Below are 72,089 nucleotides of genomic sequence, written 5' to 3' on the forward strand. Positions count from 1 at the left end.
CTTTCAAAGCCTGTTATTAAAAAGGAGCCAATCACATCAGACGTTTTTAATAACTTTATGCGAGAAATACTGTTTACTGCAATGATGTGCTAGTCATTCGAGATCTATCAATGATTTTACTAGCTTACTCAGGTTTTTTTGAGGTTTAATGAGTTAAGTAATTTTGCATTGTAACGATATTCAGTTTTACGACAATCATTTTTCTTTGTATATCAGAAAAAAAAGCAAGACTGACCAGTACCGACACGGTAATACAATTGTTTATTTCAAAGGGCGTATCAGTAGCATGTCCGTATAACCTGATTAAAAGATATTTTCAAATTACGGGTTTGTCAGTTTCGGATGACAGCTTCATGGTTAAACCGTGTTTTTAGATCAAAAGGGAAATGTAGGTTTTTATACACAAAAACAAATCATTAAGTTATACTAGGGTTAGAGTATTGTTTGGTTTCTAGATTAAAAGAGGTTGTTGGAGATTCGAACATCGGTTTATATTCTCTTCGCCGTGGTCGAGGGGTTAGAGTCGATGACTTCTAATCCAGTTACCTCTCTGGCGTGGGTTCGATCCCCGGGAGATGCTTTGGTAGTTTAGCGCGGAGGAAGGTAGTCTAGTACTGGTGTAACTCTCCAGGAACGATGGTTAGGAAACTACCCGCCTATATGACTGAAATACTGTTGAAAAAGGCGTAAAATGAAGCAAACAAACAAAACAAACATATTCTCTTCGCGCTGGGGCGCTACCATGGCGGCTAACGCTGGCGTTAATGACAGGTGCTGGAAGAGGCACGGACGTTGGAAAGGAGAAAATAGTAAGGACGGATATGTTTCGGACTCCTTCGAGAGGAGATTGAATGTTTTAAAATCATTGGCGCTGTAGCAAGTAAATCTCGTTAATTTCTCAAGCCCGCTCTTTTTGTGTTTTCTAAATTTAGCACGTCTGGTATTGCATTTATGTTTTTTGTTATTTCTTTAAACGAATGATAGTGAAGACAAGACTATCTATTTCACGCGTTTTCGTTAGTAAAGCGTGAAATATTTGCTTCTATTCGTAACGTGTATAGTTTTATAATGTAAAGTATTGGTCAGTACTTGTGCACGAGTTTTACGTGCTTGATAGTATAGTATTTAAAGGTTTATGTGTATGAAATATTCTTCATACCAGACGATTCAGTACAAGCAACATTTTCTAATAAAGATAATAGGGTGGAAATATATGTATATGCACATAATGTTTTTAATTGTCGTAAAACATTAGCTGAAAATGTAAAAGTAAAAATCAGACTTTATACATACATGTACATCAATCGTTATTTGTATAAGTTAAAATCAGATTTTATGCATATATCAATTGCTTTATTATATAATCATTAAGAAACATCTTTTTCTTTTTTTTGAAAATTTGTAGTGGGGTTTTGATAATATTTTAGAAAATTATGTTTTTTTGAAGACAAAATAAATATGAGTATAATTTTTCTTTTATATGTGTATTGGCTATAAGCGCTTATATTGATGCTATAAGGTTGTTGAAATTAAACTGTTTTATATTATTCATACGTAAAGATGTTTACAAAAAAAAAATTAGATAAATCTATTTATGGTTTTCAATGGCAAGATTTGTCATAATGAATATTGAATTTGCGATGTTTTCATAACTTTATATCCACAAGGAATGAGGCTTCGACATTCAAGCGATCTGACATTTGACAAACGGGCACAGGTTTTTCAGAGAAATTTCATTTATTTTTAAATGTTTTTGATCTCTGTTGTTTTCCTGGGCGAGTCGGTTCGCATACTTAATATTTTTGTCTTTACTTTCCGGCCGTAATTAATTTTTCAAAACAGTTATACACAGACTAGTCTTTGTGTTTTTTCTCTTTTTTTAAGAAAAGAAACGTATACTTTTACTTGAGATCTCGTTGATATTTGGTTATATTATTTTTTGCAATATCAAAGCTGCTTAGCTTCATTAACTGCTGTTGTATTTGTTCCTCTCTGCAAAATAAATCGCACGTCTGGTATTGCATTTATGTTTTTGTTATTTCTTTAAACGAATGATAGTGAAGACAAGACGAAAAAATAATGTTTTACACCGGTTTACCATCATTTCTCATTTTTAACTTTCTATTTTTAACCCTCATTGAATTTGGTGTAGATAAGTTATGTTCAAAAATATTCAATTCTTAGATAGTTTTTATGTACAAGTATCTTCAATCATTAGTGTATTTGCCCAAATTAGAAGTATTGCAGAAATCAATTCCATCTTGTTTTACACACTTATATAGAGACACTAGGATAATTCTTGATTGTACTGAAATTTTTATTCAAACACCATCTTCATTGGAAAATAAATCAGTTACTTATCCAAATTATAAATCTCATAATACATTCAAAGTGTTAGTTGGAGTCAGCATGACTGGAGCTACTGTCTTTGTGTCTAAACTTTGGGGAGGCTCTGCCTCTGATGTACAGATCACAAGAGAAAGCAGTTTGCTACAGATGTTGGAGAAGGGAGATGCTGTAATGGTAGATAAAGGGTTCGTTAAATTGAAATCAGACCTTAGAAAACTTTCTGTCAAGTTGTATTGTCCACCCTTTAAAACAAAATCTTGAGAGGAAGATGGAGCATTCTCCAGGGCGTGTTGCAACTTGCCACAACAAGGTCTCAAATGAAATCTTTTTTGGTTGCAGCGCTTTAATTAATTTAATGCCACCATTAGTGAAGTTTATTTAATTGCTTTAATGTGATCCCTGAATGGAAAACTTATAGTTGCAGCTTTGTCCTTTTGTCTGAAATAATATAGAGAATAATATAGGTTAGTGCTGTGGATGGAGCAAGTTTGAGGCAAGGCGTAGGAATTTATCTGGTGAGCAGAAGGCAAACCAGATAACATTCGAAGCCGAGCCAGATAAATAATCTCCATCTGTGACTATTACCTATCATTCCATTTATCTTGTCACTATTTTGCCATGCAGTCATATGTTTAGAATTCACATTTTAAAACTAAAGGAAACGCCAGTCTGATATGCAAGAATACTTTTTGTAGTATGTAGGTAAAAAAACTCTTCAGATGTAAAATTCCATAGCACTTATACATTTTTTATTCATACGTATACATTATTTTGTATGGAGTATGCCTGCAGAGTAAGAGATATAAACTTGAAACTTTATAGATACATGGATATGAGGAGATGTGTTATAACTGTTATTCTTAATTACTTTCATATTTTATGGAAATTTCTTTTTTAATGGGATTCAAATTTAACGTCCATTTTTTATTGTGAACAAACTCACAACTAGGTGACTTATGAGATTATTGCAATAAAAATGTTATAAACAATATGTAATGTGATTGACCATAAGTAAAATGAGTTGTGAGCAAGAGTATTTCATGTACTTTCTTGAAAAGATATTTAACTTTGATTTTCAAAATGATCTCAGCTTTAACAGATTTTTGTCCGCATCATAATTTTTGTCTCATATTTTTTTTCTAGAGCAGTAATATTTCTTAACAAATTGTACCGTTTTGAAGTATTAATGTAAGCAATGCGGCCACTTTTTCTTATCTTAAATTAAAATTTCATTCACTGAAAAATATTATATGAGCCTTTCTACATACAAAGTCTATAACTCATTTGTTTCGTCATAAATTTTTTTTCTTGTTCAAATGTTGTAAGGAATTGAAAAACTACAAAGAACTATTTTAATTTAATTCATTTATAACTACAGAGTATACTTGTGGTTACATTCAGCATATTTTTGAACAATGTACTTAGTACATGTACATGACATTTTTCATGTTAAAGATTCCAGTAATACTGATTTTCTACAAATATATAAAAACAATTGTTACACACTATATTTAAAAAATATTATCAAATGACTAAAAGTCCAGAATAAAAATATGAAAATGTTGTACAAATTTGTGAAAATGTATATCGATATTAGAAATTGTTTTTAACAATATGTCCTTATTATATTTTGTCATGCTTTGATAACAGTGCAAATGTACACTTTTGTTTTCACAATCTGTTGCCATTTACTCAAAATGTCATTGAATTTCAATATGAAGAAATAAAAAATTCTTCCAATGTGTCTCTGTTAAACTTTTCAATGCATTTCATTTAATACTGAATGATCTTCAACATTAACATGATAAATTATGATACAGAGTATTTAATTGCCAATGTGTAAAAATAAGCACTGCATTTTATTTTTGAGACTTGTTAAGAGACACACAAAACAAATTTGCTGAAAACATATTGCCAAATATATTTGTTACTTGAATGTTTAAATATGTTAAATAAACTTAAGATCATTTATCATTATACAATGTCATAATAATCTTGAATATGTTTGTGTTATATTAATTGTACAACACAAACATTTATAACAGTGTTTAAAACATATTTATATCATTTCAACCATTAACAGAACATTGTCTTTAAAAATCCTGATTAAGTATGCAATACTGAAATAAGAATCCATGTTTAAATTGGGTGTTTTAACTCTACAAATTTGAAACCCATACACTGATTCCTCATAACATCTTAGTCTATGAACACCGAAAAAATGATATGGACGTATTTTTAGTTGCTGTCGAATGTTATTATAAAAATGTAATTTAACTTAGTTTTATGAGAAAACATGTGGAATAAAAGTAGTGTTTTAATGCTGATACAATGACTAAATCTAAAAAAGTGAATAAAAGGAAAAAAGGAAGTAGTACAGACGAGGAATTGGAAAAAAATAGGAAAACTTTAAAAGCATGTGGAGGCCCGGCAGGGGCATCTAATGAAAACAATATTTCAGTAAGTGAAGTTTTGAATATTACAAACTCTGTCATTATTTGATGACACATTATCTACATCACTACCGGTATTTGAAGACGATCACCTATTGTCGCTAAATGAAAGAGACCAATCACCTGGTAATGATGAGTCCATAACAACTTCAGACAAAAACTTTCAATCTAGAAAAATGGAGGCTGAAATTAACTTAAACCCAACTAATGCTGACATTTTATGTTATTTGAAGAAACTTGATGCAAAAATTGAAAACATGGATGTAAAGTTACAGTCATTAGAAGCATTAGAGAAGAAAGTAGACAGTTTTGAAAATGAGTTGAAAAAGATTTGGCTTCATGTGCACGACAGTACTAAAAGTAATGATGAAAAAGTTATGAAAATTGATGAAAGAGTACAAAATGTTGAGTTCGCCGTAGTCGATAAGGATGATCAAATCGAAAAACTTTTAAATGAGAACATGAAAATGAAAGATGAAGTTGTATATTTAAAGGAAGTGGCTAGCCGTACGGGCCCGTACGGCTAGCCAAAAGTTCTAGCCGTACGTGAGTCACGTACGACTAGCCAGGACACACTGTATTGTCTAGCCGTACGGCACTTTTCAAATTTATATAGAAGTCGAAATTATACATATATGTTTTTTCATGACTTTAAGCGAAGATTTTAACCATGAAATAGTAATTGTCTTCGTATATTTACTTTAAATAGAGATTAATCGCCTTGTTGGCTACAGTAAAAGAAGTACGAATATCGATCTTTATCATTTCAAGACATCGAGAAAAAATAGCGTTAGGTCGCAGTTAAATAACATCAATTGAAATAGTTTACAAAATTTTGATAATAATCCTTTTTTGTTTCATAAAGTTTAATTTTCGACACCTTTAAAATGAAAAAAAATCAATGTTTTAGGCTCTGATATTTGCGTCAATTACCGGGACGGTATAGAAGTTTGTCCATCATTAAGGAAAGTTTGCATGTTCCGTGAAACGCATTTTAAAATTCTATTGTCAGTTCCCTGGGTAGGCTTTTATTTAAGGCTTATTAATTGTTTGTGCTTTTATGTTCGATATTATCTTACTGTATTTGAAAATTATACAATTATTTTTGCTTTTCACCGTTTTTTTTTCAATGTTCTATGTATTTATTTATTTATTTCACTCCGATCATTATTTGTATATTCGATCCATGTGCTTAATTAACAAAAAAACATCTTTCAGTCAAATAAAACAACAAATCATAATCATAAGGCACAAAATAACATATGCATGGTCGACTTCTATATAATTTTGAAAAGTGCCGTACGGCTAGACAATACAGCGAGTCCTGGCTAGTCGTACGTGACTCACGTACGGCTAGAACTTTTGGCTAGCCGTACGGGCCCGTACGGCTAGCCACTTCCATATTTAAAATCACAATCAATGAGAAACAATTTAATCTTTGACGGAATTAAAGAAGAGAAAAACGAAAAACCCAAGGAAACGGAACGTATACTTCGAAATCACCTGAAAGAAAAGTTACACATGGCTGAGGAATATGTTAAGTCACTACAAATTGAGCGTGCCCACAGAATGGGTGTTCAAGGGCATGACGAAAGATCGTTTTGTAATCGCAAAATTGTTTGCAAATTTACATATTTTAAAGATCGGGAGTTCGTCCGAAATAAAAGAAAGCTGCTCGAAAAAACACCCTACTTTTTACATGAACAGTTTCCCCCAGAAGTTGTACAAAAACGACGTAGCTTATTTCCTAAACTGAAGAAAGCCCGAGAGGAAAACAAAACAGCATGGATTGCCTACGACACGCTGTTCGTCGATGGTAAACCAGTCAAGTCAGCCTAGGAATTACCGGAGAGTGAGCTGAAAGTCTAAGTTTAAGTGACGCTAAATTAAAAAATAAAGACTTTATTTCAAAAATTTCGGAAAATGATATATGTATTCTTACTGAATCCTGGACTGATGAAAATTCTAATATTGAAATTAATGGTTATACATGCTTTAATTTTTACAGAAAATTTAAACATAAAAGGGCTAAAAGAAACAGCGGTGGAATTGTTATATATGTAAAAAAACAATATTAAAAACGGAGTAACTATTGTAAGAAACCATTGTGACACAATTATATGAAACTGGACAGTGAGTTTTTTAAGACAATGACTGATATATATTTATGTGGAGTTTATATGTGGTTTGATGACTCGCCTATTGCGAGTATTGAAAATGTAGACTTATTTGAAATGTTAACTAATGATGTTTTTTATTTTGAAGACCTAGGTAAAGTGTTATTAGTAGGTGACTGGAATGGGAGAGTAGGTAATAAATCAGATTTTATAGTATGTGATAATAATGTAAAATATATCGATTCTGACGATTATTTTCCAGATGCACCATTATGCAGGGCCTCTTCCGATCCTATTGTTAACACGAGAGGTGAAAAGATCCTTGATTTTTGTAAAACTACTTGTATGAGATTAGCTAACGGTCGATTAGGTAAAGATTGTAACGTAGGGGCATTTACGTATTATAGCCGTCAGTCAAACAGTACAATTGACTATTTATTATTGAAAGAGTGCAATTTTCAGATTATAAGTGAATTCGAAATATGTCAATTTAATGAATTTAGAGATCATGCACCACTTTCGTTTACTGTTAAATACTTAGATACTAAATTTAATCCAAGAAATTTAGAAAGTGAGAGTACATATTTTAAATGGTGTGATGCTGACAAAGATAAATTTAGAAGGGGTTTATTAGGAAGAATGGCTGATTTAAACGATATTTTTGAGAGTTCTTCTTCGAGCGACATTGAAAATATTGTTTTAAAGTTTTCAAAGATCATCCAAGATGTTAGCCGAGCCTCTTTTTAAGCGAAAAGGTAGAAAAAAGGGTGGAAACTCTGATTGTTCTTGGTTTGATGAAGAATGCTACGAAAAAAAGCGTAATTATCTTAATGCTTTGTCGAATTTAATAATTATAAAAAACGAAAACTAACAGGCATATTCTATGTGACTTGAAAAAAGAGTTTAAAAACATTGTTCGTAAAAAGAAACGACAATATAGACTTAAAAGGGCACACGAATTGTCTGAATTGAAAACTAGTAAACCAAAGAGAGTTTTGGAAACATTTCAAAAAACGAAATGTATCACAACGTTCGGATATACCTATTTTAGATTTCCAAAATTATTTTGCAAATATGTTTGAAGAAATAAGGGCTACAACTAATTTTGATGCAAATATTTCAAATGATAATATTGATCCTAATATTAGTCACCCTACTTTCGAAGAGCTTAATATTCCCATATCTTGCAAAGAAGTTAGAGATGCGGGTGAAGCGATTAAACCGCAACAAAGCGTCTTGTCCAAGTGATGACTTGTTGAACGAATATACTTTATATTTTCTATTGATATATTAGTAGGCCATATCACTGATCTTTTTAACAGAGTTTTTGATGCAGGCTATTTTCCAGAAATATGGTCTGAAGGCTTTATAAAAAGGTGATCATACTAATGTTAATAAATTATCGTGGCATCACATTACTAAGTAACTTTGGGAAATTATTTATAAGTATCTTGACAAATAGAGTGGAAAAAATGGTTTGATGAGAATAACATTTTGTCAGACGCTCAATTTGGTTTCAGAAAGGGGTGTAGTACAGTAGATGCAATTTTCGTGTTACACAATTTAATAAACCATATGTTAACTCAAAAATGCGATTACCTTGTGCTTTTATCGACTTAAAAAAAGGCGTTTGACTCTGTGAACCGCAATGCATTATGGTATAAATTGTTTAATATGGGATTAGATGGGAAGTTACTTAGAACTTTTAAATCAATGTATTCAATTGTTAAGTCGTGTGTTAAACATTGCAATACATTTTCAGAGTTTTTCAATTTATCGGTTGGGCTACGACAAGGCCAAAAAATTCGCCCGCCATCTTTGCACTATTTTTAGAAGACCTAGAATTATTTTTACAAAACTCTGTCGATTGTGGATTGAATATATTTGAAATATGTATAGTAATATTGTTATTCGCTGACGATATGGTAATAATTGGTAACTCGCAAGAGGATTTACAGCAAAGATTAAACTCTTTATTTGAATACTGTAATCTATGGGGCCTAGAGGTAAATACTGCCAAAACTAAAATAGTTGTTTTTCGGAATAGAGGACCAGTACTTCCTCATGAACGTTGGTTTTATAATAATGAAGCTTTGGAAATTGTTGACGATTTTAATTATTTAGGTGTAGTATTTAATTACACTGGGTCCTTTGTACTTCACAATCAATATCTTATAGGTAAAGCTTTGAAAGCAATGAATGTTTTAATATGTAATAATTAACAAGTATGAAATATCCCCTTCTGTTTCCTAACAATTATTTGATGCTTTTGTCGGCTCTATCATAAATTATGCTTGTCCAGTCTGGGGATTTACAAAATCTAAAGATATAGAGAGATTACACTTGAATTTTTGCAAGTTAATTCTTGTGTGAAAATAAGCTCCTGTAATGCAGCAATTTATGGTGAGCTAGGAAGATACCCACTTTATGTTAATAGATATGTTCACATAATAAAATATTGGTTTAAAGTGATACATTCAAGCAATATCATTGTTAAATGTGTGTATATAAATACATTAAATCAGTGTAAAAAAGGAGTAAAAAAACTGGGCATATAAAGTAAAAGGAATTTTAGATGAATTTGGTTTTTCTGAGGTGTGGAATTGTCCTGATCTTTATAATCCAAAAGAATTTGTTAATATTTTTAAACAAAGAGTCATTGATGTTTTTTAAACAAAAATGGTTTTCTGATATTGTTAATAATAAACGTTTTAAATACATTGTATAGACATATCAAGGATAATTTTTCTATGGAATGCTATTTAGATAAAATCAAATGTATGAAATCAAGACAACAATTAACCCGTCTCAGAATATCTGCGCATAATTTAAGAATAGAATCTGGTAGATATGGGTAGAAACAGACTTGAAAGACATGAGCGCATATGTCAACTTTGTAATACACAAGATATTGAAGACGAATTTCATTTTATACTTGTTTGTAATTTGTACCAGGAATTACGCACTAAATTCATTAAAAGATATTATTATAAAAAACCTAGCATGTTTAAATTCATAGAATTACTTCAGTCATGTGAAAAGTCTATATTATTAATTTTATGTAAATTTATTTTATTTTGCAAATAGTAAAAGAAAAGAAATGTTGATAAGCTTAGGTTATACATAAATGTAATGTTAAAAATGTTGTTATTATTTTCATAGATATTGTAAAATGTTTAGATTTCACTAGTAATTTTTATATTAAAATGAGATTATTCTGATATTAAAATAGAGATTATTCTGATATACATTTATTTTATACAAATAAATCATTTTTTTTCGCAGCAATATATGTTCATTCTCCAATATACTGTAAAACTTTTAATTATATAATGTGCTTAGCTATTTATTATATTTTATATGTATAGTGTAACAAGGTTAGTTTAACTGTATTGTATACGTTACGAAATAAAATTTCTGTTCTGTTTTGTTTTTGTTTTATTTTGTCCCTAAAAATGATTTAAAATTTGAAAGTTTTTTGAAGTACAAAACAGTTTTTTAAAAAAACAATTAATTTCCCTTTAAGGAAAATTCTCCCCAAAAAACTTCATCCCAAAGGGCACAGATTTTGAAATTTTTTTTGTTTTGTTTTAAAAAAAAACCCAAATCCCCAAAATTTTGGGAAAAGCATAAAAATTGACCTTTTATCTGCTTTAAAGTTTTAATTTTAATGTCATTAAATTTTCCCTCAACAAAAAAAAAAGCAGTTTAGAAAACTCTAAAAGGCCTTTTAAATATTAGATTTTGTCCTTACTTGAACCCCTTGGCCCTTTTTCCTCAAAAAAATGCTTTGCACTGTTGTGAACAACAATACCATCAGGACTAGCTCCTAAATATGAATAATCCTTATGAAGTATCAATCTATTTTTCTTGGATTTGAATTTTTTCTTTTAAATTTAAGTTTATTTATGGCTATGTCATGCTTCTTGGGCAACCCATTTTCCATTTTCTTTCCCCATTTTAAAGATGACACAAATTCATTATATTTATTGTTACCAGAGTTTCCAAGAATTCTTTCAATCAGTTTGTCAGGTAGTGTATTAATTGGATTTTCGTGTACTGATGTCATGAAATACAGATGCTGTTATTCGAGCCTTCCTTGATGTCAACCATAAATCATTGCCGCTCTGTCCTCTTGTTTGTTCTTCAATTTCATCAATGACATCTTGATAACAATCATCTAGACAAGATAAAGCTTCTTCCTGAGACATATTACTTTCTTTTACAGTTTGCATAATGTTTATGTATTTGTCACTTTGATGAGATATGAATAATGATGTTTCAACTGTCTCTTCTAGAGATACATTTAAGACACTTTCTGTTAGTATGGTATTGTCAATAGATGGCAATAAACTAAAATAAATTTGGCAGCATTTGTATGGTTAACTAACTTAACTAACCTGGAGCATAACTTAACCCTAAATTTACTTAAGTCGTGCTCATCGGGCAATACAACTTGTGGTTTTTACTGGAAGGGGGTTTTCCCCCACTCGTTAAATTTTAAATTTTTTTGAATGTAAAAATTTTTAATTTTTTTGGACTTGGGCCCAAAGTTTTCTCGGGGTTTATTCCAAAAACACATGGTTTTTGGGTGCCACATGCAAAATTCTGAATAGGACCCAAATACTGCATGGCAGTATGATTTGCCTCTAAGGCAAACTGAAGTCCGGCTACATCCTTCTCCCAGCCTGAAATGTATACATCATTTGAAATCAATTTGTTAAGTTAAACAGAGCTAGTAATCTAAAAATATAATGGAAGTGTAAAACTATTGAATTACTTATTCTATTAATTCCTGGTTATTCATTATGTGCTAACAGGGTTTTTTCAGCCTTTCTGTGCAGTTACAGGGCCGAATATCGGACTCATTCACAATGCAATTTAGCATAGTTTTTCCAAATTGCCAAAAAAAAATCCCAATTGAACCGCAGTTTAGAGATTACTTTTTGTGGAAACTGAGCCATTAAGTGGGCATAGTGTTACGGTAAATATGAATTTTTTAAAACACTACTCTCATATAAAAAAAGTGTTGAAAGATTGTGAGTTACTGTATTTAGTAACTAGGTATCCAAGGAAACTATATATGTATCTAAAATACTGAAATGAATAAATAAGTAGTTTGTTTCCCCCCCCCCCCCCCAGGTTTTTTCAGAGTATACAGGAAACAGTGGTAAATATAAGAAAAATGAGACATACCCTGCTAGACAAGAGCAGTTGGCCTGTAGAATGGAGTGTTCTCAGTAGTCAAAATCTATTGTAAATATACACCTTGTTTTATTGATGGCAATCATTTAGATTTAATATAGCAATGGTCATGTCTCAGAAATGTTGTTTATCATGACTTTATGAATGTACTTTTCCTTATAGAAATTCAAGCCCCGAATACATTGCCTATAACATTCCATTTTTAATGCATCTGAAGACCTGTGACTGCTGTTAATGAGATAATTTTCAATGTCAACAATAGTTACTTTTGGGAATAATGCACTATCACTTGACCAACCACACTTGAGATCTTCAAAAATTAGAATATTTCCAGTGTCTGACAAGACACAATGCACATTTTCATCAAAATTGTTTTTGCAATCGATGTTTGAAAAAGTCGACATTTGAAAGCTGTGTCATGTTTGTTTCCACTGACTTTTTGTTGATAACTACGTCAATAAGAAACAATTTCATCCTTTTTCAGGTTAAGAATATCTTCCAATGTTGTTTCCTTGGAAGTAAAAAACGATGACAAACTCATTGTATGTTTTTAAGCACTTTTAATTTTACCGCTGTAAAAACTTAAACCGGAAGTAAACTACACCTACCCACAAGGGAGACAACATAGTCAATTAGTTTTATTTGCAATATTTAGTAGACTTAATTAAAGCACATATGGCAAAAGAACACTCTGGTAATGATACTTACAAATGTGAAATATGTGACCATGTAACTTTGAGAAAAATAACCATGATATAAAGCAAAATGAAAGAACTGCAATATGATAAGAAGATTTTTAACTGTGATATATGTCATAAGTAATTTGCATATAGGAGTTATTTATAAAACATATGGCAGTTCACACCGGTGAGAAGATTTTTTAGTGTGATACATGTGATAGGTCATTTGTAGACAAAGGTAACCTTATAAAAAACATTAAAAAATACACATAAAAAACGTACATTACTTACAGAAATGTACCTACATATACAAAATCTGAATAATTATAGTTTGCCTTGTGTTTTAGATTTTAAGGTTGCGTAAAATATAGTTATATATATCTATGGGGGAACGGACAATAGCCCTCCCGTCCAAAAATGACAATGTTTGTTCAATATCTGCTATTTTCCAATGCACTCAACATATTAGGATTGTTACATAAGTATTTGTAGTTTTTAGCTCACCTGACCACGAGGTTAAGTAAAGGGGCTATTCCGGCGTCCGTCGTCCTCCGTCGTGCGTCGTTCGTCGTCAACAATTGGGTTGTTAATAGTCTAGCAGTCACAGTTTTGATTGGATCATTGTCAAACTTTGTCAGAATGTTTGTCTCAATGAAATACAGATCTAGTTTGAAGATGGGTTATCTCGAGTCAAAAACTAGGTCACAGGAGCTAAAAAGAGTAAAAGCTTGTTAACATTCTTGTGGCTGCAGTTTTGATTAAAATATTCTGGAAATTTGTCAGGAAGGTTGTTTTGATGATTTCTAGGTCAAATTCGAAGATGGGTTATCTCCGGTCAAAAACAAGGTCACAGGAGCTAAAAATAGAAAAAGATAGTTAACACTCTTGTGACTGCAGTTTTGATCCAGATATTCATTCAACGTACTATATATATATTTTATAATGTATTGCCGCGGGAGGGCTTTTGTCCGCCCTATTATTTTTACGAGATAGCTTTGTCCGCCGATGACTTTCACGGGAGGGCTTTTGTCCGCCCTGTCATTTTCATGAGAGGGTTTTTTTGTCCGCTCTTTCATCTTCACTGGAGGTCGTTTGTCCGGAAGGGCTTTTGTCCTACACTCATGCTTTGTATAATAAATTGTGTTTGTAAAAATAGAAGTTATACATGTACATATGTACTTGCTTTTGTGGTTTTATTTTCCTAGACAGGACGTTAGTTTACTTGAAAGCTGCATTCATCCAGATGAGCCAAAATTTAAGAAAATCAAACTAGATAGAAAAAGGTACTAAGGTTTTAAGAAAAGTAAAAAGATTCAAGAATTGATTAACATGTTACGTGCGAATAATACTTACTTTCGTAGAATTTATCACCATAATTATTTCGACTGCGTATTTACTAACGCGCAGTTAGGGTTTTTTCTCCCTACTTTGGCCTAGTTTTGTATTGTTTACGTTGATTGTAATTGAGTGCCGTTTACAATGTGTAAATTATTTTATGTGGAGTTGGTAATGGTTAGTTTGTGGGATTTATATGCCACCGCAAATAGCGATTCACCTGTGTGGGTGTGTGCGTGCTTGCGTGCGTGCGTGCGTGTGGGTGCATGTGTGTGTGTGTGTGTGTGTGTGTGTGTGCGTGTGTGTGTGCGTGTGTGTGTGTGTGTGTGTGTTGGTGTGTGTGTGTGTGTGTGTGTGTGTGTGAGTGATTGAGTGATTGAGTGAGTGAGTGAGTGAGTGAGTGAGCGTGTGAGCGTGTGAGTGAGTGAGTGAGTGAGTGAGTGACAGAAAAATAAATAAATAAATAAGCTCCCACTCAAATTTTCTTAAAACGGTCTATGAAATGTATAATCTAAACATTGATAGATTTTCATAAAACGTACTACGCGTCTTTTAGTAAGTCATTGCATTCTATTAACCATACATAAATATTTTGAAAGGCATTTCTTTGCTGATTAAAACTTGTTTAATCTTGAATTCTACTGTCAACACGGCTTAATAGAGCAAAATATAGGTCTTCTAGATAACTTTAGTTAAAGCAAAACCAATTGTCCTTGTGAACATGTACCTAAACCATCTACTTTTAGAAACAAAGCGGTCACGGTATTGACCTTCTTATCTTGAGGTCAGGCTTGTGGACGCTTTTCCTGTGATTTTTTGTAGTGATATTTTCATGAAAGCAGTGAAATCGTGAGGACTCGAGAATGCTCAAACTGTTCGTATGTCTCCTTGCATTGGTTGCCTTCACAGGTAAATTATGTCATTATATGATTCTACTGTGATCAGAACATGCTTGTACGAGTCTAAAAGTCAGCGTTATATAGCTTCTAAAAATATGATTCTCTACTTTCATGTTTTTAAAGGCTGTTTTAAAAGGCCCATTATGCCTCAGAAATGCTTTTATTTTTATTTATATAGTTTTTTATTTATTTTTGTGGGCTTTCATAGTTTCCGAAAAAAAGTTACTCATTGGCCAATCTCCTCAACCATCTATTTTATCTGTTGCTTTTTTGGTAATTATTGCTATATTTAAAGTGATACTATAGCATTTTGTATGGAAGGCAAAGTACCACTTAAATGTCAAATTATCTCACATTTATCGTTTCTTTCGTCAGGTTACAAGCATCTTAATTACATGCTATTAAACCATTATTATAACGTTTGCACAATGTACCTGTAATAAACACAATATGTCTTAATAAAACTGCAATATATATTGCAGTTATTTATTCTGATATGTTAATATTCTCTTTCATGTGAAAGAAACAATTATCCCCGCCGTATGTCCGAAACCCGCCAGGAGATCCTATTCAGCTAACAAACGGAAGTCGGTGGTTCTACTTAGTTGCCTGTCCGGAAGTTATGCGCTCTTGTGTATGGGGCACAGACGTTAATAAACATGTATAGTAAATTTTGAGAGTTGACAACTTACTATTTTTTCGACACTTTACAGTATATCTTACACAACACTTAATTTGTTTTTTTTTCAGATTTAAGTTAATGCATAATTTTCCACAAGTTCATGTGAACTTATTCAAATAAACAATAAAAAAAAATGTCAGATGCAAGTTTTAATTCAATAACAATCTCTCCAGTCAAAGTAATTGTCATTTAACAAAGATTTTTTCCAGTATTAAACGCAACGAACTGATTTGAATAAAATACTTATAATTTCCACGATTTGATAAATTCTTGAAATTCACCAATAGTTGATCTTATATAGTACAGTTGTCTCGATGTTTTTTGTACTCACATCGCTTCAATCGAACATATCATGTCAATTACAACATTTACGAAATCATTAATTTGAACTCTTAGCTTTCCAGTAGCAGCATAATCTACTCATGCAACCAATACAGTTCTTTGTAAGCCAGCACACCATGGTCTGCATTATTTTCCACCAGAAACCATGAATGTTGCATTGCATAACGAAAGCCTATTTAAGACGGATAAAACATTTACTTTAGAGGGATGTATTAGTAGATATGATGACTTTGTCACCTTAAATTTGAAGAGTACTAATTAAATTATTGTCGACCAAAGTCTGTTTTCAACAGCAACTTTCAATTTACATTTTAAACGTACATTCAACGTTCATCATGTCATTGGTTCATAAATAGTTGAAGATTGAAATTGAGGCGTATAATTGTAATTAAAATATACCCATGCCTTTTAGATTCTTTGTAAATTGGTGTAACTGAAGATATAAAGTAATCTGTACCTGTCCAATAGAAATTGCAATAATGCGATATTTCAACACGACCTTATCATAGCTAAAGCATATTCTTCAGATCATGAAAACGATTAGAATAACATAAATGGGTGCAAAACGAAAGAGCGAACAGTAGCGACTTTGTAGTTTTTTAATATCATTAAAAAAATATCATTAAAAAAATCTTATCTTGTGTAACAAAACAATTTTATTGAGTTACAATGCCTCTGGTTCATACTCGTATATAAGCAACTATAATAGTAATATTATTTTGGATGTTAAAAATTACATATATGGTGTCTATTTTACACAAAATCGTAACTTATAGAAAGGGAATATTATGGAACCTCGAAGAAATAATTGAAAAGAACATGTTCATCTTCATCGCGTAACAATTCAAACGTTATCATTTCTTTAGATTAGATTATACATTTATATGTCGAATTATATTTCATGAGTAATTTTCATTGCTAATTAAGTGACCTGTCAAGATAGCCGATATTTTTTTTACATTACTGATTAAACCATTTTAAGTGCATAAGAAATAGGTTATCATGTACTAAATTCACTGGGAACTCAAGTGTTGTCTCACTTATCACTAAAGATAATTGCTTGGCTTGACTTCAAAATACAATGTACATAAAGTTCAGATATTATACACACACACACACACAGCTCCATTTATCTGGTAAAAATTTCAGAGTTAAAATTCTCCACAGAATTTGACGATATAATTTGGTGATGTCAATATAAATACACGCAAAATGCCCATGATTTACAACGTACCTCAAGATAAATACTGCATAATAATCCAGCCACTTGATGTTTTTGAGCAAGCGAGATAGCCAGCGAAATTTCCTGTCATAAAATAGTACAATGTACTTAAGTTTTCTTGAATAGAGACAATGCAATTCATGAGATAATATATATTTAAGCATGTCTTGGAAGCCTACACAAGAGACATCATACCTTGCCATTACACGATCACGTTTTATTAAAATGACAACTCATCGTCGAAAGGTTGGTATCTTGGCTTCAGATTAATATATCTTTGTTTAAAGTTATATTATTTTTATTTCAGAGGCGAAGACCAATTTTAAAGAGCGTCTCCGTGACTTTTTTGTACAAGTCAGCAAAAATGAAACACTTCTTAAAATGTACAGAGAGCACGAACAGCAATATATCGAGGCCAGGGTGTGTTAATATATCGTTTATTTTCATTCAATTCCTCTCAATTTGGGCACCTTTCTAAACATCTACATACACCTAAAACCTTTACTGTCTTACTTGTTCCGCACGATCTGTAAAGATTTTACTTATTATCAGGAGTGTCAAATTATTTCATTATTATTGGTTAGATATTGGTTAATTAAATAAGTATGTTTACAGTATAAAAAAACGGTTGTTGTGTTTGCACATAATGCAGTTAATATTTATATGTTCGTCATATAGACCAAGCAATTGTATGTTTTTGGTTGTTTCAATAAAGATTTGAATTTTGACAAATTGTTCCCTACATATAACCTTTGCGATATTTAGCAGTATTCAGGTTTCATTGATTGTTGAGGATTGTTGGCTTCTTGTGACTCACGATTTCTATAATGAATAAAATATAAAATTACATTGATTTTACAAAAAAAGAAAAAATAAATAATATTACAATCGTTTATGCATTCACCACAAAATTTCATTTTGTTGATTTACAGGAACGATTCATGCATCACAGAAACAGAACTGGAAGAGCGGTGTCAACATTCCAATGTCTTGCTACATACCCACTGAATCTCCAGCCTTCTTCTTCCGGTAAGTTTTTCTTTTTCTTTTCCAAGTGACAATTTTCTTAAAGGGATCGAAAAATAAATAAATGTTGAAGAGCAGTCCCCAAATGGCTAAAGTATATTTTTTATTTTAAATAAAATTGCGAAATTGTCTCTTTGAGTTATAAAAGAGAAAATCCTAATTTATAGTACATTGATGTTATAAAATACGTCTGGTTGGAGCATTTTATTCACTAGTTAGTGTTAAGCAAAACGCTGTGCTGAAGTTTAAAAGCCAGTGCCAGGGGACATGCCGACTAATGAAGTGGCTCAATCAAACCGAGATTTAAGATTTTCTTAGGTATTTATAAAGTTATATTTATAGATTTACTTTTAAATGTTTAAGAAAGTATATGAGAATTTCTAAAAAGAAACATTTTTCTTATTTTAACATTAAAGAGTTTAAGCCACTAAGACAGACCTTTAGGTAAAGACCCTGGATAATGTTGGTATAACTTTTGGCCCAAACCCTTTTGTATCTACACTGTATATATGTTTAAGATAATGATATTAAATCGTGTGAATGTATGATTTACACAAATACAGTACATGTTATATATTAATAAACTTCAAGATTTCCCTTTTGACTGTTTTAACTGCTTCTTTCACACAGTTCATACCTTGAGACCAGAACATGTAAGTGTTGTGGCTGCCATGGGGGACTCATTGACTGTAAGTTTTCTGAAATTCTTATCTTATTTTCATGCATGTTCGGTTTTATATAAGTTGTTAAAACGCAATATTTCATACTCTTACATTTTAAATTTTGCGTTGGGTTGAGTTGTGTTGGTGTATCGGATGGCGTAAGGATTTTATGCAAGACCTACCTCATGATTACCATCTGATGAAATGTCCTTAGTTAAGCTATATTTACTACGCTGAAAATTAAAATAACTCTTTTTCCTCCTTTGAACTTTATTTCTTTAATTTTCAACATAATCCCTTCTTTTACTTTTAACGAACTAAAACGAACTGACTTAACAACACAACACTGCCTTATATATACGACGTATTGCACGTAAAAATCATGAAAATCGTGTAAATATAATTAAACATTAACCCGCCGGTGACAAACCTGGCGGTTACAACAAATATCCGGCGGTAACAACAATTTAGTGCCAAGGCGGCGGCGGCGGATAAAAACAAAATAAACAATAATATTTTCGCGTCCTTCACGACACTGAGCACAAAGCTTTTTGTGTGCAATAATGTGTGCAATCAAAGTATGATCATAGGACATACATATTTTAAACACAACATGCTAGTTTCAGAGGCATGAGATGGAGTCGTACTTATATGTAAAACAGCTTCAGAGGTGTGTTGGATGAATGGCACGTCTATAAGTATAGAAAACACCAGCCGATACTGTTAAAAGACGTCCTAATTCTAGATGTCACAAATTTCCATTTGACTATATTTGCAGGCATCATTTTTTTGTATTTAATATTAAGTATGTTTCAAATTGGAATTTGTTTATTCATATATTATAAGATATTTATTTTTTAGGCTGGTAATGGTATCCTTGGAAACAATATACTCGATTGTTTGACAGAGTATAGAGGTCGCTCTTGGAGGTATACTATGACGTCATTGTAATGTATAGCATGACTTTTACGTATGCCTTGGCAAAACATTTTTTAGGGTTCATTTATTATCTAATATTCATTCTGTCTGACTTATCACCAGCATAAAGCTAATTTTGCTTGCACTCTATCAACAAATGTATACATACCGTTTGTTGTTCAGTTTCGACAAAAGTACTGTATTTAATGGACAGTTGTGACAAGTACATTTCACAACTTAAACTTAAAGGATTTAAGACAATGGTTACTTTCATTGCCGAAATGTTATGTATCTCACTTATACACGGTACCCGAAAATTTTCGTCCGTGATTATCATTTTATTAGCATTCAACTGACAATATTTTCCTTATTGGTCCCGGTCAAAATGACTTAATAAAATCTTAATAAGTGATGAAATGTCCTTAGATTATATAAGCTATATTTACTACGCTGAAAATTAAAATAACTCTTTTTCCTCCTTTGAACTTTATTTCTTTAATTTTCAACATAATTCCTTCTTTTACTTTTAACGAACTAAAACGAACTGACTTAACAACACAACACTGCCTTATATATACGACGTATTGCACGTAAAAATCATGAAAATCGTGTAAATATAATTAAACATTAACCCGCCGGTGACAAACCTGGCGGTTACAACAAATATCCGGCGGTAACAACAATTTAGTGCCAAGGCGGCGGCGGATAGAACAAAATAAACAATAATATTTTCGCGTCCTTCGCGACACTGAGCACAAAGCTTTTTGTGTGCAATAATGTGTGCAATCAAAGTATGATCATAGGACATACATTTTTTAAACAAAACATGCATGTTTCAGAGGCATGAGATGGAGTCGTACTAATATGTAAAACAGCTTCAGAGGTGTGTTGGATGAATGGCACGTCTATATGTATAGAAAACACCAGCCGATACTGTTAAAAGACGTCCTAATTCTAGATGTCACAAATTTCCATTTGACTATATTTGCAGGCATCATTTTTTTTGTAATTAATATTAAGTTTGTTTCAAATTGGAATTTGTTTATTTATAGATTATGTGATTTTTATTTTTTAGGCCGGTAATGGTATCCTTGGAAACAATATACTCGATTGTTTGACAGAGTATAGAGGTCGCTCTTGGAGGTATACTATGACGTCATTGTAATGTATAGCATGACTTTTACGTATGCCTTGGCAAAACATTTTGTAGGGTTCATTTATTATCTAATATTCATTCTGTCTGACTTACTAATCACCAGCATAAAGCTTATATTGCTTGCGCTCTATTAACAAATGTATACGTACCGTTTGTTATTCAGTTTCGACACTCTGGTGTCAAAAGTACTGTATTTAATGGACAGTTGTGACAAGTACATTTCATAACTTAAACTTAAAGGATTTAAGGCAATGGTAACTTTCATTGCCGAAATGTTATGTATCTCACTTATACACGGTACCCGAAAATGTTGGCAAGTCACTTTTCGTCCGTGATAAACAGTTTATTAGCATTTAACTGACAATATTTTCCTTATTGGTCCCGGTCAAAATGACTTAATAAAATCTTAATAAGTGACGGAAAGTGTCGAAGTATACCAAATGATTATATGATTGTCCCGAGCACTCTTTCACTCTATTATTTGAATATTTTGATATCTATATAAAGTGTGTTGTTTATTTATGTAGTATTGGAGGAGACTTAAACTTTGCACAGGGAGTGGAAACCTTACCAAGTAAATACTTTGTACAATATTTTGTACATCTTATACATTTGTATTTATATTTACTATTGATACTGTTTAATTTGCTACAAGTAACTGCTCCACGATTACGTAAAATCGTTTATGATCACACATAGTGAAACCATTGATATCCTAGTCATTTTGGTATTTCATAACTTTAGTTATGCCGCAAATGACTTCTTTCACCAGAAAATTTAAAGGTCTGTAAAAAATATCTAAAACAATTCCATACGACATTTGAATTAAAGGATAATTGATTTAATTCTTCAAAGGTAGGATTGGATTGATCCCGTTGAATTATTCAACATGAAGAAACTGCTATGAAAATCGTTGGTTATTCTAAGGTACCCGTCGGCGTGCCTAAAATAATGCACTGAGCTGCAAATACCGAAATATTGCATTAAGAAGTAGCCTAGTTATGCCATATTTAATAGTAAAAGTTCTTGAAAATCTCTTTCTATATTACTTACATTACACCAGATTTATTTAAATCTCTTTAATTATTTGTCTTCGAATTGCAAGCAGTGATACATGGTGTAAAGTATGTTACACATACAGCATTTTATTTTGTTTAAGATATCTTAAAAGAGTTTAACCCACATCTACATGGCTACTCTCTCGGAAAATGTGATGAGACAAACTATGCTTGTTCACAACTCAATGTCGCCGTCGCCGGAGAAACTTCACAGTAAGTTGTCATAAAAGTACTGCACTATTACAGAATATTTCAAGTCGTATGCCTCTATACGTACCATATGAACAAAATAGAAATAAATTTTGCGTTAAAACACAAGTTACTATGAAATATTTTGATAGAAGTATCATTTACCAAACTTATATAGCGCCCTCCAAAGGCGCTTTACATATTACTAATTAACAGTTAACAGTATGACAAAAATAGCAAGACCGATTTAAAACAATGATCTATCGAAATTTTGAAAACATAAAAATGGAAATGAATTAATTTACTGTCGACATATTAATTTCACTTAGTCACAACAATTGACACATGATATAGGGTCCTATTACTGTACTAAAATAGAATTAATATATGCTGCGAAAGCTTGATAAATATCAATCAATGGCCAGAGTCCTCGGAAAATATAACTGTTTCAGATTATTACTAATAAAAAGCCATTCATAAGCTTGTTTGTAAAAGTGTGTTTTAAGTGCACGATTGACACAATGAACCAGTCAGTGGTTCACACGAATGGTAGATCGTCAGCTGCATAATCAAATCGTCAGTCTCGTGTACATTATGCTTGTATCGCTAATGTTTGGCGGCGAAACCCTTTATGGAATGCATTCAGAATTGGTTAAAGGCCAATCGCAACTTTTCGGCCCTTTCCGTCAGTCTTAGCCGTTGGTTAAAGGGTAATTGTTGTTTATTGGTTTTATTGCTATTTTCTGAGATCGCAGATTCCTTCTTGGTTTATAAACACGTGGCATTTCTTTAATATATTGTGGTGATTGACCGTTCTGTAGATATGCTTTTAAGTCTTAAACTGAATTCTGAATTGCACTGGAAGCTAATGTTTTTCTTTAAGAACATGTGTGATATGATATAGGACCATGATGCGTGCAGTTTTTTTTGAACGATCTGCAGTTTGTTTGTACTCCATACAGTAGTGCATAGCAATAATCTGGGCGCGAGATAACCAATGAAGTCACAAGCTGTTTTGATGCAACAATTGATATATATATTTCTGAATTTTGCCTTTTAGTCGAAGTCTTGGATAACATGATCTACATAAGTACGTACATAAGTATGTTCATGTTTATGAATCAAAGATAACACCTAAAATTCTAACATTAAAATATGGTTTAATTTTCGAGTCACCAACGGTTACAAGTAGATCTTCAATGTGTTTTGAGTTATGTGGAGATGAGAATATGATGACTTCTGTTTTTATTGAGTTTGAGCATGTTTAAAGTCTTCCATGATATAACGTTTTGAAGGCAAGCTTGTGTGCGTTGTAATGTTTCTTGCTTAGAAATGCCATCTGATGGCTTGAATGATAGATAGAGCTTGAGCCATGGGCGTAGACCATGCTCTTTACAAATTCATAGCACCAAGAGGTTGTAGCGTGCATTGTTTTAAATGCACCATAACTCTACCTCCAGGGCGCGGTGCATGTAAAGCAAAAGTTCACGTGTCAATATGATTCGGTGATAGCAACCACGTCGAAATCTTTTGAAAGTATGAAATCACAGATGGACAGGGTTTAATTTTTAACAGATCTTGGGTTGATCCAACAGATACAATGTATTAACTTTGTCTGGCCTTAAACTATAGAAATAGGTGCATATTTTATTGTGGTCAGTGTATTCACTCTGTTATTGTCACTATGTAATAGCGTATACTGTCATTGTGTCTGCAGGTAAATGTTACCTTTGAAATTGCTTCGGATTTGAAAAGATGATTCCATTATTGTTGTCCCAAGATCAAAATATATAATAATCATCCCCTTGGGCACCTTTGTAGTTTAAAAGATTGAGGTTTTCAATATTGTGAATGTGTCTTTTCTAGGTCTTGAATATGTTCTTGGCAATCTAATTAAATCCAATAATTGCTCCCTATTGTATCTGATCAAGCACATTTTATCCTTTGACAACCGTTCACCAATATTTTACATTTATCTTATATGTATGTTGATAATATGCCATTTTCTAAAATCCAAATATCTAGAATTTATAACATTATCAGAGAAATAATTCCACAATCAGTTCCCTTAATAGTCCATAAAGTATATGCTCAAAATCACCTCGAAATGTTCAATGATAAACTCATAAGTATTCAAAAATATCAGAGCACAAAAAATATCAGCCATACCAGGCGCTAATATTATAGTAATTTATTAGAAATAAACATCTTAACGTAAAACACTTGACAGTACCCAAAACTGCCAAGTCATAGTAAAATAGAAAATTCACGATGTATGATATGAATGTGGAATAACGTTTCCTGATAATAGTCAACAAAAGCGACAAAAGTAAAATATTGGATGTCAAAGGGTGAGTCTGACCAGGACCGTGCCGAATACCGTACCGAGGATCATCCGACTGAGTTATCCGGCCGCTTACACATCATCTCCCCTAAATAGTGAACAGTTTTGAACCGTGGAGCTTACTGCGATCGTGCTAACATGTTATTAACTATAACATTTTATAACAGAGATATTAACTATAACATTTTATAACAGGAATATAAACTATAACATTTTATAACAGAGACATCATCTATAACATTTAATAATAGAAATATTAACTATAACATTTTATAACAGAAATATTAACTATAACATTTTATAACAGAGATATTAACTATAACATTTTATAACAGAGATATTAACTATAACATTTTATAACAGAGATATTAACTATAACATTTTATAACAGAGATATGCCAGATCAAGCACGTGACCTAGTTAGTCGTCTCACTAATCCTAACTTCGGCGTTGATTTGATGAACGAATGGAAAGTGATCACAGTGTTCATTGGAGGAAACGACCTTTGCGACATCTGCAATAACTACGTAATCAAGTTTTACATACGAGCATTTACTTTATTGCGACAACTCATGTCGCGACAGCAACTTTACTATGTTATATCCTGCTCTCTTTATTCGATAAATATATGCCCGTTTTAAAGAAAAAATATCATTTCCACTTGTTCTCGTATACCTTTATCAAAGGTTTTAGCTTATACACAATTGTATCATTCTTTTCTTGTAAGTAAGTAAGCAAAATTTGTCATGTTACATAGAACTTATAGTGTTTCTGAACTGTTGCTAGGAAACACAGTAAGGATAGCCTGCACGTGACAAATCCCATACGCCACGTGCAAGGAAATTGCAAAAGACGGTGTGCACCTAAATTTTGACAATACCATGTGAAAGTTTTCTTCTTGCAAGCTTTACTTTTTTTATTCATTTTAATTATGTTTAATCGAGCTTTGGAATAACCAAAATTGTATTGTTTTTGCTTCTGTTTTCATCATATTAAAGATGCTATTTGATTTATCTACCAATAAGTACGTATTAGAAACGATTTTTATTCATTTTAATCACTTGTGAAACAAACAGTGAAAATGTATTAAACGTCAGTTAATATTTGTTTATATATACTTAATCCAGCTTTTATATATTGGATGAGCTTTTATCATTTAGAATATTCATCAACCGTCGAGTTACCTGGCTAAAGTAGAAGAAGCTCTCGATATTCTGCATCAAAATATACCAAAGGCATTCATTAACCTCGTTCAGATCTTCGATATAACACCACTTGCACGAGTTTCACAAGGTTTCTTCTGTAATCTAATTACACAGTAAGTACACGTTCTTTACCTGCCAGTAAATTATTAGAAGATAACAAATCTGGCATCTAGCACCGCTATACATATGATAAGCATAATTATGATAAGAAGGAATATAATGAAATAGCCAATGAAAGAATATCTTTACCTATTACTCGCATTTGGCCAAACTTCTCACAGTGATTTGATTGGCAAAGCTACCAGTGAGCTACGGTCTTAAATTACTGTCTTCGCAAATGTCGATTGACACAAGGCTTTTTTAAATGGAGATAAGGTAAAAAAATGTTTAAGTAACAAAAGTGTCTTCTTTGTGACCAAAAAGAAAAAGAAAAGAACAAAAACAAAACAAAACAAAGACGTTATGCTAATGGCCAGCATTTAATTTGTTTAGGTTTTGCAGTCAGTTTGGAATCGAAACCTTCCACTCATGCTTTAAATTAAGTATTGACTAAAGTCTAGCCTTATACAAGGGTACGATTTATAAAAGTTAAGAAACATCTTTAAGTAACTTACTGGTAATATTCGAAATAAATCTTAATTAGTGTAAATGCAAGTTAATTGGCATTAGTTAATTACTTGATATAGTAAATAACGTTGTTATTACAGAAGTGTATGCGGATGCGCTAAGAATGTAAATAATAATGCCATGCTCCAAGGAGCCTCTCACGAATACCAGGCTGGTTTGCAACGGTTAGTGGATAGTGGAAAATATGATACAAGAGATGACTTCACAGTTGTCCTTCAACCTTTCTTTGAAGATACGGAGCCTGTCAGAGACCACGTAAGATTTATTAGAAACATTACAAACCATGAAGAAACCAGAGCAATGCAAATGCTCGAATGTAATTTTGATTTAAAATTTGTCCGTCGTAATTGCCCCTTATGATACTGTCTGACCTCCAAAGTGGGGGTAGTTTTTGTCCTTAGTGCATGATTCATAAAATATTAGAAGAGATCTACTTGCCTCAAATAAGTTTTCATATATAGAACTCTATACAAAATATGACAGTGTTGTGGCAAATGACACAATGAGAGATTCCCCTCGGTGCTCATGTAAAGATAATCTACAAATCTTTAACTCCAAGGCATATGTATTTCCAGATAAGTACTGAGATTGTTTTCTCAAAAGTTTGTAACCCATTTTCTTAGGCATGAATTAATACTTTTGTAGCAAGCTGGCCATAAATATTAACAGAGGAAAATTTTTAATCTAAGCTTCTATGGACTAAGTTGTAGAAAGTCTTAATTGATATACAAAGTCTATATTAAATGTTATCGTGACATTTACGCATGTGTAATACTTATTTGTGCTACAAGGATGACATGAAATATCATTAGTCTTTTAATTGCACAATTTACAACTGTTCATAAAGGCTAATATTCATGACTGTCAATATTAACATGCATATATTTTCATGTCAAAGTTAAAAAATGGTTACATTCAAAACTAGAAGATAGACCACACCTGGAATTGGAAAATGTGATTTTCTAATAAGAATCAATAACAGGAGCAATTGACTAGGAAGCTGCAAGAACGGACAACAAACATTCAATAATGATACTCTGACTATCCTTATCTTTCAACATTTTAATTTATAAACTATAAATTCATTTAATTTTCAAACGATCAAATTTTGTTTAATCTTTCGCCTGAATGATCTAGCATACTTGCACCAATTTTTCACTATAGTGACCTCGGACTTAAACGCTGCCTGGAATCCTCTGGAACAATGGTATTTTCTAATGCAAATAAATTACTATTATGTATCATGTAAGAAACGGGAAATAATCATATTTTTATATAACGAATAGATACATCTAGCTATTTATAGCTTTCGAATTTATGTAACAGCAGAACTGCTTTCCGGTTCTCATTCATTAATATGACATGTTGCGAATCATCGACGGGGAAACCAATATAGAAATTGAAAGGAGTTCTTGAATGCGGATTTACTTTTAGCTGTTAATCGAAAGGATTTATTGCTCAAATCCGGGTCCCTGGACAAAAAAAAAAATAGTAAACACAAATAGCTCCGCGCCTGTGGGCGCGGAGCAATTATATGACACCGGCGTTGGGTCAATATGGACCCAAAGAGCATGATTCACATCGGTTTGTAATGGTTAATAAGATAATGCTACAAATCTTTAAACTCTAGGCATTGTAGTTTCACAAAATAAGACTGAAATGTGTTTTCTCATACAGGACTAAATAAACTGAGCCGCAGGGGCGGGGCCAATATTGAGCCAAGGGGCATGATTAATACCAGTTTTGTAGAAGCTAGAAGCCAACAATGCAATGCTACATATCAAATATCTAAGCTCTATGGACTAAAGTTTCGAAAGGTCTTTAATGTGTTTCCTATACGAATCTATATTAACTATGTGACCTCCGGGGCGGGACAAATATTGACCCAGGGGCATGGGTAATACCAGTTATTTTGTGGTCCACAATGTGATGTTACATGCAAAATATCTAAGCTCTTGGCATCGAAGTTTCACAACTGTTTTTCATATATAGGTCTATAAATCCTGGGACGGGGTCAATATTGAACCGAGGAGCATGATTTATTTCAGTTTTGTAAAGGTCAAAACGGCAATGTTACATTCTAAATATCTAAGTTCTAGATATTGTAGTCTCACACAATGGAACTTAAATGTGTTTTCTTATATATAAATCAAGTAGACAGGGCCAATTTTGATCTTAGGAAGCTGTAAGACGGACACAAACAATTCAATAACACTGATCTCGTGCCTTTCCTTGTCTTTGCAGACGACTTTCTCCTATTATATAAACAACTAAGAGTTTCCTTTAACTTCTTAGACGATCATTTTGTTTTATCTATTTCAGTCCGGTGGATATGATCTAGCATACTTCGCACCGGATTGTTTCCACTTCAGTGACCTCGGAGCAAACGCTGCCGGAAAATCTCTCTGGAACAACATGGTATTGCTTATATTACAAATTAAGATAGTACTCACTCCTATTGTTTCAATGTAAGAGGAACGTATTGTCAAAATGACGTCATTTCCATTTTCCGTTACATATAAGTTGCGGATATGTATCATTTCCTACTCAAATCTATAAAGAATACCTTTTTGGATAATGGTATAAAATCACTAAATATCAGTTTCTTATTCATTATGAGTCTATAGACTTATAAATACTAGACGCTTGGAGCCTACATCGATTTTCAGAACACTTCGAGTCTTAATTGAAAAGTGGAAACAAACAGAAATTCGTTAAGAAAAAGTATTTTAGTTACAGAAAACTACTACATAGTTCATTTGAATCTTTGTTTGTTTGATTGTGTTTTACGTCACACCAACACTGTATAGGCCATATGGCGACGTTCCAGCTTTACTGGTGGAGGAAGACCTCATGTGCCCTTCCGTGCATTATTTCAGGCACGAACGGGCACCTGAGTAGAAACACCGACGTTCCGTAAGCTAGCTAGATAGCTCCATCACATGAGACAATCCAAAGTTCCTGTCGGGATTCTAACCCACAGCGGTGAAGGGCAAGATTTAATTTTAAAACACTTCAAATGGCATTGTGTTTTGTGACAGTGAATAACTTTCTTTGTCCATAATGTTATCAATTTAGGCAACTAATTAAGCATGGAATGGAGATTTTATCAAAAGATAATTCAAATTCTGTACAGAGCATAAAAATAATAAGGGCTATTTGAACCCAGTTTTTTTCAACTAAAATCTTAACGTAATGTTTATTTAGGTAATCATAGATTGCCAGTAGAAACAGGCAGGTGGCGAAATTGTACACTACCATATGAAGACAGAAAGTGTATGTTATGTTCTCTAAATGACGTGGGTGACGAATTCCACTATCTTCTTAAATGTCCCTTTTTTTACTGATGAAAGAATGAAATATATTCCGAGAAGGTTCTATAATAGGACAAATGTAATCAAATTTAGGGAACTTATGTCCACAGAATCATTAGTGGTCCTTAATAATCTGAGTACTTTCTTACACTTGATAATAATTTTTTCCGAAATACTTGTCCCTAGAGAATATTATTATTCAGTCACTTACCCAGGTATCATATTCATGTTTAAATCCATGTTTGTTTTCGCCGTTGTAATCTCAAGCAGACGGTTTTTTTGTTATTTATTTTTGATAATACAGTTCACTATCGTTCGTACTTATTTACTATTGTCATTTAATGTTTATTTATTTTCTCTATCACTTAAATACCATGTAGCATGTAATATCTATTGTTACCGTTTCTAAAATATCCCAGTCAATGACATACGTTTTCCACTATGTTTTTCTCGTGGTATAATTCTCCCAACATATCCACTAGTCAATGAAATACCTTTCCTGATCACGATTTCCACGTGATCCAATTCTCGTAACATTATTTTGTTTTCTTATCACGCTTTACCCGTGCGTACCCCAATTCTCCCAACGTGCCTATTCACCATTTAAATTACAGATAATGATATTAACAAGGTCTACATAGTTTTAAATATTGTGTTAAATTGATTGACATGTTATTTACTTATTAACTTTGTATTTATCTGTCCCCATCTATTTACCCATATTTCAATATTAAACAAAATGAATCATGCTATTACATGTCTGTGATCTGATATTAATAAAAAGTAATTGTTGTTGTTGTTGTTTAACCTCGGCATAATTTAATATGCAGATTGAACCAGTTGGATCAAAGAAGCGAGAATGGCATCTGAATGAAGCTTTCCATTGTCCACACACTAACGTACGTATATTTTCTTTCGTAAAAAGTCGGTAAACTTTCCGTGTCTTTGAAAATAAGGCTGGCAGAACAAAGGAGAAACACACCGTTCCTTTTTAACTTGTATATCCAGCAGAATTTTGTTAAATTTTAGCAAGTTTTGACACCTTCTGCGTCTTTTTATTTAGATAAAAGTGTTCATCAGGCCTTTTATCATCAAACTAAGTTCTAGTAGTCACCTCACTTCATCCTTAGACTTTCAAAAAAGTCTTTCTGCTTGAAAGACCCCGTCTCCAACCCGCACCTTACTTATAAATATAAGATGCAAAATAAGCCAAAATCATATATGAAATTCGTTTTGATGAATACCTTTCTTATAATCAATTGCATAAAAATAATATGACGGTTTTTAAATATTTATTTAACTATTTTACTATCTTAGGAGGCAGTTTGCCTTCCTCAATATAAACATTTTTCTCCGTTTAAGTTCAAAATATATTTTAAAAAAAACACATATTTTGTAATCTTGCAATTTGGACAGTGAAAAGTCAAATTTAATTCTGTTTATTTATGTCAAAGAATTTCTCTCTCTTTTTTCCCCAAAATATTAAGTATAACTATGTTTGATCGAACTGAAATAAAGTTTACTTATTTAAAAACCAAAACAACAAAAAAAAACCTTATTTACCCTCTCTGTGCTACAATTATTTGTTTGTGCATTTTAAGTTAGAACCGATTTCAAGACCATATTTATAGAGAATATGTCCGGATGTGCAGCCTGGCTTGACACTGTGGTGGTTTTATTTTCTACAAATATATTTATTGATACTTCTCCTGGTCATGTGTCAATTCTGATTCAATGCTATATGGTAGTACAGCCGTGTTGAAATCCATAAACACTGTTCCTGCTCGTTTAATGAGCAATATTTACTAGTACTTGTGCAATATACTTTCATTTTCCATCAAACTAACTTTTTTATTTATTTATACATTTTAGGAACATAGTACATGATACAAAATATAAAATCATACAGTTAAGAGATAACATATATAAATCACATATATAAAATGAGAGACTTACATTACATAAAACTATATCTTCCGAGAACTGTACTATTAATGCTGTAAAATTGGCATTTTGTTGTTTGTTTTTCTATGTTTTTATTCACAACGTATTTTGGATTTGTATAGACATTGTATGAACAAGTTTAAAGTTGAATAAATTGTTGTATTCGTATTCAAATTGCCGTTTTAAAGAAGAGCTTTGTCTGCATGCGTACTAAACGTATTAATATTTTTTGTAACATATTCGGAAATCGCCCTTCAAGTACTTTGATTTATCTGGTGACATAGAGGTGACATTTGCAATATTTTTTCCATCGTCTTACTTTACGACTGTTTTCTTTTTAAAATATAGTATTAATTTTATGCCAATAGATTATAGAATCTGCTTAAGTTTGTCAATTGCATATACATGTACAATACAAAAAAAAAAGAGTACAACTACGCATTTTCCAGCTGGCGGGACTTAAGGAAAATTAATATTAATTTCACAGTTTGTCGTGAAGTTGAATTTTCGCGTTTCTGTTGACTTAAAATAACGTATTTGTACATGATATATATGTTTTTGTTTTATTTTGTTTATAGTTTCAAGCAGATAGTGTGTTTAGGACAAAGAAAAACTAGGACAATACTGTTCCAAGCGGATGGATGTAGATTTGTTATATGAAATGATAAATATCAATAAATTATACATACACAAATAATTGTTTGTATTAGAGCTGTTACCGAACTCTTTTAAACCTTTTTCTAGTGCAAGATTTTACAATCAACTGAAAAGCGAAGTAACAATGAAAATGTGTTTCTGTCAATTACAAAGAACGTGTTTTCCTTAAAAAATGATTTGCGTTAGCAATGCATTTTAATGTGGTTTATAAACAGTGATTTAATTGGCTACGCGCACACAGTTCACGTGACCTATAACTGAAGGCTTATAAAACTACGCCAAAGAAAATTGTTTCAGTCGAAAATGTCTTTTTTATGTAAAAATACAATCACTATTTTGGCTTTAATGGAAAGAATTAAACCATACTTATGTATAAATAGAATGAAAAATAGTAGGAGTTTCATACATAAATTGCTACACCCCCGTTATAATTGAAATTGGCTATGATTAGAAACCTCAAAAACTAAGTTTCAATTATAATTATTATTAAAAAGCATTAAAAATACAAATATTCATGAATTCAGTATCTGTCGACGAGTCTTGTTTTATATATTTTATTATGCTGATGAAATATATTATGTTAATTCTTTAGATTTCGACATTCAGTCTTTTTCCAGAAAGATAAAACAACATATATCGGACTATAACATTACTTATTAAAGATGTATCTGTCAAATAAAAACAGCGTGACTATAGCAAGTATCTAAATTGAATATTCTGACCCTCGGGGGAAATTGATGGACAGGAATGGTCATTTAAATTTGAATTTAAACTTACTTCCTTCTTACATATTTGACACAAAACGTATAAGGCTTCTGAAGTTCACAATAAATGGATTGATAAAGGTAATTTAAGTTTTTTTATTTTAAACAATTATTTTTTTAACTTAAAAAAACACAACAGTTTTGATACCATTTAATGAAGTATTACGCAGCAATTTCATAAAATATGTAATTAACTAGTAGGTCATTCTAAGTTTTATTGTTGTATGATTTTCTATATGTTTTTATCAATTTAAATGTCCGCACGTACGTCTTTTTAGCAGATATCTAATGGGTGCTTTTGGAATCTTAAAAAATATTATTTCTATTATCAAAGGTCAATATATCAATGCGTGTAAAAATTTCACTATTTTAATTTGAATAATCCATCAATTAATTATTTCATTTATTTTCAATAGTTAAGGAACCGTCAATATAGTTGCAACATGCATCATAAGTGTAGACTATTGGTTATAAAGATTTTTGCTCTTTATAATTCGCACGTTTGTAAAGTCGCTTTTTAATGGATAATCGTGACGTTTATATTATAGGGTTAACGCACGTTTTTCCGTGTTATAACGTCTGCAGAGTCCCGAGGAACGGTTGGTGCCCGAGCCCGGTAGGGCGAGGGCTCCAACAGTTCCGAGGGACTCTGCAGACTTTATAACACGAAATAAACGTGCGCGCGTTGACGCTATTATAGCATAAAAATTTAAAACAGATTCATGATGTATATTATATATAAAACACAAACATTAAATCCTTGTGCTTGAACGGTATTTATCCAACTCTACATGTTTTACGTATGCGTTTTATTTTTTCCGGGGCCAACAACTTGAGAACCGAACGAAATTTCGAATTTTAATTGATTTAACAAAGTTTAACTTTGGAGATATATTAACTTAAGAAAAACATAACATTACTCTACCAAAGACAAAACAGGCGCCTCAGAAGTTCCTAGAATAGTTACAGATTGGCGGTAGGAAAAAGATCAGTGACATCAGATTCAATTTAATTTCAGAATCGGTGTTTTAAGCACGCAAGTTTAAAAAAAATCAGGCATAAAACATTATTCTCTCAAAGAAACATAATGAACATTTATCAATAAAAACGTCAATAAAACAACGTTTCCTTATATTCATTTTGTGCTTTCCATTTTTGTAATTTAATCGGGGGATTAAACTGAATGACAGATTCTATTTGTTTACATTGACAACTGTCCGTTTCTAAGAAAGGGCGACAACCAAGATAAGCGGCGATGTCTTTACGCCGTATTGCCGGCATAATTACTCGAATATGCGACTGAGGCCCTCGAATTAATAATTCCAATATAACAAGAGCGCATGACTCTGGCAAACAGGCCAAATCGTCATTTTTGTTTGTTTTCTGGGCCCTGCATGTATTGCGCATAGGTAAAACCGGGCTATAACAAGAGCGCGTGACTATGTTAACGCATGGTTTTGGCCCCGTTATAACATGGGCAAAAGAGGGAAAAATAGCCGATTTTATGCTATAATATATTCTAAAGTTTGTTGACAGGTTATATGGCCCTATATAAACGGCTATTTGTAAATATAACCCGAGCCGCTAGGTGAGGTTTATATTGCAAACAGCCGTTTATATACGGTCATTTAACCTGTCAGCAATTTTTATAACGAATTTATAGTACAGCAAGAAACATTTTTTAGAGAAAAAAGTAAGATTTCTTTATGAATCGACAACAGCCGTGTATATAAAACTATATAAACGTCACGATTATCCAATGAAAAGCGACGTTACAAACGTGCAGTATTATAAAGTTTTATTAACTTTAAGGAATATACATGTATATCCTAAATTGCTTCGATTGTATAAAGATGAACATAAATACATATACTATTCATACATTAACTTTGATAATTTTGACGAAGAGACATTCACATTTTTAATTTATTCCATTTCAGATGTTTGGAAATAAAAGGTTCATACTTTTTTTCTTTACATTTGCATGTGTTCTTAGCTCGTGTCAATCTGTAGATTGTGATATGGATGATTCTGAAGATACAGGCACGTGCTATTCACGTGATCAAAATTCCGAACAAGAACTGACCTTCATTAAAATGGAAGATATTCGACACCAGCAGTCGTGGTTTTCAGGTATTTATTATACAATAGTCGACGCTTTTGACATTTTAAAGGACAAATTAGTGCAATCCAAATTACCAGAACCAACTCAGCGCAAGAAGTCAGAGGAAAATAGATTTAAGACGGAAAACCTTGATGAAATGATGGTTGCAGCTAGAGAAATGGCAGAAGAATTCTTTGCGGGTGATGAACTTCATATGGCAACGTTAAATGATGCATTAAAGGAGATAAAACTTTCTGAAGAGGGAACAGACATCAAAAAAGGCAAAGGCGAGTATGAATATCCACCGGTTTACAGAATAGATCCCGGGAATGTTGGCGATGTCCAAACTGTAGAAATAGACGAGGGTGTGCAAACAAAACTAATCACGAAAGCAACACGTCCTCCTGTATTTGAAATACCAAACTTTCTTTCTGACAAGGACTGTGATTATATAATTGAAAAATCCAGAGAGAAGGGGTTAAATAAGAGTTCTATGTTTGGATCTAAAGACGAAACAGAAACTGGGAGACATTTCGGAACATTTCGAGAAAGTTTTTCATCTTATCTAAAGCAAGCAGATGTTGGGGAAGAATTTCTAAGCAGATTACATGACAGGGTGGCAAAGTTGCTCAGGTTGCCCAAGAGAATTGTTCAATGGAGTGAAAATCTAGCCATTGGAATGTACAAACCAGGGGGACACTATCATGCTCACCAAGACTCGAATGAAGCTAGTAGAGGTATTCCCTGCTGTTTCCAGAAAGAATGTTTTGATTCAAATGGAACGAAGACTACATTTACAGAGTGTTGTAGATTATGCAGATATGTGACTGTTTTGTATTACCTTAGCGACGTTGAAGAGGGTGGAGAGACGGCATTTCCATTCGCCGATCTCTCGTACGGAGATATGGTAAAGAAAGGGAACACCGATTGGCGGAATCTCACTTCAAACTGCCATTCTGCATCAGCTGTAATAAAGCCTGAAAAAGGAAAGGCGATTATATGGTATAATCACCCTTTAGACAGTAGGGGATATATATCATCCGTAGAAAAGCGCAGCTATCATGGGGGATGTGAGGTTATTAAAGGAACTAAATGGATAGCTACGAATTGGATTTCAACGCCGCCGTATTCTGAAAGATTTATTCCAAGCAAACATCGAGATATTATTTAAATCGTGCTACAATTTAATGAAGTGTTTATATATTAATTTATTATTATTCTATTTGTATTCTATTTGTAAACAAACAGACCATATAATATTACTATTATTACATGTTTAATTCATCCATTAGTTTCAACGATGAAAAACAATGCACATCATTGATGAAATGAAATTATTTGTGTTATACAATTTATAAAATAATGCACACTGATAAATGGTTTATTTTTATTTACATATTCATAGTTTACTACCCACTTACTATAGCAGTCCTTAATTGTGAATTACTCCAGTAGATATAAGTTTAAACATGGTTTTTTAAACCTTGAATATAAAGAAAACCTGTAGCATATTTAAATCATTGTGCTCCCTAAAACTAACAAGTATTTGAATCAAACGAGGAAACATTGATGCTGAAACGCACAATACTTGAGTTAAGAAGCAAACAATTGAACCACTAGGTCACCGCTTTTACAGTAGATATTACATGATACAAGATAGAAAACATTTTAAGTAACTTATAATCGTACATGTATCATCCGGTCTTAATCTAATTGTGTTACCGTATATGATAAAAATAGTGACAGTTGATTTTCAATATTAAAGTATAATTAAATTTGTGCAAGCACCAGAAGTTGTCTACTATTCACAGATTTTGATAAGAGTCTATTCTGCTAGACTCCATTCTGTGAAACTGTGGATAATGATCTCGGACATAATAATATGAATTCAAAGAATGTTAAAAATAGTTTGGTCTAATCTATAGTTGTTTATCAATGGGTATTCTTAAATTTATTTTGGATTTTCAAACATATTTTTCAATAATAATGCCACAATGCATGGCAAAAAAAAATCACATCACATGTGAACCATATGTGGATATGTGTTCCATATCCAACCGTAAAAACGCTTTATAACTGAGAATTTCTACTTTGCTTAGTACAAAATATGTTGGTTGTTTACAAGCATTGTAATAACAGATAAAAGGATGAACTGGTTCAAAAGTTAACTTTTGTGTACTAAATTGATTTTAATTTATAAATTTTAAAAAAAGGTTTTTCATATGCATGATAATAAATGATCGTTTTCGTAAATGCAACACAACCTCGCTACAACAGCAAGCATCCGTAAAGTCCCAACTTTTGCCTCACGGATGAAACCTTTGTTTTGTAGAGACATAACAAATTTGTAATATGAAACGTTTTAAGTGGTTTACATATGTTTATAGGCATTCATTACTTAAAAAACTGTAGATGTTGTCAGACAAACATAGTTGATCATAAAAACCCTCATGACTTTTATATTCATATAGGCTGAGGGGCGTTCGTGGCCGAGTGGTCAAGGTCGTTGACTTCAAACCACTTGCTCCTCACCTCTGTGGGTTCGAATCTCGACAGGAACTTTAGATTCTTTCATGTTAGGAAGCTATCCAGCTAGCTTACGGAACGTCGGTGGTTCCACTAAGGTACCCGGTCGTGCCTAAAATAATGCACGGAAGGGCACCTGAGGTCTTCCTTTCACCAGTAAAGCTGGAACGTCGCGATATAATCTATACTGTGTCGATGTGACGTAAAACCCAAAAAACAAACAAACAAATTCATAACTGTCTAAAGCAAACGCAAACATATTGTCTTACAACGTTTACTCTATTCATTCATATTTCGTTTTACATTGTATTGGTTTAATTATAAATAACATCAGGAAAATCCGATACTGAGCAGTACGAGCCACCGATACTGAGCAGTACGAGCCAGTCAAAAGGTTTGCTGGCCGTGTGAGAGGTATTATTTTCCTTTGTGAGGAAAAATAAGTGGCTGTTGGCCGGAGTTGAGAGTTGACCGTTGCTAACAGTTAAATTACATAATGAAAACTACCGAGGGAATTGAAACTGGCTTCTGTAAGGAGCTGGTTGTTAATGAGAGGTGACCGTGAGGGAAGGCTGCGACAAGAGTAGCGTTCTCTGTTAATATTCATGTTACTTATAATGTAAAAATAACACGTTCTGACTTTGTTTTACAGTAAGGTCACGTTGCAGAACTTATATCATTTAGATGATTTTAATGTTCAAAATGCCAAAACTGTTTTTTTTCTAGAGGGGCCAATATGAGTTTCTGGTGTTGACTACATGTAGAACATTTTTATACCAGAAAGCATTTAGCAAATTATAATATTAAATTTTAACGCTCGCGGTAGTCTAATAATTAACTGACTTGATTTGTATGAATCATGTAAACAAATAGTAATTTAATGCTGGAAGTTGTTGAAAAGTTTATTTCAAATATTTGTTGTAAAAGTCCACCTAAAATAAGTGAATTCAAAACTACAAAAGAAAACAATACATTATTTCTATATTTATTATTATAGTTGTAGAAATCGAAAGTACAAAAAACCAACCTGTTGACATTTAGTCGGATTTGTTTAAAATTGTACATCAGTTGGCATATCTAAATTACAAATTGTTGTCAGACATATTTGCATTCATAAGTGTATCGAGACAGACTTTACTTTTCTTTTGGATGTCAAATTTATACATCGGTTTAACATGTTTACATCTGAAATCAGGTGGTAGAACTACTTTCAATCCGTATTGTTTCCGAGGTTATTATAGATAATAGCCGAGGCAGTTCCGAATGGCATAATGGACGACAATTTGACAGCCAATGTAAATATTGAAAAGTTAGTTATTTCCTTCAATGTTGCAGGTTTTAATGAAAAATTTCTACAATAACTTTGGTTGAATAGAGGATATTTTATACAGTTTACACGTGTGAATGCATTTTACGAACGCGTGCTGGTAATGCGAGGCCACGACTTGTATCCCTTGTTTATATTATATATGTAGATTTAATAAAATAAGGACAGATTTCCCTGTGGACATCACATGACAATCTGATTAAATTCAGCTCAATATAACGCTCCGCTTGTAGATTTGACCGTGACCGTATACGAAATTATTTCCGGCGACTATTCACACTTGAAAGCAATGTGGTTTCTTATTTTAACCCTGGGAAAACCAATACTAAGTAGGAGATTTTCACGATTTCAAGAACAAACATGGCGTTTTCTAAATAGCCAACAGGTAAACTGGCAAAACAATCTCGCCTTTTAAAATTGACTATTTTTTCAAGTCATTTGTTAAAAATTACTTCAAACATTTTTTCCAACAGGAATCAACAATTTTTGTTTAACTTCCACGTATAACGGTATTTTGATACTTCTTTTAATGCCTATGTAAAAACCAGTTTATAATAGCTTTCTAGGGAAATCCGAATTATAAAGAAGACGAAACATATACGGTCGTCATCAGATATACAAATTGCATTACATGACAACAAACAACGTAATGGGAAAAACAATCTATTGATTATTGAATCAAATAATCTGTATTTTTTGCTTTACGAAGAAACTGTGGTTGAAAGTGAAAGTCCTCCACAGTGTGCATGCTGCTCCCCGGGTTTAGGTGTCTCGTGGAAATATAGAGCTAGATTCTGGAATCTGAAATGTTATATAACGACTGCTCATTGCTATATAGTCTTGGAGGCCATCGGTTGAAATTTATATTTACACGTATCTGATTCATTTACATTCATAATCTTTTTAAACTTGCTTAGTGCAGGTTAATTTGTTTAGAAATAACCAAATATGAAATTGTATTATTAAGATGTATGTAAAGAAACCGATTGAACATAATTCTATTAAGTTTATAAAAGGAGGAAATTTTCCAAAAAAAAATATCTAAAAATAGATACATAACATGCTGTTCTAATTCAAATTTCAAAGATAAAAATATACTAGAGTATGTGTTAAAGTGATACAGACGACATACCCATGACAAACGAGGGGACATCCAAAGTGCATCACATTGCCTTCTGCTAACAGTTTGTGACACTCGCTCTCGCATGCTTGTTCTGTTGGATCAGTGCCAAGTGTATCAAGCATAATTTGCACGTCACATTTTAGCATTTCAACATCAACTAAAGAAAATGGCATAGTTATTTAACAAGAAAGAAAATACAAAACAAAACACAAAAGCAAACAAACAAAATGAAAACACAAAGTAAGCAAATACCGACAATATAAAGATACAACTCTGAGTCCAAATATAGCTTATAACCAACATATATCTTAATCTAATTATATGTTATTTGTTAAATAGAAACGTGAGATTTTTACAATTTGTGTTTTATACTGTAGTGATGATGTACTATATACAAATCCAAAATAAAAAATCTGTTCTGTTTTGTTCTTATTTCTCGTAGCTAAAGTAAATTACATATATAATGCATTTCAAGAGCTTTTTGCACTCAAAGAATACAGTTTAAACGTATTTCATTCTAGATAACGAACAATCATTTTGAAATATAAAGGCTATTACACGGATTTTAATTTTCTTAAACTTTAACACTAAACCCCCAAATGATTCTACCCAGGCGACCAGTGCTGACCAAAGTCATCCGGCTCGTCCTTACCATCTGATTTTGGTCTTTAGTTTACTTTTTGTTATTCAGTAAGAATACCATATAATATGTTTCTAAAATGATAAATCTCTATGTCCAGATCAAAAGAATGGACAAATGAAGATATTGAGCGTCCTAATGTTTAATTAGGAATACTAATTTATACAAACAAGGTAACTTACACGGGTTTTGAATCTGGAAATTGCCGAAAAGTAGCCTTTTGGTATCTGAAACAATAACATATCTATCATGTCAATTCATGTCATTTACCTTGTTTCAGCTGCTCTAATCTAACATACTTTACTCTCGGAGGCTAATTTATTTATTATCATCAAGACTATTCAACTTCCATGAAAGGGGTAGGTGTCAAACCTTCATATTAAACTTTTGATCCAATTTTTGGTATGTATATTTAGTTATGATGCATTAAGAATAACGATACATTTGTAAATGTGTATTTCCGTGCAGTCAGACCATGTAAATCAACTAACTACACTAATCATATACCTACAGAATCAAGCGTGACGTTTTAGGTGATAAAATCATAAAATGTTATTATAATAAGTTAAATATCATCCAAATAATAATTCAAGAGTTCGTTTGGAATCATTATAATAATGAGCCGTGTCACGACAAAACAAACATAAAGCGTTTGCGACCAGCATGAATCCAGACCAGCCTGTGCATCCGCGCAGTCTGATCAGGATCCATGCTGTTCGCTTACAAACTCTATAACAAGTACAGAAACTGATAGCGAACAGCATGGATCCTGATCAGACTGCGCGGATGCGCAGGCTGGTCTGGATCTATGCTGGTCGCAAACCCATTATGTTGGTTTTGTCGTGACACGGCTAATATCTATGATTAATTTGTCTCACCTGAAGGAGCGGCAAGAGCAGCTGGGAGGAGCAGGCAAACGAGGAGGAGCTTCATATTGTTCTGTTGCCATGGTAATATAAAATAAAAGTTTTACAATGCACACGTATATAAGTATATAGATTGAACAGACATGGTGAAAGGTCAGAAAGTGTTTCTATCCAACAGTCAATTAAAAATGAAAAATATAATTATGCCGACCCAAACGAAAAGTTTCTTAATGATTCAGATTGTAAATGTATTTTCTGTTCCATTTAAGATCGATTTTAATCAAGTCAAAGTGTAAAGGTCAAATTCAGCTCTGTAGATTTTTTTTCAGGCGAACAATGTATCTACAATGTGTAGAATCACACACTAACCGTATGCTAGAAGGAACACACAAACGCGCCAACATATTCTAGATGGCAACGATCAACGAGAACCCAATTTCTTTGTTATTCTGTATACCGTATATAATTGACTTAAATAAAATTGTGAATTAAGCAGCAGTTACAAAATTGAAAACTGCTTACTGTCTTTTTAACCTACACTTATTTTATTTAAAGAGAATTTATGTCTTACCTGGTCGTCAAGTACAACTGAATAATCACGATGAGAAACTTGACTTTTATAGCAATTATTAGCCTAGCATTAGTGATAACCTTAAAAACCCTTGACATAAGATAGCTAACAAATTAGATCACCATTCACGACGTCAGATAATGATACCTTATTGACGCCATGCAGTGATCTAAATCTTAAACTTAATATGAAATTAGGAGATGAAAGAAAATGAAAAGTGAAAATTGCAGACTTGGTTTTATTAAGATTGTGTAAGAAGGAAAGCGTAGCATCTCTTAACCCCATCCTTCCCAGCACCGAGTAGTAATACTCAGTTTTCCACACTTAAAATTAATGATTTCGACGCGATAAAAACATGTTGTCACATTGAGGTGAAGTGAATGCGTCTGTTTCAGCTGCAAATTATATTACATTTACTGTACAAGAAAAGCATTGATGCAAAGCATCAAAGGGCGTCCAAGCAAGAAATGCAGCAGGTGAAGATGAACTAGTAAATATATGATGACAAGATATTCTTATAAACTTTTCAATGGTGAATTGGTTTTACCAGAATTGTATATCACTTATGAATGAACGGACGAAAGACTTTGTTCATTATTAACTTTGATTGGCATGCTAGAGATAGGAATATTACTTGTTATTTCTTTATGATCGTGGTTATTAATAGCACCGGATACACATGTATTTAATCATTTATAATCCATATGTGTAACGCATGATCAACACCACACAAGCTTGTGTAATTATCCCTTATAATATGAAGACCCCCTCTTAAGGTATCTGTTCACACTTAGTAAAAATATGACACTGGTTATAGAACAGAACAGAACAGAAAATTTTTTTGAATCTAACTTGAACATTTACTGTTCATCGTTACATACAACAAATTTTACATGCACATAGTAATAATGTAAATATCATATTATAATCATGCAAACAACTTTACATATTTCATCAGATCATTACAAAGAATTTAATTCATTTGTTCTTAATTTAAAAGCATTTCTGCAAAACAGAGCCAATTTGTTTAAGACCTTTACATTTGTAGAATTCAACAATTGTGTGAGTTTGAGCATACTCGGGTGTCTATGATAATACCTAGGAATATACTGATTTCTAAGTAAAGCATACATTGGACATATTAAAATAAAATGGTATTCGTCTTCAATATCATTACATTGGCACAGTGTACATTTTCTATCGTTTCTATCTATATTTCTATGTCTACCAGTTTCAATATGTAGGTCATGTGAAGATAAACGTATTTTAGCTAAAACATTTCTTAAACTACGACATTTCATTTTATTTATATATTCGGACATTTCAAAATGTGGCTTTAATTCTTTAAATAAAAACAAAGATGACTTTGAACAAATATCTTGTCTCCAATTATTTATATACATGTTAATAATTCTAGTACGAAAAAAAAGGAACAAACATATTAATATTTACCGAAGAAGGATACATCCATACTTCATGAAAACCAGTGTTTTGTAGTAAATCTCGGACTTGACATGCCCAGTTACAATTTTCAGCTTCATATCTTAAAGCGTTCATTGTGCTTGATAAAAAACAGTTATATTCCTTTTCAACATACAACTTTAGGAAATATTTAACAATTCTAACTTGTCTAACTACATATAATGGATATCTACCCAATTCACCATATAATGCAGAATTAGCAGTAGACATTGTAACATTGAGTATCCATTTCATGAATTTTCTATGTATTCGTTCAATATTTTCTGCTTTTTCAAACCCCCATACTTCACAAGAATAATTCAATATAGATGCAACATATGAATCGAATAAATTTAACATAATATTTACAAGAACTTCAATGCATTTTGTAATACTAAATAATGAGCCCATAGCTTTAAGAGCTTTATCAGCTAATGTTTTTGTTGCTGTCTTAAAAGATCCACCACTAGATAACACAATACCTAAGTAATTAAAACTTGAAACAATTCCAATACATCCCCGTCGTAATAAATATGTTCATTTACATTGGTCATTCCACCTTTTTTAAATACAAGAACCTTCGTTTTATTAACATTTACTTTTAATTGCCATTTATTACAATAGTCTTTTAAATTATGTAATGAAGTTTGAAGCCCATGCGCCGTCTCTGAGAAAATGACTGCATCGTCGGCAAAAAGTAGTAGGTATATAAAAAGTTGATCTAATGTCAAACAAGAACTATCATCTTTTTGTAAAAACAACTCAATATCATTTACGAATAATGAGAAAAGTATCGGAGAAATTATCTCCCCTTGCAATAATCCAACATCACATTTGAAAAAATCTGACAAGGAATCCATTTGACGTACACATAATTTAACATCTTCATACAGAGACCTTATTACACAAAATAAGCGTCCATTTACACCATATTTTATCAATTTTACCCATAAGGCATTTCTGTAAATAGAATCAAAGCATTTCATAAGATCAACAAAACAGCAATATAATTTGTTTTAATTGTCGTTCTATAAAAGCATGAAGGAGAAATATAGCGTCTACTGTGCTATAGTTACATTTAAAACCAAATTGTGCATCAGTGAGTATATCATTAATATCAGCCCACTTTTTTAAACGCTCATTAATAACAACAGTAAATAATTTTGCAAAACAGCTGATTAGTGTTATACCTCTATAATTAGTAGGTTCACTAGAATCGCCTTTTTTAAAAACAGGTATAACAACTCCCTGTGACCATGATTTGGGAAAACAACCCGTATCTAAAATATGATTGAACAATATTTCTAAAGGTTTGTCTAAAATATCTATACCTTCTTTAATATACTCGTACATAATGTGGTCAAAAGAGCTAGCTTTATTTGTTCCTAGTTTTTTGATAGCTTTTCTTTTTTCATCAGTCGTAAAAGGTACATCAAGCTCCTCAAAAGTAGAGTTAAAATTTGCATTTTCATCAAAAATATGTAAAAAATCTTCAATTTCGTCATCTTCCGCAACAGAAAATTCAGATGCTAAATTCTTAAAATGATTATAGAAATCATCTAAATCAATTTTTTTCATCAGACACGGTTGATTTACTTTGACGAAACATCCTCCAAAAATCTTTTGGCTTTTTGTTTCTCAATTCATTCATTTTTTGCAGCTTGTTTTCTGTCAAAGTTCCGTTTTACTTTTCTACAATGATATTTATAATCCTTCTTTTTTAAATATGATAATTCTCTATTTTCTACAGATTTGTTAGCATTAAATTCTATTACAGCATTTTTATATACAGTATACTTTTGTTTACAGCTTTCATCGAACCATTTATTCGTTTTATTATCGCTGAAACATGCGTTAACAGTTGCCTTAATTACAACAAGTTTCAAAATACGCATTACCTCTTTCAGATAAATATGCTGTAAAAATATTAACAATTTCATCTGGATCCTGGTTATTTTGCTTGGATTCATTTAAGTTTTGACAAAGCATTTCTATGTCTCGCGAAATATCGTTTACAAATTCCGTCCTATATTCGGAATATATTACCATGTTGATCATGTTGAGCATAATTGTTTATTATACAATAATTGTAATATCTATTTTAATAAAAAAATTACAGATTTTATGAATATTGTTTTCTTTTCTTTCTTGTGTTTTATGTGCTATTCTAATACTGAGTTTTTACGTTTACTACTATTTTAAAAATTCAATTGTCATATTGACCGACGATTATAAGTCAAAACTTAACTGGAAAAAGTCAGTAAATTATGGTTAATCTTTCAATATATATATCTTTTATTAAGTAGTAAGCCATTTATGGCCCATGTACATGCAGCAATATAACATTCAATGTTGAAAACAATATGTAATTATATAGGTGTTAACAATATTGTACTGGATATACATGTAGGTAATCATATATCAATGACAGATTTATTTTTACATTTCATTTCTATACTAACATACATTTAGGGAGAGACAAAGCATCTATTTATAGAAAACAAAATGAAATTCACCCTCTAGTACATTGCAAAATTTACACTTTCTTTGTTCAATTGGTGTGCTTATAGGTTTTCTCCATCTACCTGTTTCAATTTCTAACCTATGGGATGACATTCTCTATCTAGACATTGCCTTTCTATATTTTTCTACATTTAAAACATTTAAGTAATTCTGAAAATTAAAACTAGAAATTGTTCTGTAAAATAATGCTCTTGATGATTCCTGTAAACTTGCATTCCAGTCCTGTTGGTATATATCGTACAATCGTGTCTTTAAAATATTCAAAAATATATTGACATCACCAACTCCTTGGTTTAACCAAACATCATAAAATCCTAATCTAGATAATAACCTTTTTACATTGTATACCCAACCTATATGAATTAGGATGGGATTCAAGATCACTTTTTAAAACATTGTACATTTTCTTTTGCATATTTAACATCATCACTTTGACATAACTTTAACCAGTACCGTATTATATGTAAATATCTATGAGTAATATAAGAGACTCTTCCGGTTTCACCATAAACAAATGCATTTTTGACAACTTATTTTAAACACCTAATAATCTTTTGCAAAAACTAAGATGCGCTCTTTCTATATGAGTAGCTTTGTGAAATCCCCATACTTCAGAACAATAATTCATTACAGGCGTGACTAATTTATCATACAAATTTAACATATGTTTAGGTGTGATTGGTGTAAACTTATACAAATATTTATCAAGTTGAAAAGTTGCTTTCAAAGCTTGGCCTGCTAACATTTTGTCCATTTCATTAGAACACCTCCTGTCGTAAATATAACACCCAGATATTTAAACTTGCTAACAATTTCTATATTTTTCATCATTATAAGTGAATACTAAATTTTCAGGAAGACGTCCAGCTTTTCTAAAAATCATAATTTTTGTTTTCTTAGTATTGACAGTAAGCTTCCATTTAGTACAATATTCTTGTAACACATTTAATGAATTCTGTAAGCCATCTGCAGAATGAGAAAATAATACAATGTCATCCGCATACAATAGTAAACATAGTTTCATTGTACCAATATCAATGCCTTCTATACCTTTATTTATAAATATATCTTCTATATCGTTTAAAAACATGCTAAATAGGAAAGGTGATAGACATTCACCTTGACGGACCCCTAAATGACACTCAAAAACTTCACTTAAAGAGTTAAAAAACTTTAACTTGTGATTTTTACACACTCATACATTGACTTAATCACATTTAAAATGTTCCCTCTTATTCCTAATTTAATAAGTTTGTACCACAAAATATCTCTTACCACAAAATCAAAGGCCTTTTGAAAATCAACAAATGCACAAAAAAGTTTTTCTTTATTGTTTAACGTATAAGATATAAGGCTGCTTAAAACAAAAATATTATCTACTGTACTCATATTTTTTCGAAAACCGGCCTGCGCCTCTATATAAACATTATAATTTTCGGCCCATGCATTCAACCTGTTATTCAAAATTCTAGTGAACAGTTTACCTAACACACTTAATAGGGTAATACCTCTATAATTACTTGGCTCCCTTAAGCCACCACTTTTAAAAATTGGCATAATAAAACCGTCGCTCCATGCACTTGGAAAATAACCCATATTTAAACATTTATTAAATAATTGGAATAAATACGGTAGTAATATGTCTATACCATGCTTAAAAAATTCATTGAGTAATAGATCGGGTCCTCCACTAGCACTGTTCTTAAGCTGTTTAACTGCTTTTACAATTTCTAAGTTACTTATCTCTGCGTCTAATTCAGAAAACATTACTTGAAGTTCCCCATTTAAATATCTATCGTTAAAAAATAACATATCTTCATCTGCCTGGTAAAAAGTATTTTCCGGGTTATTAATGGTTTTAAAATATCTGGCGAAATGTTCAGTTGAAGGTGACATTGAATTAACGGTATTACCAGATAACCCTTTCAACATTTTCCAATACTGCTTTGCATTTTCAACCCTGGCTTTAATCAATTTATTTGTATTAAATTGTCTATATCTGTATATCTATAACGCTTTTCCCTTAACATGTGTTTATACTGCGACCTTGCTCTGCACATATTTACTTTATTACTATCACTTTTACAATTTCGATACACATTTAAGCATTTATAGAAAAAGTCTCGTTTTGACGCACATTCATCGTCAAACCATTTTTGCTTCATATCTATAACAGGAGTATTTACTGGGTTTTTCGGTACATGCTTAAATAGTGGGGAGCAAACTCTGTCAATTATAGTTAAAAAACAAGATATGTTTTCGTCAACATCATTGCTATTTACCACAGCGTTTAATTCAGATGTAAGATTATTTATTTGTTGTAACACTAAATCCTCAGACAGATTTCGTTTATAATCATGTAACTTATCTGTATTCCATTTATACGTATATTCTATATTGCTACAAACATTTTCATCTAACAAATCTATATCTTGCAATTTTGCAGTAAGGCTAAATGTTACTACACAATGGTCTGATAATATATTAGGATCTAGCACTTCAAAGGAATTACACAATTTAAAAATATTTCCACTTGCTAATACATAATCAACTAGACTATTTCCGAGCGGACCAATAAATGTGTATTTCCCTATATTTGCATCTTTTCCTATACGACCGTTTAGTATTCTGAGGCCAGATTGCTTACAAAAGTCTAAAAGCAATGTTCCATTCTGGTTTGTCCCAAAATCTTGAGACATTCTTGGTAAAACATGATCTGGTACATAATTATCAGGTAGAAAGGAGCTAATATGTATATCTAATTCATCATCATTGACATAATCATGCAACTGACCAACTCGGCTATTTAAATCCCCTAGAACTATAAAAGAACAATTATCATTTGTGATACTACTAATTTTTACCATTTCATTTAAAACTCTATCATATATATTTGACAAAATGAAAGCTTCTCTTGAGCTTCCTTTCGGTACTACATAACAAAGACACAAAAATATATCATTATGTAAATCAAATACTGAACCGTCAATTTTCAGCCATAAAATATCATCGCTATCTGTGCTGTATAAAGACACAAAATCAATCAAGTCAAGTTTTACGTATACAGCCACGCCGCCAGAGTTTCTTTTACTATAGCTATTTTTCTCCGACCGATGTAGACTAAATAACTCAAAACCGTCAACCTTCATGTTAGTACATTCACTCGACCAAGTTTCCGTCAAGAAAATCACACTGTAACCATCGAATAAAGTCCGCAATTCGGGTGTTTCTAGTTTATTTACATTTTTGGAAACGAGACACTGTACATTTAAAAGTGCACATTTAATAGGATGTCTCTCCCTATTGTCCTATTGTCCGGTGATTTTCTCGTGATTTTCGATTAATACGGAATTAGGTGAAAAATCATGACCGTCCGTGCCACTACCGTTCACTAGGTTGTCACGCTCCACGTGCCGTCTGTCGTCTACTGTTAAAGCAGACGATACAATGCTAAAATGGGGTATATTTGGCGAGCTAGAGGCAGTTCCCGCTGTTACTTGGCTATACGTAGGAAGGGACTGAATTCGTGGTGGTATGCGATATGTTTGATTTCGACTATCATTAGGATGCGCCGGCGATTGTGAAAATTGAGGGTTGCTAACTGAGTTATCGGCTTCCGTTGAAACAGAGTAGACACTTTGGTTATGCTTACTATGCGAACTATTTTGACCCATAAACATTTTACACCTGTCTTGGTTCAAGATTTCATGCCAGTCGGGGAACTCGTCTGCTATAACTCGTCCCTTTACAATGAGTTTCGCTGGATACGCGAGTTTTACCTCTGAACCATGCGAATCTCTTTCATTGCGATAACGGCCCCAAAGTCGTTTTCTTGCGCTAGCAATTTCCTTCGGATAGTCCCTATCAATACTATATCGTGTATGCTTCAGTTTTCTAGCTTGCTGAAGGATGAACTCTGTGTCGCCAAAATCTCGAAAAGCGACAATGATTGGACGTCTGGGAGTTTGCGTAAGACCACTGGCGCGACGAAGAGAGCCTAAACGGTGCACACGCTGGACAAAATAATCCCCTAGGTCAAAATCTAGATGGTCGCTGCAAAACTGCAAAAGTAGTTCGTATGTATTCTCGGCCCTTACATCAGCTAAGCCGTAAAATATAAGATTATTGCGCCTCGAGCGCGCTTCAGTGTCTATACTGTGGTAGGCTAACTGTTTCATGTGACCATCTCTCACGCTAATAACATGCTCCAGGGTATCTACTTTTCGTATAGTGTTATCAATTTTTTCAGCCATTGACATAAAAGTTTTATCATTTGCATCTAATTTTTCCAATTTTCTGAACATCATGACTAATTTCTCATCAGTATTTAATGAAATAAAAAAAGATTCACTATTTGAAGTCATATATGAGCTACCTGTACTGTCCAATGCATGTTTCTGTCCCCCTCCTATGTTTATTGGTGTCTGCTCACACCCCACCCACTGCAGCGGGAAATATCTGTTAGACGTTGGCACGGCAAAAGTCACATTTTGTCTATTTGGGGTACTTGTATTTTGCAACTCGTGCAAACTCATAGTGTTATCTTTCTACTGTATCCTTGAAAACAATTTTAAACACTCAAAAGCAGATCAAATATCCAAAAAATATCACATTTAGTTTTCTGCAGATAAATACACGTCCGTCATACTGTTTCACACCTATATTTATTATACAATAATTGTAATATCTATTTTAATAAAAAAATTACAGATTTTATGAATATTGTTTTCTTTTCTTTTTTGTGTTTTATGTGCTATTCTAATACTGAGTTTTTACGTTTACTACTATTTTAAAAATTCAATTGTCATATTGACCGACGATTATAAGTCAAAACTTAACTGGAAAAAGTCAGTAAATTATGGTTAATCTTTCAATATATAATATTGTTTATTCTGAAACCATATACATGTACATTTGTATTTTTAAATTATCAATAAATTGAATAATTCATAAAATCTAATTTGTAACCTTTGAATAATTCCTCGGTACCTTTGAATAACAAATTAAATAAAATCTTTCAAAGTTGATAGTGTCATATTAATACCATAAAAATGTACCTTTTTTCTCAATCAATTATTGTAGATATTTATTGTTTTTATCTCAGAAAGATAAAACATGATATTGTTGGGTTTTTTTCGAATTGTATGTTTATGTTGATAATAATCAATAAATTTGAGAATTGATCTGTATTTATTAATTATTGTAACCAAACTAAGTGACAAACAATCATTTTGAAAAAAAGCTTATCTGTAAAATATTTGTTCTGTTCTGTAACGATATCAAACATCTACTCCAAAACCGGGAGAGACCGGACAATAAACGTGTGGTACTATTCATTACCGATAGGAGCACATCCCTCTATAAATAGATTTTCGGAATATTTAGGTCATCAACTCATCATTCTATTTACACTTTTCGGATACATGTACAACAATAACATACCATAATAACCCACTGTGTACTACAAAATGATGAATAAAAATACCCCGAAGAGTGCGATTTATTGACGGAAAAGGTTATTTCATTTGAAAATATTTGCATTGCGAAATTCTCCAGTTTGCTATTCATTGTACATATCGCGACATTTCGCAAAATCTGATTTCATTCCATAAGAGGCGCCGCGCTTCGGCGCGGCCACCAACAATTCCACATATTTAGTGTCTGCATTCAGTCATAGGTGTGAATCTCCTAACTTGTTCACAGATTATAGTAAACTCGTTCACAGACTTATATTTATATTACGAGTAAAGAAGCATCTTCACGAACAGGAAAATTGTTAATTATTTCAACGGGATCTGTGTTCATTTTTCAATGAAAACTATGAATGTTATCAAGTTGGGATTGTGGTAAACAGAGTTATGTCATCTGTCAACAATAGCAATGCGCAGATAGTAAAGTCAAATAACCTTTACCAATAACAAATCATCTAAATTTGAAATATCATTTACAAATTAAATGAACAATAGTGGAGAGAATGATTCCTCTTGTAAAACACCTATACAAGCATTTCGGAAATCGACAATTAAAGGAGCCGTATCTATTATTCAAAAAATAACATTTTGATCAATAGCTTTTCACCATTTTTACAATTTTACAGCTTATACGAGATTCTGTTAAGTTCACCCACTATATCTCGTTTATAACTGTATCAAAAACCCGTTGCGTTCATAACCAATAAATGTGCAGTAATGTTTAGAATTTTTAGGAAACGCATTCTGAATATAAAATTGCAATATAAATAAGCAATCAACATTACTAAGTCTATCTCTCGACCCAAACTTTGATCCATTAAAATCTGGATACAAAGTGATCCCTCGGAAGCATTTATCACAACAAAGGTACATGAAAATTGCAGACTCGGTTCGATTTAGTCTGTATATGAGGGATAATGACTAAATTTAACATCCCTCACGACCCCTAGTACCGGCTTGAGCAGTACTCAATTTTCAACACTCAAATCTTATTTTATTGATATCATTAACTAATGTGATCTCTTAAAAATTTCGAAAATATCGTTGAAACAACATTAAGGAGAGTATTACCTCAGTAGTTTGAAAGTACATGACGTTCTCCCTTCTTAAATATAGGATTGATAACACCTTAACCCTATTACTCAGGAAATTCACTATTGGCGTATATCATTGCAAAGTTTTACAAGATAAAGTACAAAAAAGTGATGCCATAGTCACGTGTATTTTTTATCAACTTCACGATTTTTATGCCTATTTAGACATGATATTGTCTTCCGTATTTCCTCTTTACTAAATTTATAGTCAAAACTTTCAATTTGTATCGCATCTGTTCTTATTAAGGCAAACCTTTCAGGTTTAAATATTTTCATGTCGTGTAAAGGACATATTATGAAATGATCAAACTCACATCATTTTTAGCATTATTAGACTTGTATTTTATTTTAAACATACTATGAACCAGCGATGAAATATTTTGTTAGAGAACGTTTTATCCTAATTTACATATTAAGTTGCATGGCCTTTTACAATTTACTCTGGATAGGTCACCAAACTTAGAATAAATTGCTTCTTTTTTAGTCATAGAATTTTCACTAACTCACAAATATTTCTGGTGTTTGGCATGGACCAGAGTTTGGGATAACCGGGATAAAGGTCATGGAGGTACAAGCAATTGTACATCACTTTCATATTTTTGTGTTTCATTCGTTTTCAGCCAACCTTTGCTATATTTCATATTGATTCTCCAATTGCAATCAGAGTAATATTTCATTTAGGCATGGGCATAGATACCGTGTTGACATATTGCTGATTTTATGACTGACAAATTTCTACAACTAAAATGACATTTGAGCCATATAAACCGATTTAGGGCCAAGTTTTATAAAGGCACTTTGAGCAAGAGTCTGGCACCACTTTCTGTTTAGACAAACTATTATTTTATTTTGAATGTTTCCTTGTAAAGATAAATGGCTTGATTGCTAAACACTTTTGTTTTGCCCATGGCTTGTTGAAAAAAAGACCAATAATTAAAGAGAGAGGGCTATCATGCTCATCTGCGCAGTTTGGCCATGCTCTATATTGCTGGTAACTCAATTTCTGTATTGTTATATTAAATACATAAATTGTATTCCTTCAAATGAAAAAAGCCTAATTTGATCTCTTGAATTTATTATTTATTATTTTAGAATTTATATCATTGATTTGTATCGTTTGATTTATGCAGCCTTGGTAGTTGAAAGTGAAAGTCCGCCACAGTGTGCGTGTTGCTGTCCGGGTTTAGGTGTCTCGTGAAAATAGTGGGCAAGGTTCTGGAATCTGAAATTATACATGTATATTTAGAATTTTCTATTGTTACACACTGAACAAGAGAAAGAAAATTGTTTGGAATATATGTACACTTTATCTTCGCGACATCAAAGTTAATCACGTTACTTTGATTTTTTTATATTTAAATCAATTAGCTGATAGTGCAAATATCGGCACATTGAAAGTAACAACAACTTAAATTTGTGTTGAAATAAAGAAAACCCCAATTAGTTTTTACCGTATAAAACTTACTTTATTTTTTAGCACAAACAAAGATGTAAAACATTATATGGAAGACTTACGCATGGCACACTAGTGGACATCCGAAGTTCATAACATTGCCTTCTGCTAATAGATTATGACATTCACCTTCGCATGCTACTTCTGTTGGATCGTCACCAACGGCGTCAAGCATGATTTGTACATCACATTTCAAGGATTCAAGATCAACTGAAGTAAAAGTTACTTTTTATGTTAACAAAGTTAAAGATATACTTTTTTGTTGGGTTTTATGTCGCACCAACGCAACAGAGGTGATATAGCGACTTTCCAACTTTATTGGAGGAGGAAGAACCTATAACAAATACACCGATGCTTTAAAGTTACAATCACCATGGGGAAACTGTTTGAGTATTTGTATATAATTATATTTATGCATATTTTGCTATTGCCCTTCTGTTAAAGAAAGACATCTATGAAAAAAATCAGATTATTAAATCGGTCTGTCTTGCAGTCGAAATATTGAGACTAGATCGTCAACAGACAGAAAGAAAATCCATATTGGTCTACAAGTATAGTTACACAAAAACCTTTATGAAATTATGAAATGAAGGGTTTGCAATTTTTTAAATGCGAATAAGACCTTCATGTCATCTTTAAATAGATAAACATCTGGTACTTTTATTTAAATATTAAACGGAAGAAAAAATACATATGGAATAAAAAGTTTTCCATATCTAAATAATTCATTTGACCGAATATAAAAAGGAAATGTGTAACTGGACGATATTTTAAAACACAACAACAATGCTCTTAGCATTGTGTTTCAAGAGGATATTTCAAAGAAGTGGTTCATAGTTCTACATGCCAAATATCTAAACTCTAGTCTTTGAAGTTTTACAAATGAAATCTTTAAAGATTTCCTATCTAATACTATATAAAGTCGACTTACCACCCCCACCCCCCCCCCCTTCCAAGCAAATTTTGACACAGTGATATTAAAAAAGATGCTACAATCCAAATGTATAAGATCTATGCTTTGAAAATATATTAAAGATTGCTGATTTTTTTCGTTATATTTAAGAGTCTATAATCCAGTAATGGACAGGAACCTTTCGAACAACTTAAATACAGTATTCTAATTTTGGCCAATGAAAGGGGGTTTCATATATATGTCTAAATGTAGAATAGACCCTCAGGCCGAGGCCATCTTAGACTCCAGAGCCATGATAGACTTTGTCGATGTATACTATTTATTGCTATACACCAACTATCTAATCACTAGGCTTTGCAATTATGAAAAAATACATAGTGGTTTGAGAGAGGATTATTTTTTAAAGCTTTTCCTTCATATCAAATTTTGTACAAATATATGAAAAAAATCGGTTTTCGAAATGTTGTTTTATGTATGACTATCTATTTTCTTACCTGAAGGAGCGGCAAAGACAGCTGGGAGCAGCAGACAGACGAGGAGGAGCTTCATATTGTACTGTTGTCATGGTAACATAAACAAATATATATTATTATTATGAACGACTCGACTAAACAATCAGAACAGGAGAAAAGAGTTATCCGGTGTAAACCAATAATTTTAAAATCTTTTTTTTTCAGCCAGTATGTATATTATACATTAATTATATCGAAATTGATATTAATTAACATTTCACAACAATTTTAGATTCCGTAACGAGAAAAGAGAAGACCCTTGCAAAATCAAATATATTATTTACAATAGTGTAGCTTTTTTGTAACTAAGCTACAACGATTTTAAGAGTGATATACAATCGATATAACTCATTGTGAAACTTATTTTTTTATATTTCTTTCTTTATTTTTTTCTTTCTTTGTTTCTTTGTTTCTGTCTTGATTTTTTTCTTTCTTTCTTTCTTTCTTTCTTTTTCTTTCTTTCTTTCTTTCTTTCTTTCTTTCTTTCTTTCTTTTATTATTCTTTCTTTCTTTCTTTCTTTCTTTATTTTTTTCTTTCTTTGTTTCTGTCTTGATTTGTTTCTTTCTTTTATTCTTTCTTTCATTCATTTTTCTTTCTTTCTCTAATTTTTTCTTTCTTTCTATTTCAAATTTCTAATTCAAGTTTTTTTTTCTAAAAGTACAGAGTTTATATAAAAATAAATATTTCGTGAGAGGCGGTAGCCAAAAGTCAAATATGGCAACTTTCAAACCATGACATAAAATAAATCCCGCATTTATAGAAAAAACTTAAATTTCCTGTTTATTATATACTTTTCTCCTCTTTGACTTTACAATTCTAAAAAATCCCCTTTATGTCTGCATTAGAAAAAAAAGTAGTTCGGCAAGACACTATTGAAAGTACTGAAAATATGTTTCACTGCAGTGAAATATAATGTTTTACAGAGAAAATACGAAATCTGTAAATACGCATTTTATTTCATCAATAATATTGAAAATGTCAGTTAAAAGTATATAATAAATTTCTGTCAACTTTTGCATATTTTTTATTTAGATGCCCTATTTGTTCTATGTAAGAAGTTCAAATTTTGGCATTTGGACCTCAGAGGAGTTCCTTTAATGAAACTGTTGCAAATAATATATCATGTTCATCAATGTTTTTTGTTTGTTTGTTTGTTTTGTTGTTGTTTATTTTGTTATAAATTAGTACGTTCAAGATATTAATTTTACTTTGAAATGTAATATTTTGTAAGTTTTTTTTTAAGTCTTACCTGGTTGTGTCACGAAAGTCGTAATGGGAACAGGAGGTTTTCATCAGACTTTTTGTAAAGGCGACAACCTTATTAAATTGACCTTTATTTGTCGTATGATAAGCGCCTATAGTTAGTTATACGTAATTCAAATCACGTGGCATAACTCCTTGTCCTGTACAATGAACTTTATTATGCCTGAAAACAGTTCGTTAACATTGAAATGATATATCCTTTACTATAAACTTTATCCGCTTCTTTCCGGAGCCACTTCGCGCCTTTCAGATGGTTATAAATCATGTATATTGTGGGAAGTTGTTGCTCAGTTCCCGTACAGCTTTATCCTTATAAGAGCAACGGTTAAAGCTACACTGAGAGCCAAATCAAGAGTAAAATAGTTGTCCCTTGTTGATCTTTACTCTCTCATATTTTATGTTTTGGTAAGGATTTACGTTGCACAGTAGATGTCATGTATGTCTGAAAGTATCTATCTACCTTTTACAATTTACTTTGCACAAGGTTCCCAAATCTAGACCAATTTGGGTTTTTCTTAATTGTCCTAAAAACTTTACTTACTCACTAATATCTTAAATATCTGTGGTGGGCTAGAGTTTGGGATAAACAGCAATTAAGCTATAGTAATGTTTAAAATATGAATAATAAGAATAAAAAACATGAACCTACGCGGTCTCGATCTTACAACACGTAGGCTATTTAGAAATTATAAAACCGTAGTTAACCCGAATGTGCTATAACTCTCAGTATAAACATGTCATGGTCACAAATTAAATTAAATAGCTTACTGCCTACATCTTACGAAAGTTACTGAAAATCTATCGAAGATAAATATATAGTGTGTATTAAAATAGTATGCAATTATGCAGTATGACAGATTGATAAAATCAAACAATACATCTATGTAATGTTATTTTTAAAGAAGAATTAGAAGAAAAGAAGAAAAGTTTATTTCCATCTTATACACATATTTCAAGTTACAATATAATAAAATTAACAATGTCTCAATGATAAGGAGCTAATATGTAAAGTATGTCAGCAAATTCAACATAGAAAATAACAAAGTGAGACAACTGTATAGATACACTTTACAAATAATTTTAACAATTATTATCATTAATATACTTTAACAAAAAACCTGCATTTATTTTAATCATCACTCCCAACAAACGTACAAAGTAAATTTGACCTATTTCTTAAAATAGCTGACAATTATAAATAATTTAATTATTGTACTTGGTAATATTACTATTGATTTACTGTACTAATTGATGCACGTGCTTGGAGAAAACACACATTTGGTCATTAAAATTTTAACATTACTCCTAAGGTCAGACTTACCAGGCTAATACAAGTTCAGTATTATTTCTTATAGCAATGTATTAATCAGTCCGGTACGAGAACGACCAGGAAGGTAAATATATTTTGAAAAGTTTCTTATAATTATTATTATTTCTAAAACTAATGCTATCAGACTAACTGTTAATATTACAGTCAATACAGTCTAGAATTAATAGTATATAAGTATGACCAAAAAAAGCAACATGCTTCTAGTGAAATAAAAGCTGCGTCACGACAAAACCAATATAGTGGTCTTGCGACCAGCATGGACCCAGACCAGCCTGCGCCTCCGCACAGTCTGATCAGGGGCCATGCTGTTCGCTGTCAGTTTCTCTACTTGTTATAGGGTCTGTAAGCGCACATCATGGATCCTGATCAGAGAGCGGATGCGCAGGCTGGTCTGGATCTATGCTGGCCGCAAACCCATTATGTTGGTTTTGTCGTGACGCGGCTCATATGTTATGAAAATAAAATAACAGCATGAAATGAATTCAATTGAATGGTTAATTCTGGTCTATTTGTTTGGTTGTATTAATAAATTCGCTATTACTTTCCCCTATTTTTTTACAAAACTGTCACTAAAACGTGCTATTTCTTAAAAACACAAACACAACATAATTACTACTATTTCATACTTTTGGAAGGAATTTGAATGGTTAAAGTTATAAAAACATATAAAAATTCTATAAAGTACAAGGACAGTTCTATCTCCAAATGTTTTCTTATGTTTTAAAGCATTGAAATATTTTTAACGATATTGAGTTGTTCTCCCGGCATAACGTTTAGTAGTTTTTAAATTTGCAAGGTTTAAGGTAGTTTTGTTATAATAATTAATGATATAATAAATATACCGTTAATAATATTATTTTATCCGAGTAGTATGCAGTAGTCATAGTACTTGTAAACATGCCAACTTAACTACATGTATATAGTTGAAACGATTTGTATATATGTACTTATTCCGTTTAGTATTCAGTATAAGGTTGTTCCAACTTGCTAGATACCGGTATTACCCCCCCCCCCCCCAAAAAAAAAAAAAAAAAATATAGCAGAGAATTATTGGTTTTTATTTATTTACAGCGATCCATTCTTGCTAGTTAACTAGAAGCACAGGAACTTGACATTGTATCAATAATTGAAAACAATATAAGCAAATAATTGAGAAATGACGGCAGATATACCCTTCTATACTATACATATTGTAACTGTCGTGTGCAATATGTAAATTACTTCATTTGTTCACCTCATAATATAACTATACTTTTATTTTTTTCAAAATGTGCACGAGGATTAGCACGAATCTAGAGGCATGCTGCTTTAAGAAATGTAATATTGTCAGCATATTAATAAGAAATAAGAAATATTGTAAATATTGATTTCTGGATTGCTGTTTTCTGTAAATTGATATCATTACATGTTTACAGTTGTACATTTCACTACATTGTATCTAGCTGTTTAAACTGTTTTGTTAATTTCATAATTATATGTTTGTGTATATGTTCGACTCGTCGTGTAAATTGAAGGAAATAAAGTATCTATCTATCTTTATCAAATTAAATGCTTTCTTAAAATACCTTATTGTGCACTTTTTACGATGACCCATTTCGTTTTCACACAAATTTGAAGCGTATATAACATTCTTTTTTTCGGAATTCTTAAAAACGATCTGTTAAAACTTAATATGTTGCAAATTAATACAGAAGAAAGAAATAATGTATGTTAATTGTTGTTTTTTGTTGTTGATAATGTCTGATACATGTATAAAGTGCCACATTTATAGTTCTATTAGCGCTCAACTAGTCACTCTTGCTATTCATTTTGCTATGCTTTGTAGGAGCACATTTGTCTCACGAAATGTGACCGATGTGCTCGTAAACATTTATATTTGTGACAATTGGAAATGAGACAAATGTGTTCGAAACTTATCAATATTAAATATTGATTCCCTAATTGCTATCAGGATGATGTTTCATTTCTGCACCAAAGGTACGGGGCACGTGTTGACTTTGGTTTTACGTTAGACAAAATTCCACAACTACAATGATGAAACTTGAGCCAAGTTATGGGACCGACTGACCTTAGGTGTATTGTGGAAAGTCTTCAAAACTTTGTGTTGATACAAAATATTGTTTCTTTCAGGAATGTTAATTAACTTAGTTAACAAAAAGCTGGTTGGGCCAAATACTTTTGGTTGACTTATGACCCGTTGGAACCAAAGGTGACAAAATTGTGTCAACAGTAAAGAGAGAATGCGACCCTGCTCATCTGACAAGGGTCTGTACTGTTGGTAACTTATTTATATTTTCATATTTTATTCCTTTTATTTATGTATGGACTGTACCAAATTCAAAGCAGATCAAATTTAATAAGCACGTTCAGTAGGTAAAGTTAAATGTTTTAAATGTCAAGCAAGGGGATTTTCTTTTTGATATAATTTTTATACCAAACATTAAATACAACAAAATTCTAATCCCTCATGTTATTTGTCAGAATAAAATGAAAAGAACATTTTTGATCTATTAAAATGATATATTTATTAACTTAGATTTTATATCATTGAATTGTTTTGTTTTATTTATGCAGCCTTGGTAGTTGAAAGTGAAAGTCCGCCACAGTGTGCGTGTTGCTCTCCGGGTTTAGGTGTCTCGTGGAAATAGTGAGCTAGGTTCTGGAATCTGAAATTATACATGTATATTTAGAATTGTCTATTGTTACACACTGAACCAGAAAAAGAAAATTGTTTTGAATATATGTACACTTTATCTTCGCGACATCAAAGTTAATCACGTTACATTATTTTTTTCTATTTAAATCAATATTGATATATTACTGATACAATACTGATATTGCAAATCGGCACATTGAAAGAAACAACAAATTTGTGTTGAAATAAACAATACCCCAATAAGATTTTAAATTATAAAACTTACTTTTTTGGCTACAAACAAGATGTAAAACATTATATGGAAGACTTACGCATGGCACACTAGTGGACATCCGAAGTTCATAACATTGCCTTCTGCTAATAGATTATGACATTCACCTTCGCATGCTACTTCTGTTGGATCGTCACCAACGGCGTCAAGCATGATTTGTACATCACATTTCAAGGATTCAAGATCAACTGAAGTAAAGTTATTTTTTTTTATGTAAACAAAGATAAAGATATACTTTTTGTTGGGTTTTATGTCGCACCAACACAACAGAGGTGATATGGCGACTTTCCGGGAAGACGTATAACAAATACACCGATGCTTTTAAGTTACAATCACATTAAGAAAACTGTTTGAGTGTTTTTTATATAAATCTTTGCATATTTTGCTATATTTTCTATGTTTTACACCAACAAAGTAAATGTCATGTGGCGACTTTCCAGCTTATCTGGTAGAGGATGACCAATAAAGAAATTCAACGATGCATTCAAGATAAACAACTATCATGGGGGGGAGGCTGTTCCAGGTATTTATATACCTGTGTATTATTTGCTATATATTACAATAAAATACAATACAATATGCAATAATCTAGAGTGTAAACTGTATGTCATGATCATCAACAAACAGAAAGAAAATCCATATTATGTACAAGAACATGACAAAAGAACCCTTTATCAAATACTTACAAAGATTTTCAATTTGAAAAGGGCCGAATAAGAATCTTCTTTCATCTGTAAATAGATAAAAATGGGTACATATTTAAATATTAAACAAGAAAGCCACGATGGTCCAAAATCGCTCATATAAGATACATTGCATTTTACCAAACTAAAAAGAATGTAACTAGGCGATATTTTAAAACATAACAACAATGCTTTTTAGCATTGTTTTTTAAGAGGATATTTCAAAGAACTGGTTCACAATGCTAAAACTCCAGGTCTTGAAGTTTTACAAATGAAATCTTTTAAAGATTTCCTATCTAATACTCATACTCCCAGCGCAAGCCAATTTTGACACAGTGTTATAAAAAAGATGCTACAATCCAAATGTAAACGATATAAGCTTTGAAAATATATTAAAGATTGCTGATTTTTTTTCGTTCTATTTTAGCGTCTATGATTCAGCAATTGACAGGAACTTTTCGAACAACTTAAGTACAGTATCCTAAATTTGGCCAAGTGGTTACAGTGCAGATGCTTTTAAAATAATTGTAGGTGGACGACGGACTGTCAATAACCCTAATAGTCAGCAAAGCTTTAAAATCAATTGGAATTATTTTACATATATGACAGTAACATAAAATCAAGGTAGCGGCATTTTAATACATTATTAGCATATATTAGAATATAAAAATACGAGATATTTGTTGAGTAATTACAGGGTAAATTTACACGAAAAAAAATAAGTAAAAAGGCTTTCGATAGATTCAATATGAATGGCGATCTATTTTCTTACCTGAAGGAGCGGCAAGGACAGCTGGGAGGAGCAGACAAACGAGGAGGAGCTTCATATTGTACTGTTGTCATGGTAACATAAAACAAATACATTCAAATTAGTGTGTCGTTTGAAAAATGATAGATTATTGTAACCTGGTATATACCAAACAATGAAGTTTTATTAAGTCTTTGCTATCTTCTTATTCCGTGAAATTAAGCCAAACTTTTTTTTAGTTTTATGTTTTTTGTCGAAAACGATTTTATTTCAATTTTGGTTCATAATCCATTTTGTATTCTTTACGTAACAATAACGTACACCAATTTTAATAAAACAACATAAAAAGAAAAGGCCCTTGCAAAATCAAATATGTTTATTTACAATGATATTCTAGAGACTTTTGTAAATATGCTAACAAGCCGAATATGTTGCTTTATGCTATAAGAAATTCAAATTTTGGCAAATGCTCCTCTGTGGAGTTCCTTCGTTGATATTAGATATCCTGTTAAAGCTATATATGTTTCATGCTCATCAAATGTCGTTTTAGAAATAAGCACGTTTTTATGGTGACTGATGTGTGCTATGTCGCATTTTCGCTCCACGAAAAAGTTGTCACACTGCCGTGTTTTCGTCTGGCGCCCCGTGGAGCGAAAGGCAAAACCTACGACAAAATGATCCTTTTGTCGTAGAACTTTTCGTGTTTTCGCATGTCACCCGCTTTACTTTGAAATGTATTATTTTGTAAGCATTTTAAATCTTACCTGTTTGTGTAACCAAATTCGTAATGACAACAACAGGTTTTGATTTACACTATTTTAGTGAAGTCGGCAACCTTAAATGACCTTAACTTATTGCATGATAAGCGACTATAGTTATGCGTAGTTTAAAGAAAGTGGCGTGACTTTTTGTCTTGTACTATGAATTTTAGTTATACGAAATTCCCTAACTAGACTTAACTATTAAAATCATATAATATTAAACATATATAATGATACTTAAACACAAAAAAATGCATTGTGATATATATCTGGTTGGAACAATATCAGTTGAGAGAGAAATCAATGGTAATACTGCTCACATACTCTCTTATACATGTATTTGACGAATTAGAAGGTTCACTGGGAGTTTTTTAAGATAAACTTAAAGGATAACAAGTATTTAAAGGAACGTATAGGCATTTGCAGGCCATCTCTTTTATTGTATAAGCATTTACAATTAACATATATGCCCGTAAAATGGTCCTTTTCAAAGAATTTGGAATGTCATGTCTGTCCAAACAAGTCAAACCTGTACTGATGTAAGGGCCTTATTAAACATCTTCACAGATACATCAGCAAGTTGTAAAAAATGGAAAAAAAAAGCCTTACAATTGTTTAACTTTGATGCTTATAGTCTTTGAAATATCAGTTATATGAGTTATTTACTTTTTTCCATTTTATATATTACTAAATATAAAACTTTCAACAATGTTCATATCAGTACAATTGACACGATTTCACAAGGTTTATACGTTGTGTAACTGATAAAAACATCATTTTTTTCTATATTTAGATACATTCCTTGAAGTCCAAATAGAGAAGCTCATGACATTACTTAAAGGAACTACTTTGTGAATGTTCCATTTGTAATTGAAGTATATATGTTAAGTCATGGTGATGTTATACCAAAAAGGTGAATCAAATTAAAGATGACTCGGTAAATAGCGATACAAACCAAAACCGCCAACGCGAGAGGGTACTTTGCAACATGACGTCATTAATAACATGTCAATATGATGGCTTGTCAGCATAGAGTTAACCTTAAAGAAGACGTTTACAGGGAGGAGAGACGGTCAAAGAACGCACTTTTTAAAACATCTAGTCACATACATAGCTTTCAACACATGGAATAAATACAAAACATAGTGTAAAGTGGAAGCATTCACAAATTGAAAATAATCAGTCAAAATTCATATTCAACTGCACAAGTTAATCACCAAACACACACACACACATGTTTAAAAGAGAATTAGAGGTTGGGAACAAATATATACTTGTACCTAAAACATTGCACATGAGATGAGGACCAATAATCCATTGCCACTTGTAAGCTGGTCTTGTCAGCGTTTCTTAACAATTGTATCAATCTGTATAGGAGCTCACACTTTTAACCATGCTTAACCAATGCTGTCAACAAAAGTGTTGGTCATTATTTAAATACTGCGATGGCGATAGTCTTTACTTTTGGTGGGGCGTTATGCGCAATAAGTGCATCATTAGCACATTTCATTGAAAAAAAAATGTATATATAAAGACAAAAACAGCAAAATACAAGGCTAAAAGAGGAATTCGATAAAGCAAATAGGAAAAATACTTCGTAAGTTTTTTTTAAACAAACTAGAATTGAATCGACTAATGGTAAGATTTATATAAAATTACATCTAGGATAAGTGGAATTGTTGTCAGTCACGATTTTAGTTTATATTGGGAAAGATAACAGGTGTACATATAACAGCTTTGATGGAGAGATAATTTGTTTCACAGGTCAAGATCATTCAAACTTTAAGACAAAAGAAGTGCTGTGATGTACTCAATAAACGGGTTACACCCTTATTTGGTAATGTAATTATGCTTTTCCAAAATGTGCCACCCCACCACACACACACACGCACGTACGCACGCACAGACACATTTCCGCTTAGAGCCTTTTATTTTTTATATTATTTTCATTTATATTCTCTTTGTTTTACATTGTCTTGTCTGCATTAGCCATATATTTTTGTAGGACAGTACACATTCATAAATAATTATAATAGTCCTTTAAAGAGAAATTGTTGGAGCACGGTTTAACAAATATAACTGTGACTATCGTTTCTATGATATATATTCCTTGTTCAATTTTAATTTGATCAAATACAATCGACAGCTATGTAATCTGGTAACTATTATCTCTATACAAAGGGCAAAATATACTCATTAAGCATTGTAGTTAATAAGTACTTTAAAGACATGTGAAGAATATTGAGAAGCACTTTACGCTTAAATCATGATATAATGCGGTATATATATTAAATACATTAAGTGTTACTTATTAAAATATTCCAATAACTTGAGAACATTTTGATATGAAATGGTATGTGCGATAGAATATAGTGAGGAGCGGCGTTCTGTGAAAATTGATCTCCCTTGTTAACTCTAGTCCTCATATTTTATGTCTGTACTTTAATGTACAAGACATAATGTACATTTAAGGTATTTTCGAATACAGTCTCAATCAAAATGTTAGGATCTGAAAGATGGCCAATCAGGGCGAAATTGAAACATGTTGCAGGCTCGATTTGAAAGATCCTGTTCATCAGCGGCAGTATCTAATCACTGGACATGCCAGCATTCACGACCACAAGCTAGCTATAACAATAATCAATATGCACTTATTAAAATGATACAATTAAGAATATAATAACATCTGCAGGTGTATTCATACAACTTTTATCAACAAGTCTTCTTGTGCATTATTCAATAAAAAATCCGTTATTCGTTCCCCAAGTAAAAGAATGGGTATGCCATAACGAGCAAACAAAGGTGAAATTAAATAAAATTGAATTTTGATATTGTGATAAAAGTTCTACAATTATAATTGTTATCATTTTTTTTTTTATTTTGTTTTCATTCTATATACTTCAGATATTTTGTCATTTTTACTGATAGAGTTCATAGATTTAACTCTCAACTCATGACGTTTTTATTATAAAGTTTGCACTAGAAATGAAAAGGTATCATCACATTTTTAGATACAGAATTGAACAGTTTATAGTGATCTAATATGCGCCCCAGGAAGATGATGACATCATCACGTTGTCATTTCACTTAAAACTTTTCATAACGTGATTTATCAAATTAGTATTATTAAAAAAACTGTAGTATAATTCACAAAATACCAGATTATATTAATATTGGTAATTGAAATAATATGTACATAACACCCGATAATAATTCAGGAAGTCCATTTGGTCAAAGCATGGTTTATTCCCATACAAGATCGTGACTACCACTAAAATTGACCAAGCTTGACCATCGGCACACCAGTGAGCATAGATAAAAGGGCACCGTCGATGACTTTGGCCAGTATTTGAAATTGGACTTGACTGACAGAACGGTGTGTATTGAAATTGATACTGTATTTTAAAACCTTCAAAGACGTTTAAAATTGTGTTAATATTTCTTTCATTGCTTTTAGTGACTTTAACTTCGAAAATTGCTTTTTTATATAAAAAGTCAGTGCTACAAATTTCAAAGAACAAAGTATTCCTTACTCTGAATGTTTCTATATATTTAATACCGTCGGAATTTTAGTATGTATCAATTTCAATGCAATGAAAATATATTTGAATAACATTTGGTCTTAATAAGACAATTTCTATAAATGCTGGACAAACAAAACGTCCTGGGTTTTATAAAGTTTGTACTAGAATGATTACATGGTGTGATAGGAAGATATTTATAGAGGCAGGCATATAAGTGCACTTGTGTATACTGTCGTAAATTCAAACATGTTTACATTTCAGATACAGAAATCAAGATGAAATTGTTATTGTTGTGCCTCCTTCCAGTGGTACTGGCCGCTCCCCAAGGTATGAGGTTTTCATTGTTTTATACATGGATATATAAATATAACATCTTCTTATTATTTGAATAATATTATTGAGTATAGTACCAAATGTATTGATAAAAAGGGAAATGTCCGTTTGACAATTAGATATAATTACAAACAAATAAATAGTAATAAATGTACAAAGACATTGTTTGTCTTTATACTTTTACAAATAACTCGATTTATCAGTTGAAGAGAGTCATTTTCCTTTACATTATGTTTATAATTATGTTTTTGGCTAACTGCCTGGTGTGTGTTATTTCACTATATTTCATTAATAGAGGCGAGTCAATGTTGCTATACAACACTATACAACAATCTGTCTTGTTTCAGACTCTAAGAGATTCATTTTTGGCTCACTCCAAGTCGACTCTTTGTGTAAGTATAATGCTATTGACTAAGGGCTCTGATTCTGTATAACATTTCGATTGGTTTTGTTTGTTTGTTTCATTTTACGCATTTTCCCAGCAGTATTTCAGGCATATAGGCGGGTAGTTTCCTAACCATCGTTCCTGGAGAGTTACACCAGTACTAGACTACCTTTCTCCGCGCTAAACTACCAAAGCGTCTCCCGGGGATCGAACCCGCGCCAGAGAGGTAACTGGATTAGAAGTCATCGACTCTAACCCCTCGATCACGGAGGCGGTTATTTCGATTGGTCACAATTCTAAATAATATTAGGGCTTATACGATAATGTTAACAACAGTATTTTAATTAAGGGCAATAACAAATTCTATTTTGACATGTAACAGGTGATTCCGTCGTAAAATAAGCGCACGGGAATACATTAAATATTCTATTCTTGTTTACTTATCACACTTTTTTTCTTATTAATTCGTTTTAATTTGTCATATACATTGACAGAAATAAATTGTCTATCTACTTTAAATTTCACGAATATTAAGTTATTAACATGAATCTGAGGATATGCGGCATTAAAGAAAGACGTCCGTAATAAACTCGGTATAATGCGTCACTCAACGTGTGTAAAGAACTAATAAGCGATTATGTGGCCAGGAACAACATTAAATATCTGCTAAAAGATTAAAGATTTTTAAATGCATATAACAAACGCTTGTGGAATAAAGAATAATTACATTGTACATTTGTACCAGCTTTGGAAAGATAGATAACATAAATTTTTAAATCATTCATATGATTTCCTAATCAGTTGACCTTGACTCCCTGAAATGCGACGTACAAATCATCCTTGACGTTGTCGGAAGTGACCCAACGGAAGCTGCATGTGAGGGAGAATGCCACAAACTGGTGCAAGACGGTAACGTCCTTAACTACGGATGCCCACTCATCTGCCATGCGTGAGTATTTCTTCTTTTATCTTTGATAAATACAACCTGAAAATACACTTCAACTTTTCTAATTCTTTAAATATTTCTTGTAAAATATAGTTTTTAATACCAATGAATTCTCACTCATCTTAGAAAGATTGTTCATTATATGCCATTTCAGGAGAAAGTTGGCTATTATGCTAGCTGCATCCTGATTTTGAAATATGTAAAATACAATTGTGTAAACATTTTAGTTTATGGTTGAAGTAATGCAGAAATATGTCGGAAACCCGGCGATCTATCGACAACAAGGATATAAAAGACCCAAGACAAAACCAACAACAAATATAATCGCTTTTATTGTGTGTCTCTGAGATCCCTATAACCGTCTTATGTTGTATTCAAAACTCACATATTTGTATCCCTTATTCTATTTATAGTATCCAGAATTTGGCACATTACTTCCACGAGACACCAAAGCCTGGAGATCAAACACAGCCATGCGGTGGTCTTACTCTGCCAATTGGAAAATAAGTTTCTTATTTGTCATCTAATATTAATAAAATATTGTTAAACTTATTTGTTAGTCTATTGTATTTTTTATTAGAACTACCGATAGAAAAAAACAATTAAAACTGCTTTGACACTAAAGATCATGCCTGATTTGTTTCCATTTAGCTAATATATACATGTATAAATAAAGAATGTGATATTTAGTAGAAATTGATAAAAGGAATTAGCAGTCCTAGTGCTAGACTTGTGTACCATTTCATGATAACCAGATCAGAAACTTGTGTCATTCTCTTCTTATATTTATTCAATTCATTTTTTCTTTTGTCAAGTTGTGTAAAATGGCCTAAAACGAAAAAAGCAGTTTAAAAACGAACTAAGAATCACATAAAATTGATTATCAATTTAATTCTATATTAAGTTCTTCATTATTGTTTATATATTTTTTCAATTTTAAGTGCCCCGTTTGATGTATGAAGAATTTTGTATAAAGACTATTTGCTGTTCGACCTCAGTGGTGATGTTCCTTAAATATCAAAGATAAAGCAAACTGGTCAAACGTTTAGTTTTTTAATGACTATTACGGCTATTTTTACAAACAGTTCTTTGACAAAAAAGAGCAATTGCACTATAGTTTGTTAACTATTAAAGCATGAAATACAAATTACAATGTTTCTTGTAATATAGAATTAAAATTGTAGAGTATAGGGTTCAGATATATAAAAAAGGTGTATGATTCCCTTTATTACCCCTGATTAGTTTTTAGACATAACCATGACATATTGTCCTCCATGTCTTGTTAATTATAAAGTTAAGTGAATTTTAAATTTGACTTTGCTGATAATATCGTTAAGAGGTCAAAGTTATTTCAACACATCATGATACATCCTCGTGGGCTGCATTTATAAAGGCTCCAATTTAATAAATTTTGACCAATGTTAATGTTGCATGGGAGCATAGACGAAAGAGTACTTTAATGAAGGTACTATATAATTGTCGGACATGGTAAACAATGCAGAACCATTGTGGAAAATTTGATTATATAAAAATTATCACAAGCTATATCAGTCTATTTTACGTCAAAAGTGACCTATAGTGTCGCAGCTGTGTCCTCTACACGCTATAACCAGACCAAGATGTATGCCAAATGTCTACAAACATACATCCTGACTTCATGTCAAATTTGGATAAAAATACAGAATTTTGAGTGGTTTTAAACTTTAGTATCATTCAAATATACATATTCTCCACAACCATTAATAGATATACTGGCTGTAATTATTTATTAAATATAATGTTTATTAAGCATGTCTATTCACAAAACAAAATGAATTGTGCTTATAACCGACTAATCGGACTGGTATCAAACATTTTGTATTATCCGTCGAGAACAGAAGACTCGATGTGGCACTGTGAAACAACAGGTGCCGTTCTACTGATTGGGCATGACCTCATGCATTATCGTAAATATGTTCGAAAACTGGGATTGTGAGAGGGACACACGGCAAACTCAGCATAAGGTCTACCCAAATGAGTACTTTCTTTGTACATGTACTTTGGACAGAAATCTTGCTTTTCGTTTGCCATGGTCGATCCTTAATTGTACTTTGGCAGTAAATCAAAGTTTTCCTCAAAAGACAGTTTTACATAACGATATTTCCTTAGAAACGGAATAAGCCGTTTGTGCATGCGCATTCTGCGTATGTCAAAAACAGCGAAACTGAAAGCATGAATTTTATCTGAATAAAACTAAACAATTTATTTAAAAATTCCTACTCGTGCAAAATTTAAAAGTGATTCTTTAAAAGTAGACTTAAGTATTATCCTGATTTGTGTAGTTCCATATTTACTAGAATAATTATTATTTACAAAAGTGGCAATACTTGTTGCTTAATTGATAGAAAACTAACAATATAGATGTTTGAAATTGTCCCGGAAATAGCTCTCATGATATAACTTTAATGTAGACTTTATATCTATATATGAATTCTATTAAAATTACATAATAAATTGTAGAAACCATTCTATAAAAAAAGGTTACACGTTAAGAACATAGATCTCTACAATATAGCAATCATATATATCTTATTTCCAATGTGACCTTCTGAAACAGAAAAACAACAACAATAAGAAAATGACATGCATAGGTAGAAAAATGAATGTATAATATGTAATTTTTAGCATAAGACAACACATATACTTTCGACAAACACTCAACAATTTGTTTAAACATATACGTATATTGCATCATTCGTTCGATCGTTCATTCGTTTGTTCATTTATTCATTCATTCATTCATTCACTCATTCATATGAACATCAAGATATGATTTGTATTTTTCTTTTAAACATTTAAGGTTATTAACATTACGAATATTTAAAGGTATGTTGTTCCAAATGTTCATGCCATAATAAGAAAATGTGTCTTTAATATAATTTGTTTTAGGTCTTGTCCATGATACAATATCTTTTCGTGACCTAGATCTTAAGTTATATATTGTGTTGTCGGATAAAGTCAACAGTTCTGTCATATAAGTCGGTGCCATGTTATTTTAAGTTTTAAAAACAAGCACTGCCGTGTGGTATTTACATCTGTCAGGGAACGATAACCAGTTAAGAGCTTCGAATAGCTTCATTGACGGAGATCTTTGTGGTTGCTGTAAAATGATTTTAGCAATTCGTTTTTGTAATGTACAAACATTATTTATGTATTTTTTTGTTTCCTTTACCCCATATAATACAACAATAGCCCATAATAGGCAATTTATATGCATTGTAAAACAATAATTTCATTCAAAGTGCAAAAAAACGATATTGTTTTCAATAAGGCAATTTTTCCATTAATTTTTTTACAACCGTTGTCAATTTGCAAGTGCCATTTTAAGTTGTTATCTATGCAAATACCCAGGACTTTTTTTTATCAGTTACATTTTCAAGAACTATTTCATTTATCTTAAGATACAATTTTCTGATA

At 31.9% G+C, this 72,089-nt stretch overlaps 5 protein-coding genes, 1 long non-coding RNA gene and 1 pseudogene across 7 annotated transcripts; 3 read left to right on the forward strand and 4 right to left on the reverse strand.

Moving 5' to 3' along the window:
* Positions 1–10,959: 10,959 nt before the first annotated feature.
* On the reverse strand, positions 10,960–12,665 carry LOC132713646 (uncharacterized; annotated as a pseudogene).
* A 2,222-nt stretch (positions 12,666–14,887) lies between these two features.
* LOC132713644 (phospholipase B1, membrane-associated-like) lies at positions 14,888–32,424 on the forward strand. Of its 2 annotated transcripts, none has more exons than XM_060696295.1 (13): positions 14,888–15,048; positions 17,592–17,704; positions 18,217–18,313; positions 18,941–18,999; positions 19,834–19,901; positions 21,574–21,620; positions 22,206–22,317; positions 25,029–25,164; positions 25,798–25,955; positions 26,550–26,724; positions 28,792–28,887; positions 30,614–30,682; positions 32,306–32,424. In XM_060696295.1, the coding sequence occupies exons 1-13, from the start codon at positions 15,003–15,005 to the stop codon at positions 32,342–32,344; spliced, it is 1,215 nt and encodes a 404-aa protein (XP_060552278.1). In that variant the 5' UTR covers positions 14,888–15,002; the 3' UTR covers positions 32,345–32,424. The 2 variants fall into 2 exon arrangements, with proteins under 2 accessions (XP_060552278.1, XP_060552279.1); XM_060696296.1 differs by lacking the exon at positions 19,834–19,901 and adding an exon at positions 20,966–21,033.
* Positions 32,425–33,191: 767 nt separating this feature from the next.
* On the forward strand, positions 33,192–36,528 carry LOC132713648 (uncharacterized). Its single transcript, XM_060696297.1, has 2 exons — positions 33,192–33,229; positions 35,089–36,528. Exon 2 carries the CDS (start codon positions 35,089–35,091, stop codon positions 36,421–36,423), a length of 1,335 nt encoding a protein of 444 aa, XP_060552280.1. The 5' UTR covers positions 33,192–33,229; the 3' UTR covers positions 36,424–36,528.
* A 3,224-nt stretch (positions 36,529–39,752) lies between these two features.
* LOC132713649 (uncharacterized) lies at positions 39,753–41,842 on the reverse strand. The gene is made up of 4 exons (XM_060696298.1): positions 41,747–41,842; positions 41,051–41,095; positions 40,238–40,385; positions 39,753–39,906 (listed from the first exon to the last, which is right to left on the reverse strand). The coding sequence occupies exons 1-4, from the start codon at positions 41,799–41,801 to the stop codon at positions 39,807–39,809; spliced, it is 348 nt and encodes a 115-aa protein (XP_060552281.1). The 5' UTR covers positions 41,802–41,842; the 3' UTR covers positions 39,753–39,806.
* A 12,070-nt stretch (positions 41,843–53,912) lies between these two features.
* On the reverse strand, positions 53,913–54,619 carry LOC132713650 (uncharacterized). The gene is made up of 2 exons (XR_009623474.1): positions 54,370–54,619; positions 53,913–54,076 (listed from the first exon to the last, which is right to left on the reverse strand). It is a non-coding gene; the product is annotated as an uncharacterized LOC132713650 (long non-coding RNA).
* Positions 54,620–60,834: 6,215 nt separating this feature from the next.
* On the reverse strand, positions 60,835–63,547 carry LOC132713651 (uncharacterized). The gene is made up of 5 exons (XM_060696301.1): positions 63,449–63,547; positions 62,709–62,769; positions 61,940–61,984; positions 61,294–61,441; positions 60,835–60,992 (listed from the first exon to the last, which is right to left on the reverse strand). The coding sequence occupies exons 2-5, from the start codon at positions 62,761–62,763 to the stop codon at positions 60,893–60,895; spliced, it is 348 nt and encodes a 115-aa protein (XP_060552284.1). The 5' UTR covers positions 62,764–62,769; positions 63,449–63,547; the 3' UTR covers positions 60,835–60,892.
* A 3,203-nt stretch (positions 63,548–66,750) lies between these two features.
* LOC132713652 (uncharacterized) lies at positions 66,751–69,185 on the forward strand. The gene is made up of 5 exons (XM_060696302.1): positions 66,751–66,821; positions 67,231–67,296; positions 67,650–67,694; positions 68,489–68,636; positions 69,047–69,185. The coding sequence occupies exons 2-5, from the start codon at positions 67,245–67,247 to the stop codon at positions 69,138–69,140; spliced, it is 339 nt and encodes a 112-aa protein (XP_060552285.1). The 5' UTR covers positions 66,751–66,821; positions 67,231–67,244; the 3' UTR covers positions 69,141–69,185.
* The last annotated feature ends 2,904 nt before the right edge of the window (positions 69,186–72,089 follow it).

This window comes from Ruditapes philippinarum, unplaced genomic scaffold, assembly GCF_026571515.1.
Source record: "Ruditapes philippinarum isolate M1 unplaced genomic scaffold, ASM2657151v2 ctg2037_1_1_1_1, whole genome shotgun sequence".
Classification (NCBI taxonomy): Eukaryota; Metazoa; Mollusca; class Bivalvia; order Venerida; family Veneridae; genus Ruditapes; species Ruditapes philippinarum.

Bases quoted from the DNA above. Each gene is read 5' to 3' on its own strand.
- LOC132713644 (XM_060696295.1), top strand. From the start codon at position 15,003: ATGCTCAAACTGTTCGTATGTCTCCTTGCATTGGTTGCCTTCACAG. The intron at 22,318-25,028 runs GTAAGTTGTCAT...ATTTTATAACAG, and splicing joins GTCGCCGGAGAAACTTCACA to AGATATGCCAGATCAAGCAC. The intron at 25,956-26,549 runs GTAAGTACACGT...TTGTTATTACAG, and splicing joins TTCTGTAATCTAATTACACA to AAGTGTATGCGGATGCGCTA.
- LOC132713648 (XM_060696297.1), top strand. From the start codon at position 35,089: ATGTTTGGAAATAAAAGGTTCATACTTTTTTTCTTTACATTTGCATGT.
- LOC132713649 (XM_060696298.1), bottom strand. From the start codon at position 41,801: ATGAAGCTCCTCCTCGTTTGCCTGCTCCTCCCAGCTGCTCTTGCCGCT. The intron at 41,096-41,746 runs GTGAGACAAATT...TTATTGTTTCAG, and splicing joins TGCTCTTGCCGCTCCTTCAG to ATACCAAAAGGCTACTTTTC. The intron at 40,386-41,050 runs GTAAGTTACCTT...CATTTTCTTTAG, and splicing joins TTTCCAGATTCAAAACCCGT to TTGATGTTGAAATGCTAAAA.
- LOC132713651 (XM_060696301.1), bottom strand. From the start codon at position 62,763: ATGAAGCTCCTCCTCGTTTGTCTGCTCCTCCCAGCTGTCCTTGCCGCT. The intron at 61,985-62,708 runs GTAAGAAAATAG...ATCTATTTACAG, and splicing joins TGTCCTTGCCGCTCCTTCAG to ATGAAAGAAGATTCTTATTC. The intron at 61,442-61,939 runs GTAAGTATTTGA...ACTTTACTTCAG, and splicing joins TTTTCAAATTGAAAATCTTT to TTGATCTTGAATCCTTGAAA.
- LOC132713652 (XM_060696302.1), top strand. From the start codon at position 67,245: ATGAAATTGTTATTGTTGTGCCTCCTTCCAGTGGTACTGGCCGCTCCC. The intron at 67,297-67,649 runs GTATGAGGTTTT...GTCTTGTTTCAG, and splicing joins GGTACTGGCCGCTCCCCAAG to ACTCTAAGAGATTCATTTTT. The intron at 67,695-68,488 runs GTAAGTATAATG...TTTCCTAATCAG, and splicing joins ACTCCAAGTCGACTCTTTGT to TTGACCTTGACTCCCTGAAA.